General features: G+C 35.6%; 3 protein-coding genes across 23 annotated transcripts; 1 reads left to right on the forward strand and 2 right to left on the reverse strand.

Moving 5' to 3' along the window:
- Nucleotides 1-4071: 4071 nt before the first annotated feature.
- On the reverse strand, nucleotides 4072-9253 carry LOC125659423 (uncharacterized). Its single transcript, XM_048891098.2, has 4 exons — nucleotides 9119-9253; nucleotides 8891-8966; nucleotides 8653-8717; nucleotides 4072-8556 (listed from the first exon to the last, which is right to left on the reverse strand). The coding sequence occupies exons 1-4, from the start codon at nucleotides 9242-9244 to the stop codon at nucleotides 8194-8196; spliced, it is 630 nt and encodes a 209-aa protein (XP_048747055.1). The 5' UTR covers nucleotides 9245-9253; the 3' UTR covers nucleotides 4072-8193.
- Nucleotides 9254-10544: 1291 nt separating this feature from the next.
- On the reverse strand, nucleotides 10545-60720 carry LOC125674859 (tumor necrosis factor alpha-induced protein 3-like). Of its 18 annotated transcripts, none has more exons than XM_048912185.2 (8): nucleotides 53627-53775; nucleotides 35349-35414; nucleotides 19097-19118; nucleotides 16888-17191; nucleotides 16115-16311; nucleotides 13929-15822; nucleotides 13334-13441; nucleotides 10545-12452 (listed from the first exon to the last, which is right to left on the reverse strand). In XM_048912185.2, exons 1-8 carry the CDS (start codon nucleotides 53629-53631, stop codon nucleotides 11926-11928), a joined length of 3123 nt encoding a protein of 1040 aa, XP_048768142.1. In that variant the 5' UTR covers nucleotides 53632-53775; the 3' UTR covers nucleotides 10545-11925. The 18 variants fall into 18 exon arrangements, with proteins under 18 accessions (XP_048768142.1, XP_056014395.1, XP_048768136.1 ...); XM_056158420.1 differs by lacking the exon at nucleotides 53627-53775 and adding an exon at nucleotides 39787-39829; XM_048912179.2 differs by lacking the exon at nucleotides 53627-53775 and adding an exon at nucleotides 35545-36402.
- On the forward strand, nucleotides 18294-41424 carry LOC125674861 (fatty-acid amide hydrolase 2-A-like). 4 transcript variants are annotated; one of them, XM_048912217.2, is made up of 9 exons: nucleotides 19499-20403; nucleotides 23013-23247; nucleotides 23507-23698; nucleotides 24596-24815; nucleotides 25934-26143; nucleotides 28567-28686; nucleotides 29039-29193; nucleotides 29317-29415; nucleotides 40113-41424. In XM_048912217.2, the coding sequence occupies exons 3-9, from the start codon at nucleotides 23507-23509 to the stop codon at nucleotides 40707-40709; spliced, it is 1593 nt and encodes a 530-aa protein (XP_048768174.2). In that variant the 5' UTR covers nucleotides 19499-20403; nucleotides 23013-23247; the 3' UTR covers nucleotides 40710-41424. The 4 variants fall into 4 exon arrangements, with proteins under 4 accessions (XP_048768175.2, XP_048768178.2, XP_048768174.2 ...); XM_048912218.2 differs by lacking the exons at nucleotides 19499-20403; nucleotides 23013-23247 and adding an exon at nucleotides 18294-18356; XM_048912221.2 differs by lacking the exons at nucleotides 19499-20403; nucleotides 23013-23247 and adding an exon at nucleotides 18347-19480.
- Nucleotides 60721-61104: the final 384 nt, after the last annotated feature.

Consider the following 61104-nt stretch of genomic DNA (forward strand, 5'->3'; position numbering starts at 1 on the left):
AATCTTTCTGGAAAGGGCCGGGGGAGGGGTTGTTGACTAGAGTGCACATTGATTTTGTTTCGCTATCAACAACAATTATTCATCATGTTTCAATAATCATAATAAAATTTAAGGACAATATTTGTTGGGGTTTTTTTTCCATTTCACTAATGAACATAATTTTTTAAAGTACTTCATACATCGTACATTCTGGACTCATATCTTGCACGTATTATTCTAATATTTACATAGAGGCTTTTCTTCCCTGATTAAAACAACTAATATAACATCATAATTTAACAAATTAATGCGATTCTCACGATACACTCGTAAATGAGAGAGAGAGAGAGAGAGAGAGAGAGAGAGAGAGAGAGAGAGAGAGAGAGAGAGAGAGAGAACAGTAACCCGCGTATACATGTACATATACAGAGACCCGGTTCGGAATACACCAACATTGAATTTGAAAATTTTATCAATCGTGTGGTCAGGTGTTTGACCTAAATGAAATATAAAAAAAACTTTGTAAATACTACATCCAACAGTAAATTACAAACAAATACACCAGGATAAGTACATATATATCATTTCTCTTCTACATCCTTATCTTTTTATGAAAATGTATTGTAACGCGTTCATTTGGGAGAGAAAAAATCACGTAGTTGAGTTCGATTTTGACATTAAAAAGGAAAATTGGAATAAAACACAAACATACAATAAATCAGAAACATACATGTGCATACAAAGGAATGTCATTGAATATAACACTCTTATCTTTTTCTCATAAAAAAGTGGATTAAAGCGGCTATTTAGAAAAATAAAAAAACATCGAGACCGGGACCGGCTTTTAGCACTGTTTTTACTTCTCGGTCCCACCGGTCCCGGAGTTTTCACATATTATTTTACAAAAGAAGAAAATAATATGATCAATTTACTATCAGAATGCAGGCATGAGATGTCATACCTAAGTTATTGAGAAATGGGGCTCAAATATCCTGATATATTCTATTTTTATTGAATAAAAGTATATGGGACCGGGACCGAAGACCGGGTTTTAGTCACGGGACCGAGACCGAAGACCGGGACCGAGACCGGGTTTTAGTCAGTACCCATGTCCACTTTGATACATCAGTGTCTGTCAGCTAACATCCCAGACTGTACTCGTCAATGCTGGTACCGGACATCCATGACTGTACCTGCACACTAATGTCAAAGTCGGAATGTCAGAGCAAGACCTCACTCCTTTGATATTCAAAGTTCCGATAAAAGCACCTCCTACATAGAAGAGCTCTTATCTCGAAATTGGTGTGTTGGTGCATGTTTATATAAATTTTCTATATCTGCCTTTGCTAAGAGGGGTCCCTTTCCTATTTTTTGTTGTTGTTTTTTTTTTTTTTTTTTTTTTTTTTTTGTATTCTGATCACATTTTGTATTATTAAAGTAAGAACAGTGCGGAGGTATTTGGAGATGCTAGAATTTATAGAATTTCCGTCGGGGAAGGAGAGATGGTGATGATTAAAAGAAATCCTCTGTGCTTTTTTTTTTTTTTTTTTTTTTTTAGAAACTAACCATAAAGGGGAGATATGGATGTTCAAGAAGGGGATTGTTGAAAAGGGATCATCTATGCGAGAACTTATAAATATTAGTGAATTATTTGATACAGTATTTGTGTTCCTTGCCCCTCGTAGATGATTTTAAACAATAGGAAGGCATGTTGTCCAGTGAATGATACATTTAAATCAAACATAAAACTATTCATCACAAAAATTTATAAGTTGGGTTTGTAGCCCTGTGCATAATTGGATTTACCGAAATACCCGTGATTTTCCAAAATGCATGTACTATCAGAAAACACCGAAATACCCCCATTACCTACCGAAATACTCATTTTTTTTTCTTCATTTTATAGAATTGTAATTCAAATACTTGTATAAGAAGTTATTTTTTATAAAACCAAGTATTTAAAAATTTATGAAATTTTTCTTGTATATTTCACACCGGAAACGGCTTGAGACAAGAATCGTAACTCTCGTTAACTATCATAAAGGTCGATAAAATATCGCCACATACCAAAAAAAAATTTGTACAAATATTTATTTCTTTATCTTATTTTAGGTGAACAATTAATGATTGTTTTATCATCGTAATTATTTGCAAGCTTATTTTGGCGTTTGGTATTTCGGAATGGCACACTAATTAAATCATTGTGCTCTTCTTCCCGCAAGAAAAATTTCACTGGATTTGAAACATACTAGAAAAATTCTATAAATTATTAAATACTTGGTTTTATATAAAAACTTCTTCTACATATACTTATTACAATAATATAAAATGAAAAAAATCGGGTATTTCGGTAGGTTAGGGGGTATATCGGTAGGTCAGGAGGGGGGGGGGGGATATTTCGATGTTTTCTGGGGATATTTCGGTATATTACTGGTACAGCCTGTATTTCGGTAATTCTAGTTACCCATAATTTATGACACATGTTTAAAAACCCTTCGAACTAGGAAGCCACTCAGATTTTGACCCTATTGGACGTAAGCTATTTAATACAGCGAAACACTCGCGAATGGTTTCTATATTTAAGTATTTCCTTTCTCGGAAAGATGTGTTGCTATTTTGATTATACATTATTCAAACTTGTTAGATGTACATAGTACAAGTGCACCTATCTATAAGTGTAAATGCTTTCCTGAAAATTTTAGATATATCAATAAGTTTTTTTTAAGACCATATATCATTTACATGTGCACCACACATTGATGAATCTATCTCTGCTCACATTTATTCACTCAAAACTAGTCTAAGATCAATGTTACATGTACATGAGGTACAAACAATACCGGTATATATATATATATATATATATATATATATATATATATTATATATATATATATATATATATATATATATATATATATATATTGTACGTCAACATGTTCCACAGTCGGGCGTATTGCTTTTCCGCAAACTTTGAAAAATGTTATTTTTACTTTTCCGCAAAAAGCGTTGAACATTACGTTTCCGCAAATAAATATGCAGCTTTCAATGTATCCAAGCATTACGTTTCCGCATTTTACCCGTGGCGACAAATTCAATAATTCAATCGATGTGGTTGTAAGATTTTATGTGTCCGCAGAATCTAAAACCAGGTTTCCATGCACCACAAATTTGGTCAGCAACTCCAGATATTGGAAAAAAGCGCACTACAAATGGTCCAGGGTTTTCTCATGCCCATTTCAATTCTCAATTCTTTTCCCACACCAAAATATATTTGTATTCACAGACGTGTTGCAAAAATTCCGGACAACAACTTACAACAAAATCATGTTTCTGATAGCAACAGTACGCAAAAGGAATAAAGAAAAACTTGACATTTTGTTTACCGAATATGCGAAATATGTGAAACATGGCTGTCGGGTACAAATTTGGTGCCCGAACAGACCTGTAAGATGTTCTGGCACCAAATTTATATATTTACAGTTTGCAACATTTTATGTAGTGCTGCTGCTTAGAATTAAGAAATGAACTTTACACTAGCCTAGTATTTTGTGTAGTACTTGTTGTATCATCATAATTCTGAAATGAATATGCAATAGAAATGCTATGATTTCACATGTAATACAGAAAAGAATGTGTTGTATCTACCTGTAATCCAGGTAAGATGTTTGCGGAACCGTAATGCCATATTTTTGGCGGAATAGTAAAAAAAATAATCGTGGAATCGTATTTTTTTTTTTTTTAACGGAAACATAGTCCGCCGTAGCGTCAGTGTGATTTCGTTTCACGATTGGTTACTTGGTTACGGAATGCTCAGACACCGCTTGGCATACGTGTCACGCCCAAAGTTTCTTTATATGTCAATCATGGTTGTCTCCCGTCTTGACTGTATCGTTACAGTATAGTCTGCCCCTATAGCTGAATACATGGATTTGAATATAGTATCTCATGGATATTTGTCAAAGTTTTGCCCATTCCAAGGACGTGCATGTGTGATAACTCATCGGTTTATAAACCGCGGGGGGGGGGGGGGGGGGGGGGGATTTGAAAAGTAATTGGCTAAAAAAAGTTCTGACAAGCAAAACTAGATGCTATCATAAGACAGTAATACCCGCACACAAGTGTTTGCCTTTAAATATACTCTTCGTCATATTGGTATTACTGGCAAAGAAGCCACAATCGTTATTTTAAAATTAAGATTATTAGGATATTGCTTAAAACGTCAAAAGTCAAAAAAGTTATGGGGACCTGAGTGTTCTTTTGTGCAAAAATGTCATTTTCAACCCTCATTTGACCCCAGGAGTGAAAATAAAAATTCCAAAACCTTATTGCACATCTACAGGACACCAGCAATCATCATCCAAAAGATTATTAGGATACTGCTTAAAATGTAAGAGGAGTTCTGGGAACCAGAGTTCTTTTGTGCAAAAAAACCCATCATTTTTCGACCCTCATCTGACTCCAAGGGTGAAAATGAAGATTCCAAAACCTTTATTGCACATCTACAGGACACCAGCAATCATCTTCCAAAAGATTATTAGGCTACTGTGTAAAATGTAAGAGGAGTTCTGGGAACCAGGGTTTCTTTGTACAAAATCGTCTTTTTTCGACCCCTAGGGTGAAAATGAAAATTCCAAAACCTCATTGCACATCTACAGGACACCAACAATCATTTTCCAAAAAATTATGAGGCTACTGTGTAAATTGTAAGAGGAGTTCTGGGAACCAAGGTTGTGTTAAAAAGCATTATTTTCGACCCCCAGGGTGAAAATGAAAATCCCGAAACCTTATTGCACATCTACAGGACCCAACCAATCATCTTCCAAAAGATGATTGGGTTACTGCATGAAATGTAGGAGAAGTTCTGGGAACCAGATTTTTGTTGAAAAAACGTCATTTTTTTTACCCCCGTTTTGCCCCCAGGGTAAAATTGAATATTCTAAAATCTTATCATATATCTACAGTACACCACCTATCATATTCCAAAAGATCAATTGGTTACCACTTGAAATAAAAGAGCAGCTTGAGGAAGAAGAAAGTGTGACAGACGGACGGACGGACCAGGGTAACAATAATATACCCGAACTTTCTTTAGAAAGTGCGGGTATAATCAAACTACATGTTCATATAAAAGAAAGGAAAAACACAAACAAACCAAGATGTCTCTCCCAATTATCTTCAAAATTCTACTTCGTAGGGAAAAGCGGGGAAAGAGAGGGGTTGGGGTTCTACTTTGACTGCCTCTAAAAATAATTTTTTCCCAGAACTTCATTTTCTTAAATCATGGGGAGTGGGAGGGGGGCTTTTCTTACTTTTAATGGTCACACTTCGTTAAATAGTTTTTATTCGTAACTTTCACTACATTCTCATTCACTGCAAGTCTACTGATAACATAAGTATGTGTGTGGTGGTGGTGGGGTCCCAGTATATATCTTTTATTTGCATAAATATTAATATAAAATACATATATTGTTCATTATTAAAAAAGTGGGAAAATTCCCTCCATAAGTGTATTCTTTTGGAGGTGGAAATTGTACAATCCCGGGTCGCACCCCCCCCCCCTTTCCTCTCAATTTGCTGGAAGTCACGTTCTCTATATTCAGTCTTGTATCCATCAATCTTTACGTCTATGGTGAAGGCTAGCGGGTAACAGCACTGAGTAGGTAATGAATGAAGATTTGGTTGAGAACTTGTAGATGAAAAAATAATTGCTTACAAATTAGCATTATAATGCTAAAATAAAAAATACATAGATGTCCCAGAGGAAAAAAAAGGTGGGGGGGGGGGGGTCCAACCCCCGGAAACCTCCTCCGAATCTGCCAATGGACTGTGTTGCGACGGCTGCAGATTCAATATCGCGTTACGCACCCATACTATCTAACTCATGTACATGTAGATAATCTGGTCCAACGTGTCAAGGCGTGTCTTTTTATCTGATAAAGATCGTATCTCATGATGTTAATTAATTAATAAGGAGAAATTCAGAGTCTTGACCATGTGGTTTTGGATTTTGAAAGTATCCAGAAAAAAGTCCATCACCGGCTATAAATTGGATCAGTAACATAAGCTTGATAATAGAGGAAATCCTATAGCCAACAGGGACTTGCTTCCATTTAGAAAAATGTAAACTCTACTATGTCTATATTTCAAAATAGAGCATTATTTACATTTGCTAATGGGAGCAAGCCCTTGCGCCCTTTTTACACCATGGGGAAAATCTGAAACACCAGGGAACGTTCTCTCCCCATATATGGCATAAAATCTTGCCAGGGTAACTTTTTCGGGGGTTGCGCTATACAGCGTTAGTATAACCGTAATCTAATTTAGCACACTTAACTGTAGTACACCTCTAGTGAATTTGTGACATAAAAGGTACCTTAAAAGCAGTCCTATATACACGTGTACAGTCTGTTTATATACATGTACTATAGCCGAACGCACGCGACATTTGGAACCCCCTTTACCCTCACCATTTTCAATGTGCAAAACAAAAGTAATTTCAAGTAAATTCTATGCGCAATTTATTTACCTATTTATCACGGCTATAGATTTTACGAAATGTTCACTTTAAACAAGATTGTTGAAACTCCGGTACATCAACTTGGTTGTCAGTTGTCTGCGGCGATTTAAAAATGATCATACGCAGAACAAGCTCTTGTGCATGTATCGCATCAATTGAAATACACAAACAACGCATGCAACTGATACATATAAATATAAGAAGTTGACGATGGAGATACTTAAGTCATCCCGTTTGTAATAAAGTTAAGTTGTTAGTTTGCATTTAATATATATTTTCAATAACATTGCCAAGTACGAAGCAGGTGTGGAGAACACGGTGGTGTCGTTATTTCGAGTTCGCTTAGATATATTGAATAGACATATTAATTAAAATTATTGTTAATAGATAATACATTGTCAATATAGCTAAATGTCGAGCTGAAGGCCAAAGCGAGATATTTTGTCTTCTCATGTAGAAGCTTGTGAATAAATTTTGCCTTGTAAGAGTAAAGAAAAACAACAGGTCGGCTAATAAAGGGGCACAACTCATGCCCATGGGAAACTAATAACTAAAGACTACGATATTTTCAATGAGGAACCTCAGCATCTTTTTATTATCAACTACAGAGTACTTGTGCCTAGTTTAATGAAAGTTTTTGAATGACGGATCATTAGATATGAATATTTCTTTTCTTACCATTTTTGTTGACGAAGCAACTGTCTGTGATGTTGTCAAAAAAAAAGTATAGTGTTTGATTTATCGCGAGGAATGACTGTGTAAAATGTTGAAAAGTCATACGTTCTGATGTATTTCATTTAAGAAAAAAATTGTGATTTCATATTTACTGTACGAATTTTTTTTAGAATGCACATTTGATTTACACCACTTCTGATATATGCTTTGGCACAATACGTTTGAAGTTTCTCCTTCACCGCTATCAATATGTTGTGAGGAACAAAGATAAAAGCTTGGTAGAACATACACTGGATCCAGCAATGATCTATGTAAGAGTTTTGTGAGGTTTAGGAATCCAGTATGACAACTCATATTCATTCGTCCCATTGACTAGCCATGGGATATTAAATGTGTTTAAAACTTAAGCACGCTTTAGAAGAATCTCATGTTTTGAAAGGGCGGTTGGAGTATAAGCAGGATTACTAAATACCGCTAAGTTCCTTTAAAATGAGCCTTACAAACACTGTTGCTTCGAGGTTTGTCAGCTGGAACCAAAACATTTCCTAACGTAACCTATCTAATTCTTTTATCACTGCTGGTTTACTAAACAGAGAAGGATAGATGATACGCACTCATAATGTATGTACTATATCTAATAAGTGTCAATAACACAAGGAATTAGCTGAAATTGATAAAATACGACACACCGCCAGGTCAATCGCATGCTTTGTGTCGAGTACCATCATCCTCTTAAACGAAGGTTAATTAAAGGGAACGTATGGTATAAAAAAAAAATTTCACATCTTAAATACTTTATAGTTGGTAATTAATCCCACTGGTTATTTTTATCTGATTGTAATCAGTTGTGTAGAAATCAGCTCATAAATAGAGCTAAACATCAGCTGCTGGAGGCTGCCATTTTGCAAGATAAAGTTATCGCTCTTTAAGATATTTCCCACAATCCCATCTGCTTATGACGTATACCGGGCAGTTGCCTCCGAGTGAAAGCAGCTGGTCATGTCTGACTGCAAAGGATATCAATATGAGCCCGAGTTTAATGAAGAGGAATTATTGGCAGCTTCAAATGAAAACACTAGTGATTTGGAATGGATTGATGAAAATGACAGAAGAAATGATAAAAATTGGTGCTCTTGTGGACATTGTGACATTCTTTCAAGTCGCAGAGAATGTACATGTTGTAAGGAATCTGTGACAGGCTTTTTCATAGGTGTAGATGTGAGAGTTGGAGTTTTGAAATAAGCATGATCTGATATTGAGATCGTTGGATCATTCCTTAGCACACATGCTGAACAATGATTGGGCAATTCGATCTCTATGTTGCAGGAAGTTGATTTATCTTCAGTATGGATAAAAACTGGGATATCCATGTCTTCATTGAGCTGAAAATATATATGATAACATCAAAATTACTTCATAAATTAAAGAAATGAATTTTCATTATTAAAGGTACATGTATTTCACACAACAATTTTTACCTTTATTTTTTTGGAGGATTTTATTTTTCCTGGTAGTTTTCTCTTTCTTTGATTTATTGGTACATCTGTTTACAAAAGAAGGATTGTATACAGAACAAATCAGTTGATTATCACTACCCCTCTGCATTAATTGCCGCGTAAATGTCAAGACTTGAAAGATTAACGGCACAAGGGAAATTGAAATGACCCTGGTTGTAAAACTCTGTTAATCAGTTAATAGAGCAATGCATCAAATTACCCGTTTCCTTAGATGTTGATGGTCCAGGTTGGTCACAAGGTTCTGTACATGTGTTTTCCAGAAGACGATTGATTAGCTTAAAAAAATGAAAAATACTTTTAATGACCTTTAATTATATATACATGTATGTATTGTACTTCATATCTTTACTTGTACATTGCCATTAAAGAAATGGTTTAATACAAATTGTGAAAGTGAAGTGCTGTAAATGATTTATGAAAGTATTACCTCCTGCTTTTCCTTTTTCTCATATCTTTTTGAACTACTTTCCCTTATTTTCTTGGGCTTGCTGTCATCAAATATTGTAGGCAGTGCATCTTCTTTTAATAGTTTTCTCTTTGGTGTGTATCCCATTATTTTAGCCTAAATAAAAATTAATTTATCTTAAAGAATAAGTAGAATACAGTGTTTATCCTTCTTCTCTAGCCAGTACAAAAATGTTCACTGGATAAGGATATCAAAATAAATTGAATTAAATCAAATTAGAAAATGATCATAAGTTAAAGTTTTTAAGGTTGTAAATAAACACTGATTATATATACATTTAGAATCATTAATATTTACTGAGAAAAAAAGCAAAATATATTTGGTACTTACCTTTATATCCTCTTTAAAACAATCTTTCTCAAAATGCCGTTCACATACAATTTTATCTCTTGAAAAAACAAATGTTTTTGGATTTAATTTTGCATTTCCTAGGTTATGGATCCATCTTGCACAAAGTTCATAATTGTTTTGGGGATTGGGGATGCTAAAGGTAGATATTCCTTTTCCTCTAACCACAGTGCAAAATTTCGCTTGACACTCAGGCATTATTATAGATATTGGAAAGTGTGTTACTCTGCAACCATTAATGCTATCCCTATAGGCACAGCAGCGGTAATGAATTGCCGCATGTACGTCATCAGCCGCCATGATAAGAGATTCTCCCATACAGCTGAATTTTCAGTGTAAATGACAGATTATATCTTGTTATCAGCAGCAATTATTTTTTCTATGCTAGGTTTTGTTGTCTAGAAGGTACCAGTTTTCACATATCAAAATTAAATTTTTGACCATACGTTCCCTTTAAGTTTAACTGACGGTTAACTTGCCATTAACTTGAATTATATTTATAGTGTTAACTTGAATTTAACTGTCAGTTAAACTTAGTTAACTTTTGTGCAACTGCACCCAATACGGTATAGGCCTTGTTGGAATATCTCTTAATTGTTTTCGGCAAACGTTTCTAAGCAACTTTGCGCAAGGTCATCACATCCCTTTGGGTCATATGCAATATCTATGCAAGTATGAGAAGCCCCCCCCCCCCCCCCCCCCCCATTCTTTACCAAAGTTACGACCCACACACCATTGCATTAGACGAACAACGACCCACCTCAATGCCCTTCAGATTTTGTAGGGCCATGAATGTACGCATCTGATTTTAAGAAAATTTAACTTTTATTTTAACATTCCCTGACTAGTGACTATTTTATCAAAATGTTATTTACGGCTAAACAATCTGGATCGCTGAGAGGGACTTTAACTTCCTGGTGGGGAACAAGTATTTTATTGGTTCCCTGTCCACCATTAATAAGGTACGATATTATCTAGGAAGTTTTTTTTTTATCCATACTAGTGCTGGCATGTGACAAGTTCTGGACTGAAACAAAACTTTAAAATTTTTCAATTCTGTTTTTATCCATTTAGACATTACAATACAAATACTTTTAAAATTATCACAGATATAATAATTCCAAAGTGTAAATCAAAAGCAGTGTAAGAAATAGTACCGAAATGACCCCCTCCCCCCAAATTTGCCGCTATTTCAGAAAAAAGATTTAAATAAACGAACGAAACCAGCATTTTACCCACTCACTCTGATAAAAAGTGAAAAAAAATAATCAACAATCCAAGATTTAAAGGGGCATTAGCTCTCATTTTGTCACCAAAAATTGAATTTAATGGAAGTTGCTCTATATTATATAATAACACCAGTATTCAATTATTTCAAACACTCAGGCACATGAATATGTAATTTTGGTGCTTAAATAATTATTGTCTTGCAAGCTAATAATTCTTCCTTATACATTTCTTTACACTAACACGACTAAAAGCAATTACTTAAAGTAGTTTTATTAGGTTTCTCTCATTTTTGTACGAAATAAATATTTTTATTAGTCATTAATATACATATTCCTATGCCATTGAGAGATTTTGAGAAAAAATAAAATAGTTGTCATCACTTTCACTGCTAATGCCCCTTTAAATATTGTCAAATGGAGGATACATTTAAAGATAGCATGCCAAAGACATTGTATTAAGTCATTAAATAGGTTTAATGAAAAAAAAATGAGAAAAGTACACACTCCTTTAAAGTCACAAGTTCAATATGAAAACTCAATGTTATCTTATGATTGTCTGATCAATTTCATATTCAACACATGAATATACAAACGCACCTCACTATAATATTCATCACCTACACAATTCTACACACTTATAAATGGACATATAAATATACAATAATTCCATTGGAATCCAGGAATAACTTCATGCAATATTCGTAATCATGACTTGCAATTTTGAAACCGTCATAAAAATTCAGCTTCCTTTTAGTAGATTCCAGAAAATTGGATACACAACATTTACCAGAAATGTTCTTTACAATGTGTCACACATCACATGATAATATTCTTAGTGTTCAAAGCTCAGTTCACACGTGTGTCCTGTACATTTCTCACACATTCAGTAGGCACGTGATGTACATGTACAATAGCTCTGCCCAGATCATAGATTCTATATTCTTCCATCATTGGTATTCTGACTACAAAACTCACATTACAAATTCTATCACTTTTGGAATACATGCAATCTCCCCTGAAACTTTGGAGAATATATGAAATGAGAAAGAAAATACATCAGCTATAGAAATTAAATAATCAATATTTAAGAATGACATTCTAGTTGGATGGGGGGGGGGGGGGGGGGGGGGGTCTTTAAAAACTTGATATGATTGATAAATGAGATTTATTTCTGACTATTTGACAGTTTCATTAACAACAAGAATACTCCCCGTGTTCATTGTGTCTGGGTTCCCTCCTTACAGTCCTGTCGATAAAACATGCATTACAATAACCCCGTTTACTAGAGTTGCCATAATTGTTACATGACGGAGTTTTACATTTCTTCCCCTTTCTGGACCCCTCTACTTTCTGCATGGCTTGAATATATTGAGACCTGCCCGTTCCTGAAGCCCCGGTGGATGTGACGGGTATATTATACTGCTGGGGTGTTAGGGACGTGGGCATTTGAGTGTGTACTGTTGCAATGCGGTCTTTTTCTGCTACATTGTATTGTTCGACCTCTGAAGGCAGACGGTAAGGGGAGGAGCGTGGGGGAGGGGCTGTCTGGATGGCCTGTCTGTAGTGTTCAGTGCAGCGGTAGCTCATGGAAGGGTCTCCAAATTTATCGCAACCTGGCTCCAAACAGTTCAACCCCGGGCGTAGATGTGGGGCTGTGTTGTTCTGTCGTGTCACTACCACTGGCTGTATGTTCCGCATTGGAGCTGTCGACATTGCGACTACAAATAGAAAACAAAAGAATTTATGGGTTGTCAAATTCTTCCTCCTTAAAACGGAACAAGTACTAACTTCCTAGTACAAGAACAAAAATAAAACAAATGTTTGTTGATCTTCTTTAAAGTCCTGAAGATATTTATAAATATATACTTTCAAAATACCACAATGCATGCTGATGTAAAATTCTAAATTAACACATTTCGATGATGCATTACATAAGGCTCAAAATATTACATCATGATTGCATGAGGACCCGCCTGCACATGCATTGAATATCCCAGCCCACCACTAATCAATACAGGGTGATACATGCAGCTATGTTAGTATTAGTAGTGTCTGAACAGAACAAGAGACCAATTGTTCCACAGCTCCCATACTCGGCATTCTTAAGATGTCACGAGCAGAGCGAGTAATCAGGAAGTACGATAGTGACAGGTGAAACCTAACAATGACAGATCCATCACACGCTGACACATTTAACCACACTCCAACACATCTGTTTGTCAAGATACCATGTGGATCAAATAGTAACACTTAATGACTTCATGGTCTCATCTACATCAATTTTCTTTCAGATTTTCTTTAACAATGCACCGTATGAATTCTATGCCACTTCTGCAATTATTGTTAAGAATAATTTTATGTGATATGTGTACAGTTATATATCTAGACATCATTTCTCTGTCAGACACCTAATGTGCAATGCTTTTGGTGTCCTTTGTTATCAGTAGAATCTACATTAGGCATGGAAGCATGAACACAGTATTTCTGTTGAATATGATCTTTGTTGATTTAATGCAAGTGTTGTATGTTGCGATGGAACAGAAAAATCTATGAACATGATATGATGATAGCATACTCTCTTTCCCTACTGGTGAGTTACCTTGGTAACAGTTAGAGCAGTAACCGTGGAATTTTTTGTCTCCATAGTAATCACATTTTTCAGTCAGACATTTGTGGCGTGAGGGGGAGTATGCATTCCCTTGCCTTGCTACAATCAGACCAGAGAGACAATATCAGTAACCATGGTAGCCAAGGTTTATGGAATTTTTTTTAAAATAAACTTTCGCCTTGATCACTTAAACCTATAATTTCAAGGAAGGATCATCACCTTTCAGGTTTCATTTTTACTTTGACTTGTGATCAACATGTTAAAATCTTATCATGAAAGAAAGTGCTAATTGTCAGCCAGTAGGAAACAGCCAATGTTGAAGGCAGTGATTTGTCATGCAATTGATTTCTTAAAATTCATTACAAGGAAGTTAAAAAATTTAGCACTATAGGGATCCAAATGAACAAAGGTGTACAGTAATGGTAGAGTGTAAATAAGATTATCAATACAAAAGAAAAACAGATTGTTCTCAAATATTTTTTGTTAGCCAAAGCCAATCCTATCTCAAAAGACTTCGAAACTAAATTTAAGGACACTATGAATTAGATAGTTTCTGCAATGTGTGCAAGGAGAAAGGTCATCATACCTGGCCTGTGTCGGTTGACCTCCAATGACCTTGACCTGTTGTTCTCTGCATGCTCTCTCTGAAGAATGCCCATACAGCGGTCACACAGCTGTTTGGGAGGGTAGATGAGTGCACCACACATAGGAGATACACACTGCACTTTGTCTTTGGAGCTGGTGACAATGCATGGCTGAGGAATTTCACTGGTATCTAAAGGCGTTTTGGATTCTAAGGTGCTGTTGTCTGGTGGAGGTATGGGTTCTTTGCTAACCTCAGCGCAGGAAGGTTTATTCTTAAGGAAACACTGCAAACATAGTCCAAAGTCATTTTTAATCCTCTCTTCTCTGCATCCTGGTATAGAACACAGAATTTTGGAAATATTTGTTGATGCTGGGGTGGAGTGAGTGGCCTTTGTCTTATGGAAGCAATTTTCACAATATCCATTGAAATGAACATGTCCAAATTCTTGGCATGATTCAAATTTGCATGTTCCTGCATGCTGTAGTTGCTGAATTTGCTCATAACTAAGTCTATTCCCTACCATTTCAAAGTCATGAATATCTGAGTCCCCAGGAGAGGGGGTTCCTCCACTGGGATCTCCACTGGAGAAGTTCAATAGGTATGTCTGGGAAGAAGGACCTTCCTGACCGATAGTGGACAGACCAGTTCTTTGACGTTGGTGTTTAGAAAAACACTCTTTGCAAAAGTTATTGTAGTTGGTATGTCCAGGGTTCTCGCAGCTTGGTGACAGGCACTGTTCTGTGCGTGCAGAACTTGGACCAGGTCTACTTGTTTCTATCACATTAAAATTCAGAGGTCTCGGCAAATCTCCCTCTCCAAATAGCTTACTTTCATCCACAGGTTCGTTTCCCACAGCCCTGGGTGGAGAAGAACTTATTTCCTGACTGACTGAATGAGTTAACGGCGTATCATTCGACCGACACTCATAGCAGACTGGGTACGTATTCACCGAGGTCTTGTTTCCACACTTGGCAAAGTTCTGGCAATTTTCATCCATTATGGACAGTTGACAGTAATTTCCACTGGGAAGATAGGGCATTGATGCCAGTGGTGCCGATGGTTCCAGCACCTGATTGCGATTTTCTCTTTCTTGTTTATTATATTCTACAGTGTATTTCTTGAAGCACTCCGAGCACTTCCCACCATAAGCTGGGGAGCCATAAAGATCGCATCCTGGAGTCTGACATTTGGCCGACTGGTAACGAGGGCTGCTATATGGCTGAGGTGAGGAGTTTTGACTAGTTACTCTCAGTGCCTCATTGTTCATATACAGGTTATCTTGAGGTTGACCAGCATGAGCCTGTTTTTCTAAAATCCACATTTGATATATTTGCTGACACTCTTCAAAATGACTCTGCACAATATCAAAAGCTGGCTTGTTAATATGATAATTAGCTTTTGCCACAGGAATTTGAAGAATGGAGTCTGCAGTAGTCATTGGAATGTTCTTGGTATCTAAATATCCATTGATCATTTCGTGACCCACGCTTTCCTCAGAATAGAGCAAAAATTTAAGCACAACAGGTTCAAAGTCGTGATATACTAATGGAATGACATACTCTGAATCTGTCGCTCTTCCATCGTGCACCATCTTCTGAGGAAGAAGAGGAGCAAAGTGGTTCATGCTGTATGCGATTGTTATTGGGGACTTGCAGGTGTCTGACGGTTTCCATTCCAAAGGAAGATAGATTCCACCTATGCTGTCCTTCTGCATGCTCTGTCCATAAACAGTGCGAGCACTCCTTTCAGATAAAACTATCAATGGTCTCTTTAAGATGTTAGCTAGAACATATAAGTGAATTCCTTCCAATGGATAGAAGCTCATTGCCCCATTCGAGTCCAATGGGCGGTCTTCTGCAGCTTTTAGGACATTTTCCCATTCAGCATCCATATCCTGTAATAATGAAAATGTAATGAAAAACAGAACCACACCTTCGTTAATGTCAAAATTAAATTGATTAAATAGTGATTCCCATGTTACACCCTGGGGGCATTATCAAAGAAAATACATACAATGTACGAAGTGAACATATCCAATGTAAATTTTTTTTTACCCTCTAGGATTATATTTTACTATTTTATCTCTGCAATCATAAAGTTCTACAGACCTTAAATTCTAATGATTCACATAATTATTTCGTATAGATTAGATCAGTTATCATAGTCATGAAAGAAAAACGATTTACTTTTGAATTCATGTCTGGGTTGAAGTCGCTTGGTCTTTCCAAGGCCATATTTCTCTGCTGCAGGACCCATCTCTTGTGGAACTTCCTGTTTGTATCATTCACCAGGCTAAGGTACAGAAGCCGGCGCAGCAATAAATCATTGTCCTCTATCCCCCATAGAAACAGGGACACTGCGTGTAGAAGGCAGTTCCCGTCCCCTGCAAAAATACACAGTACAGTACATGTAATAGTATGTTAAAAAATGAGCGGTGAAACAGTAGATTAAACATTAGGTTGTCCCAGCTCGACATTACCTACACAATGATAAATCAACTATGATTGATTGATTGTCTCTTGTTTAACGTCCCTGTCAAAATTTTTTTTCACTCATATGCAGATGTCACCAATATCGGTGAAGGGCTTGAAATTTAGGCCTACGCTGGGCGCTTATGGCCATTGAGCAGGGAGGGTTCTTCAGCATGCCACACCTACTGTGATACAGGACATCCGTTTCTAAAGTCATCTCTGAAGACCCGTGACATTCACACCCGATGTCGAGCATTTGACGATGGAACTGTCACTACCTGTTTTAACAACTTAGGTCTGTTGCGGCCGGAATTCAAACCCCAACCTTCCGCATGCGGGGTGAACACGCCACCTCTAGATCACCGCGGCGATGATCAACTATGAATATTCTATACCACAGTAAACTGACTGTTCATACTAAGCGAGATTAAATGTACAGGTACATCTAACAAGAAATGTGCTCCTTGAAACAGATAAATTTTCTTTACCTCTGGTTCTCAATGGATATAAGGTCTTGGCTGTTCTACACCAATTGATGACTTTGGCTTTCTGTAGGTCATCCTTTACATCCAGGTCAAGGATATTCAAGTTGTAGAAGTGCTTGAACTCTTCGCTGACCTGTGTGAGGCATGGCAACAAGGCCGAGAAAAAATGAAATGTCTTGAAACAGAATGGCTTCCCTTGCTCTTGGTTTGTCCCATTTACATCCTTCTGCACCTGTTCAAGAAGTTGTCTCACCTTCGTAGGTGAACTGTCCGCAAACTTGCGTTTAAATGGTGGAGTATTCATGATCTGAAACCAAAAAATTTTTTTTTCTTTAATTCTATTTAATTACAGATAACACACCCTTGTATACCCAACCTCACTACAACACAACACCCCCCCCCCCCCAAAAAAAATCAAAAATAGAGACCAAATTCTGAGAAATCCCCAGTTAGGCAAGTTACCGTGATACCTGCTTAGAATTGTGTCAACACAGCTTATGGACATTCAAGATTTTGTCTCTAGGTACAAAAAAAAAAACCCAACAAAAACTAAGAGATCTTATGAATTCACAGGCTTGACAATCGACTTGAATTCTAACAGCTACCCAATCACACCACTTACCCACGCGTACATCTAAATTATTGTCATTCAACGACATTTTAATATGGTTCTTATGAAAAAGAGGCACTTCTACCCATATATAACAAGGAAGAAATCAAAATGTGTATGCGACAGGCAGCAAAGACTGCTGACGTAAAAGGTAACTATGTACACGTACTAGCGTTATATAATGCATCGATTCATAAATCAATATTCAGTCCACAGAACTTTCAGAGTCTACATCGCATTCAAGAAACAAAATCTCACACACATCAACAATGCACGTGTTACAGAAGACTTATATTTATAGTTGTGTACATGATCACATATGATAAGGAAGAAAGCTAGGGATTGTTTGTTTTATGTATTTTCGTATCAATGATGTATTGATGATTCATTCCATTTAAACATAAACTATCTTTACAAGATTGCTCTACAACAATGAAAAACAGTCTTACTGGTATTTCGGCGGCGTTATACACAAGTTGTAATGGGTTTTTTTCTCATACGAATACGATATTTGTAGAATCTATCCTACATGGCAAACACAGAACAGATTTTTCAGAATATTGAAGATATCCACGTTAACATTTTCCTGGATAAGTTTAACCCGGACAAATATCTTTCGACAAAAGTATTAATTACAATTTTGGGTTTAAAACTTTTCTAAAATAGAAATAAAGCTTTAAAATTTACCTTATAGTTAAACGTGACAAGCGGAAATTACGCCTGCTTCCATTATTGTTTTGTAAATTTGAGGGAATTTCCAAAGGGGAATCCCTGGATTTAGATATGCTTTGCCCTTGATTGGCTATCTTTATCACGTGGGTACTTTTACTTTCGTTTCTTGAACATAGTCTACTTGGCTAAGGTGAGAAAAACTGGCGTTCGCGTTCAGTAACTTTATATTTTTTACAATACAGTATACCTATATATACACCATTGTTTTATGATAGTCTCTTTTTCTTCTTTAAACAAGATGTTATCAGAACATACACCTTGCGATTTAAGACATATCAATCTAAATTGTTGTCATGAAACCGGGTCACGGGATCACGACGGGTGTGCTTCATCAGGTCATGCGTTCGTGTAGGCCTGCAACACGCTGCACGTCACAGTCGTTGTCAACACAGTAAATCAACGATCAATATGTCAGTCGAATTTTTATGTACAACAAATTTTACATCCCCTATTCATCATTTTTCAAATACTCCTAGATATTAATTGTGAGGCCTAATATATTGATGTTAATTATGAAATTTTGCAATGCTGGCATTCCATATTTCATATTAATTAAACTTTGATAATTTGATAAACATTTTGAGAAATCTTTCTTTTTTCTCTTCTTTTCATCATACATATATCAATTATATATTTGATATTACACAAAATTAAATTATATAAATACACGTGTATATATATACATGTCTCATAATTTCATAATATGCTGTTAAAACTTTTGGTTATTATGTTATATGTTAATGAAAATAATTTGGTCTTAATTTGTATACAGTCACTGTGGTAGGCTTACTATATATGGTAATATTTGAAGTATTCTATATATCTTATTGGTACAGTAAGCTCATTATGAATACATTGAAAATTCCATACCTTGTGCATACAATTATAGGCCCTGAAAGAAGACACAATGTACTTTGTACAACTTTAATAGACCTCGATATGAATTTGGATTTTCATTCACAATATTAATTCACACATAATTATATTTAGAGCATAGTGGGTTTTTTTGTAAAATGTGTGTAATACTTCAATTCATAAATTAATGTTCTATTTTTCTATTTATATACAACTTCAAGATTCCTTGATTGTAGGGCATTTTGAATGAAATGATTAATTTGACAAATAAGAAACAATTGAGTTTCTGTTTGACATGGCCATATTTCCTTCCTTCTGTCAAAGTCATTTCCTATATTATCTGTTGGGTTTCTCCTTCCATCAGAATTTTTCAGCATACATGTATTTGGAAAAATTAACGTAAGTGATATGTTTGGTACACACATATAAGCAACTTAAAAGACTGGTGTGTGACTACATTCATATCGAATGAGGAAGGAATCTTCATGCACATCTCTCAAATAATTTGCTTGAGGGAATCGTGGATTTTACAATATTCCAATCATAGATCAGAAAGGCATTAGGATTCACAGCAGAGGAATACACTAATTAAATGAAAAATTAATTATGTTCAGTAATTTACTTTTTGAATTAATTTACTGTACTAAGTTACTAAATGATATTCAAATGAATTATGACTTGATTACAAGACCTATTCATCCAATGGGCTGATCCACAAGCGTGAAGATATAATGAGTGATATGATTATTCTGAAACGAGGACGGGGTGATTCCTGTTGTAGATCTGTATCTCGCTGAGAAAATATCTGTCGCAATATTTTTCAAGAGAGCTACAGATCTGCAACTATTAAATTAATTAATAATATTAGTGATCAGTGCAAAAATCAACTTGTACTCAGTAAGATTTTTTAAAGATACAACAGGAGGTTGTTTTGATCCTTTGATAAATAGATTTATAGACTATAATTATATGAAGCTGTGGGATTAAAGGGAGACTACCCTGTTTTTCTAGAGAGTATACTTATTGATTATGGTGTACAGGAAAATGTGCTCCATGTTTCACCACTGTGGTCAGTATTTATAGATAGTTTAGCACAGTGAAAAAAAAAGCATGGAGTCAAAACTTGTGGGACAGGATTAGCAGTCGTAAGAATGATGAAAGTCAGATAATCATCAGGCATTACCCGCACTGTTAGAGATCATCCCTTGTCTTGTGCAGGAGGATACAGAAACTTAACCAATCAAAGAGTTCAAATTGTCTGAGTGAAATGATGGATTATTCTACCATGAAGGGTGCATATAGAGCATAGGAAAATAGGATTGGTATGCTGTACTGTAAATTGAAAAGTAATCTAGTAAATTAGCATGTATAACTAATGTACAGGTATTAAAGCAATACTAGCTGTCATTAGCATGTATAACTAATGTACGGGTGTTAAAGCAATACTAGCTGTCATTAGCATGTATAACTAATGTACGGGTGTTAAAGCAATACTAGCTGTCATTAGCATGTATAACTAATGTACAGGTGTTAAAGCAATACTAGATCTGTCATTAGCATGTATAACTAATGTACAGGTGTTAAAGCAATACTAGCTGTCATTAGCATGTATAACTAGTGTACAGGTGTTAAAGCAATACTAGCTGTCATTAGCATGTATAACTAGTGTACAGGTGTTAAAGCAATACTAGCTGTCATTAGCATGTATAACTAGTGTACGGGTGTTAAAGCAATACTAGCTGTCATTAGCATGTATAACTAATGTACGGGTGTTAAAGCAATACTAGCTGTCATTAGCATGTATAACTAGTGTACAGGTGTTAAAGCAATACTAGCTGTCATTAGCATGTATAACTAATGTACGGGTGTTAAAGCAATACTAGCTGTCATTAGCATGTATAACTAATGTACGGGTGTTAAAGCAATACTAGCTGTCATTAGCATGTATAACTAATGTACGGGTGTTAAAGCAATACTAGCTGTCATTAGCATGTATAACTAATGTACAGGTGTTAAAGCAATACTAGATCTGTCATTAGCATGTATAACTAATGTACAGGTGTTAAAGCAATACTAGCTGTCATTAGCATGTATAACTAATGTACGGGTGTTAAAGCAATACTAGCTGACATTAGCATGTATAACTAATGTACGGGTGTTAAAGCAATACTAGCTGTCATTAGCATGTATAACTAATGTACGGGTGTTAAAGCAATACTAGCTGTCATTAGCATGTATAACTAATGTACAGGTGTTAAAGCAATACTAGCTGTCATTAGCATGTATAACTAATGTACAGGTGTTAAAGCAATACTAGATCTGTCATTAGCATGTATAACTAGTGTACAGGTGTTAAAGCAATACTAGCTGTCATTAGCATGTATAACTAATGTACAGGTGTTAAAGCAATACTAGCTGTCATTAGCATGTATAACTAATGTACAGGTGTTAAATCAATACTAGCTGTCATTAGCATGTATAACTAATGTACAGGTGTTAAAGCAATACTAGCTGTCATTAACATGTATAACTAATGTACGGGTGTTAAAGCAATACTAGATGTCATTAGCATGTATAACTAATGTACAGGTGTTAAAGCAATACTAGCTGTCATTAGCATGTATAACTAATGTACGGGTGTTAAAGCAATACTAGCTGTCATTAGCATGTATAACTAGTGTACAGGTGTTAAAGCAATACTAGCTGTCATTAGCATGTATAACTAGTGTACAGGTGTTAAAGCAATACTAGCTGTCATTAGCATGTATAACTAGTGTACAGGTGTTAAAGCAATACTAGATCTGTCATTAGCATGTATAACTAGTGTACAGGTGTTAAAGCAATACTAGCTGTCATTAGCATGTATAACTAGTGTACAGGTGTTAAAGCAATACTAGCTGTCATTAGCATGTATAACTAATGTACGGGTGTTAAAGCAATACTAGCTGTCATTAGCATGTATAACTAATGTACAGGTGTTAAAGCAATACTAGATCTGTCATTAGCATGTATAACTAGTGTACAGGTGTTAAAGCAATACTAGCTGTCATTAGCATGTATAACTAATGTACAGGTGTTAAAGCAATACTAGCTGTCATTAGCATGTATAACTAATGTACAGGTGTTAAAGCAATACTAGCTGTCATTAGCATGTATAACTAATGTACGGGTGTTAAAGCAATACTAGCTGTCATTAGCATGTATAACTAATGTACGGGTGTTAAAGCAATACTAGCTGTCATTAGCATGTATAACTAATGTACAGGTGTTAAAGCAATACTAGCTGTCATTAGCATGTATAACTAATGTACGGGTGTTAAAGCAATACTAGCTGTCATTAGCATGTATAACTAGTGTACGGGTGTTAAAGCAATACTAGCTGTCATTAGCATGTATAACTAGTGTACGGGTGTTAAAGCAATACTAGCTGTCATTAGCATGTATAACTAATGTACAGGTGTTAAAGCAATATTAGCTGTCATTAGCATGTATAACTAATGTACGGGTGTTAAAGCAATACTAGATCTGTCATTTTGGTGTTGAAATTTTTTGTTGCAAATTTGAGATTTACTATTTTAATGACAGAAAAATAAGGTTTTTTAGTTAATGATATTTGTGTTAGAAAACCTATCCAGAGGCTCTGAATGAAGTAAAATTACATTATTGTCTTCCCGTACAAAACTTGATTTCTATATGTGATGCTATATATTCAATAGAACTGAAATCTTTATTGTGATAAAATCTTCAATTTTAATAGTTTTAATTTTATCAATCATGACTGGTTAGTTACATACAAAACTATCATAATAGCACAATTTTACCACAATTTCAAATAAAATTTTCAGATTTATAGAGCTAATATTACTTAAATTAGTTAGAAATAGATTAATTGATTGACTGATGTTTTCCGCCACACTCAACAATTTTTCAGTTATTTGGTGGCGCCCAGTGTTTATTGGTGGAATAGAGACCCAGATATGAGTTTAGGAGGAGACCACCGACCTTCCGAAAGTAAACTGGGAAACTTTCTCACTTACCGGGGCGAGCGGAATTCGAACCCGCGCCGACCAGATGTGAGAGGCCATGTGATTTAGAGCACGATGCTCTAACCACTCGGCCACAAAGGCCTATAATATGGCTCTAGTGTTGTGGACTTGAACCAAGAGGTACAAATGTAGATAGAGCTTAGAATCTGGTAAAGGTTCAGCGCATATATAATTTTTATATCGGACCTTGCATCCTCTTATTGGACCAATGCTTTTAGGTATCTAGTGTTGTTGGAACCCAGTGCTCTTTGCACATGTGTGTGCGTGCATGCATGCATGCATGTGTGTATTGATAAATAATACCAATTGCTTCAAATACTTGTGGTATTGCTTGTAATATATTTCATGTGAATTACAGTATATGATTGTCCGTTTGCAGATGAAGGTGACCCATCTGATGTGGTTGGTGCAGTATGCCCTACTGACAGTAGTGGGGCGAATCTTGTGCCCCGTCATTAGGCTGATATTCAGCCTGATTTACAGGACCTCCTCCAAAGTCGTGGACCCCATTGACAGCCCATTATGTCTCATGTCAGCTGTTGAATTGGCAAAGAAAATTCGATCACGCGAGGTACTAATAGCTTAAGACATGTTTGTCAAATAATAGCGTAACATAGTACATGACTGTATGCACTTCAGGGAGTACTGTATTCCGAAGAGTTGTATAACTCGAGGACAATAAAGGAATGAAAAAATCGAAATTGTTGCTTACTAAAGGACTGGTTTGATATAAGTGGTTTATGAAAGGTGACAATAATGAACAGTGATCAATCTCATAACTCCTATAAACAATACAAAATAGATAGTTGGGCAAACACAAACTCCTGGACACACCAGAGATGAGAACAGGTGCCTAGGAGGAGTAAGCATCCCCTGTCGACCGGTCACACCCACCATGAGCCCCATATCCCGATCAGGTAAACAGAGTTATCTGTAGTCAAAATCAATGTGCCAAGAACGGCCTAACAACCAGTATGAAACAAGTTAGACAGCATTTGACCCAATGATAGATTGTATTAGCAAACCAGATCAATATAACGAACAGAGAATTTGCGAAATACTGACTTTAAACAAGGCTGTTGAAACCCCTGCACCATCAACTTGTTTGTCAGTAATCTGCCTTGATTTAAAAACTGATCATGCGCAGAACAAGCTCTTGCGGTATCGAATCAGTTGAGAGCTATAAACACCATATGCAGGTGATAATGGACTATTGCTATATATTATATAATCATGCAAAATGTTCATGTGAATTTCACAATAACAGCAATTCATATGAAATTCACCTGTGAGGGTATCTCAAAACATTGAAAAAGAGGAAATTTACAGTTTAACTGAAGTTTATGGATTTCCATGCAAAAAGTCACAAGTTTGTGATAGGCTTAGTGTTTTATGCATTTTTTTGTACGTCACTGTGGAGAAATTAATGCAGGCTTATATATAGAGAGGACAAAACTTTTCTTTCTAGATCACTGCAGAGAAAGTAATGCAGACTTATATAGAGAGAGCAAAACTTGTGAATAGGGACTGTAACTTCATTGTTGCAGAAAGGTTCGATGAAGCTTTGCAAGAAGCCCAAAATGTGGACAGAATTCTTGACAGCAGAACGAAAGTACAGAAATACTCCCCAGAAAATGCCCCATTCCTAGGTGTACCAACTTCCATTAAAGAGGCCTTTGCACTGAAAGGTAAACACTGCTCTATTCATATGTTTATTGATACAAGATCAGAGACACCACCTAAAGCGAAATCTCCTGTCACAAATACACTAGTAACTGACCTTCACCTATGACCTTTAGACCATTAAGAATTAATCTTGAGAATCACTTCCCCACTTGCTGAAATTGAACCCGCAATGTTGAAAAGAATTCATTAAAGATGTCCATTGCAGTATTCTATTCATTTTTTTTTTAACTCTTTGAGAGGTTCTAGAATGTGTGAAATGTATAATTCTCAGAGAAAGTGTAGCTTACTATTATATTGAGGATTAAAGCAGGAGACATTACCAGACTTGAGAGTGATATAGGGAATAATGGTCAGGGGCGGATCCAGGAATTGTGGTTACGGGGGACACCACTTTATGAGGCAGTGGGTCCTGGATTTTACAGATTTTATGGGGCTTGAAACATTTCTCCTATTAAGTCATTTGTACTATTTTCTATCATTTTAATAAGGTGAAATTAATAAAATGACCCAAATTTTAAGGGGTTTTTCAAAAAAAATTAAGTTCTCCCAATAAAGTAATTCAAGAAATCAAAGGATTGTGTCATTTATTTCTCTGGGAGTGGAAAAAATTATTGCTTCTTTTATTGTTTATTACATTTTCCAAAACAAGATACCGTTATTTACCTTAAATTTGAAAATTTTAGGGGGGGGGGGGGCACACTTCGGCTGCGCCCCCCCTCTAAATCCGCCACTGATGGTGAACTGTGACAAAATGTTTAATTTAAAACTATATATTCACCATTATAAATGTAAACCACCTCCTGCATAATTTTAAATTGTGTAAGCTGTGACTTGTAAGAATAAAACCAGAAACATATGGAAGTTGAAATACAGTTAAACTTCGTTATCTCAAACACTGATATCTCGAATACCATGGATATATCGAAGTGATTCGGAAGTCCCAACCACTTATGCTTTATTAATATTAAGTATTTTATCCTCGGATATCTCAAAGTTTTTTGTTGGTCCCATCGAGTTCGAGATAATGAGGTTTGACTGTAAATGAAATTCCCTGAAGTCTTCTAAAATGAGAATAATTTGATGTACTACTGTTTCTCTCCTGATGGATTGTATATTACAGGGATGCCCCAGACGTCGGGATTAGTGATAGTGAAGGATTACAAGGCTACGGAGGATGCTCCTGTTGTCAGACGATTACGACAGGCGGGAATGATCCCATACATGGTGACAAATGTTAGTGAACTGTGCATGTGGTATGAATCAGCTAACAGACTAAATGGGCGAACTTGTAATCCATACGATACTGCTCGCATCGTAGGTGGGAGCTCAGGTAATTATTTACGTATGGCTGTCTAATTTACATATGGTGACTGGGTCTTGAGTGGTCTGCTGGGTTAGGCTCGCAATGCAAAGGTCACCATTTTGACTCCCAGTGTGGTCATTTCCATTATTTATTCTTCGACGAGTCCGTCCACCCAGCTGTACAGTAAAACGCGCTTACTGCCAAGTTCTAGGGACGAACAATTTTGAGTCGTTATAAATGTGAATTCATTTTATCCAATAAATTAATGATATGTTTCAAAACTACCGAGAATGAAAATCACTTCGTTGTAAGAGTGAATTCATCATAATATTAAGTGTGTTCGCTGTAAGTGTTTGTGGTACTCTTGTGGAATTCAAGTAATCGTGTCAAATCAGTTTGTCAGAGTGATGTGAAATCTTTATCATTTAAATCACAGAGATAATCAAACAAGGAAGGATGGATAGGAGTTGAAATTTCTACTTTAAACTTTAAAAGGGTTTGCAAAGGATTAAATTTGTGGCAGAAGGATTGTTTGATTGAAATGCTCTATATCTGCACGATTTTATCAGTCCTGTTTCATCTAAAATATAGTCAATGTTTATACTCCCACACTTGTTTCAGTTTTGTAATTTCTGACATAAATACAGTGTAATAGAAACTTAGACCTGTGTCCAATTCAAGTGTAAATTCATTGAGATTTTGTTTATGTTTTTCCACACAGAGCACCCATTTTCAAAGAAGTTTATATTCATGTACCTGAGATTTATATAACAATTTAGTCTCTAATTGGACAATGATTCACAATTATGCTCTTTCATCTCTCAATGTCTGTGTGATGAGTATTTGCGTATTTCAAGTGCAAAAAAGTCATATACATGTATTTCCAATCTAATTAGCATTACACTTTTTTCATGTTTTTATCACTAGAAGACATAAATATTTACTGATTTGACGTAATGTTCAATTAGTGTCACTGATCTTGTGTAGACACCAATAATAAACACAAGTAGTTCATGCAAATAAATCAAAAATAGATCTTTAAGTGCAAAAAAGGTTAGAATTCAGGAGTACTGATTGGTACGACCGTTTTTCTTTTCATAAATTTCCTTCAAAGTAGAAATCATCGTTGCATACCACAGGTTATTGCTTCATTCTGTTTCACACGTGGTTTGCGTCGATGAGTATAAATTAGATAATGATAATATATTTCTAAAAGAATTGACAATACTCTAAAACTTTTTGATGAACCACTTGAGAGGAACGCTAAATTTAGGTGCCGGAATCATCACCAGTTTTCGAATCTCTTCATTATGAATTTAGTACAACTTCTCTCTGAATCATTTTTTTATTTTTGGATGAAATTGCTGTGAAAACGTGAATGCATGTAATTCCAGCTGACAATGAATAATAATGGTTCAAAACGGGAATTTTTTCATCAGTTTTGTCTGTTAAGGGTTAATCATCTACATGATGTGTTCGTGTATTACAAATCTGACATGCAATTGTACTAAGGGGCTGAAGCTCGTTAATTAGTCATGATTTCCCTTTAAAAGTTAGAATATAACACTGGGGTAAACAGAATTGTGGGTGGACGGTGATTTTGTGAATTAGGTTATGATTCACAGGAGGTTAATATACCCAAGGTTTAATTATAGTGTCGTTCTACATGTCAATGATCCATGTTTCGAAATATACATTAAAGATATCACGTTGCCAGGTAGCTGTCAGTTATTTAATCAACTCGTCGTTTTTAAATATAGAGTTTTTGTGTGGGTTGCTTCCATAGTGTAATCCATTACCTATTTTTTAAAACCTGAAAGTGAAGTTATTGATCAGACATTTTTACACAGTGTCAGATGTTTAGTAGTTTGTTTGAAAGAAGAAAAGTTGTACTCTGGATGACAGTGAATTTATAACTGCATGATTAGATTGATACAAACTCCAGAAGTTTTAATACCCTAGGTGTAATTCCTAGATATATTTACAGTGTATTTAACAGGGAGGGTGGGGGTGGGGGGCATATGTTTCATTTTTATTATGCTGAGAATCATCCTGGACAGACATACCTGTATCTGATTCAGACAGGTGAAATAGTTTTTAAAGTCAGATTTTATTTTGTAATTGTTCCCACACTTTACATATATTAGATTCACATAATGATCAAGACCAGGTGGATTTTATCAGAAGGACTGGTATATCCAGTGGTCCGTGACGAGGAGGATTTTATCAGAAGGACTGGTATATCCAGGGGTCCGTGATGAGGAGGATTTTATCAGAAGGACTGGTAATATCCAGTGGTCCGTGTTTGCCCAACTCTCTATTTTGTATTGCTTAGAGGAGTTATGAGATTGATCACTGTTTGTTATCTTCACCTTTCATTTGTCATGTTTGGTATTTATTTCAATCAAACTTCAAACAGATTTGTTTGTGAACTGTATAACTTTTTTTAGGTGGGGAGGGGTGTGCCATTGCCTCAGGGGCCGCTGTGATTGGTCTGGGGTCAGATATCGGAGGAAGTATCAGGATGCCCAGCTTTTTCAATGGAATATTCGGCCACAAACCATCAGTTGGTAAAGTTTAATACAGTTTAATACAGTATCAATTTGATGAAGTATATATAGTTTTGAATTTAAAAATGCAATAATTGCACAGGAAAAAAAAATATATACTCCAGCATTTTGATATCAAATTGTTGGCTTTGAATGAATCTCTTTCTCTCTCTCTCTCTCTCTCTCTCTCTCTCTCTCTCTCTCTCTCAGTTGTAAGAAACATGTGAGTAATATTTTTATATAAGCATATTTTTGGATATTTATTCAGAAAGATTATTTTCTGTTAGGATTAGTACATTTTAGATATTTTAGTGTACTTACATGCAGTAAATATTAGCCATTATGTATGAGAGGTTTTTTTTTGTGTTGGTAGGATTGGTTCCAAACGAAGACCAGTTTCCCTTGCCAACTGGCAAAGATATGGAGCTACTGACCACTGGACCCATGTGCAGATATTCTACTGACCTTTTACCGCTTCTCAAGGTCATGTCAGGACCAGAGGCTCAGCTAGCCAGATTGGATGAAAAGGCAATTTCAGTATACATATGTACAGAATTGCTTCCTTAGTCATTAGCAGATTTGTAATAGATTTAGTTATATAGCTGTAGAAAACAATGTCTCCTGAATCTGACTGAAATTTGTTAATTGTAGGTGGATATTATGAAACTGAAATTTTTTACAATGTTTGACGACGGCGGCAGTGTTCTAGTCAGTCATGTGGAACCAGAAATCAAACAAGCACAGCTCAGGGTGAGTTTATTTCTGTAAATGAGTGCGATCAAATGTAGCACATTTCTCAACACTGAAATCAAATAGACTATTAGTGCATTTCTTAAATTAGTGCAGTTTGAAATTAGATGTGTATAGCTTTTGTTTTTGTATAGCTTTTGTTTTTGTATATCAATTGTTTCCCCCCACTGTGAACTGCACATGTAACAGGAGTGTCTATGAGACTATATAGACACCATTGCTTTGTCTGTGAATTCTGGTTTTGGAAATTTAGAACTCCAATTGAAGAGACTTTGAGTATGTTCTCTGTGATATATTTTTGTTATACTTCTACTTGTGTAGACTTTTCTATACCTATTCCTGGAATATATAATACATTATATATACATATATATATATATATAGAGAGAGAGAGAGAGAGGCACTGATCTTTTTAGATCCGACACTTTAAGAAAGTATGGTGTTGTTGGGTTTGTGCTTTTATAATTCCAATGTTATTTATCACAATTGTTTTGAATGGGCAAAAATAAAGCGAAACGAGAATTTACACATCAATAAATCCAAAAACTTATGTATACATACAGCCTGAAAACAAATAACTAGTAAAGGGAAACAATTCAAATTCCCCTGGTCACAGGTCAGTTATAACCGGGTGTAATTAATATAGTACATGAAAATATCAACAAAGGGATTGGAATGATTTTTTATCATTTAAAACAAACTGGGTCAGTTCTTTTTTTTTTAATGTTTTGCTCTTAAGAAATTACATGAGGAATGGCTTGGTTTCTTTCATAGATAAAAATTATAAAACACGTGCTATTGTTGTGTATACTGGTGTGCATATATTAATTGTAGTTTCACTAACATTGATTTGCAAGCACTTCAAATTGAAACACTTCAACTATGATAATAATGAGTATAAAAGCAGGAAATATTTTTCTTCAGCATTTGAAAGGAGCTTTAAAAGGGTGTGTGAAGCTCTTTTAATGATACTTGAAATGATGCCATTGCCAGAACAAATTTGATGAAGGCAGGAAAGACACATGGTTTTTACATTAGTGTGTCATACACTGCACCATGATCACTCCTAAACAAGGCAGCATAAGGGGCGTGATGAACCAGCATTTTGAAATTTGACCACCTGGCATGCATCTTATAGAACAGCAGCAGTTTAAAAATATTTATTCCTCAAATAATGAAAAAAACTTTTTAAAGGAAAAAAACACAAAAAAATTCATTTAAAATAATTGAGAGCTTGTATCACATTTTCGATGGCATGCTGTATGCTTTATACATGTACTTCATATGAGGAATGAACCACCTTAATTGGGTTTCTGGTCTCACCTGACATATAACAGGGTTTCTGGTCTCACCTCGTATACTCGCATGTGCATGTCGTTTGGACCCACACTGCTTTGTTCACCCCCCCCCCCCCTCACTTTTTTTAAAGTGCAAAGCAAAACTGATATGATACATTTTGTGAAAATTCGTGGATTTTTTTATCTATTGTATCTTATTCTATTTCTCTATTATACTTAGCAGTTTTACTGTCATTTATAGAATTGTTCAAGTCTTATTCAAATACCTTTTTATAATGTCAGAACAAGGGCAGATCCAGAAGGAAGGAGGGGGGGGGGATTCAGGGGTCTGGACCCCCTCCCCCCTTTGCGGACCAAAACGTTTAAGAGCTATTCAATTTTAATGAGTTTTGAGTCAAAATGATATGATAGGTGGATACTTACATGTACCTGTTATTGCATCATTTAAATTTATCAACACTAGTATATCATTTAATTCTAGGATAAATATACACGTATATATTTACGATATTTTCGTCAGATACAAGTATCACTTAAGAATTCTTAGAAAGTATATGTAACATAAAAGATTTGTTTAAGAAGTAGACAGTTTGAAAATGAAAAAGAAATGCCAGGAAATGCTCAGATAGCAGGATTTTGCACCGTTTACCCCAGAGCTTCTGTGGGTCTAGGTGGCACCCAGACCCCGAGGCTTACTGGGAGTAACCTTTAAACAGCTCTTATTTTATTCCATCGCGAAATAAGGTCTGAGTATGGCAATTGAAATGACTAGAACTTTGGAAACAAGTAGTAAATAAACTAAACTTTATCTTGTATAGAAAACTGTCCCAAAATCCCCCTAAAGATGTTATGTACACCAGCAAAAGGGTGTACATAGAATAGGGTGGAGGTTGTGAAAAGTACGTGAAAGATCAAGTGCTAGACCACCCCCCCCCCCTTTCACAAATCCCTGGATCCCCCTCTGCAGAACATCCCAGACTTGTACAGTAAAACAGTGTATGGTCAGTAAAAAGACCACATTCCTCCCTTGCACTACAGTGTCAGGAGTTTACTGATAAGTTATCAAGTGGTGTATGGGTTATAGGGATTCTAAATATTTCTTTAGCAATAGAGGGGGGGGGGTGTCAAAAGACAAGTGAAAGGCAATCAGAAAAAAAGTTTAAAAAGTATACTACTGAGGGTTGTCCAAAAGCTTCAAGGAAAGTGGGGTTTTGCCAATTTAAATGGTTGTGAGATTTACACACTCACTAGAATATTTGTTATGAAATTGCTAGTCTGAATAAGTTGGTTTTGAATGTTGCAAACTTTGTAATTTAGTTTTTGAATTCAAACAGGTGAAAATTAGATGAAATTCGTGTTCTAGAACAGTTATACAGCATGAAAGCCGGATATGCTCATATTTGAACAAGTAAAAAAAAAAAACCAAACTCGTTATAACGAGTTACATATCTCGTTATATTGACTTAGTATCTCATTATAATGAGTTAGTATCTCGTTATAACGAGTTATTTATCTCGTTATAATGAGTTAGTATCTCGTTATAGCGAGTTATTTATCGCGTTATAATGAGTTAGTATCTCATTATAATGAGTGAGTATTTCGTTATAACGAGTTAGTATATCATTATAACGAATTAGTATCTTCTTATAACAAGTAAATCATTTCGTTATAACGAGTTAATTATCTCGTTATAATGAATTAATATCTCGTTATAACAAGTTAGTTATCTTCTTATAACGAATTAGTATTCGTTATAACAAGATACAAACTCGTTATAACGAGATATTAAATCGTTATACCGAGATAACTAACTCGTTATAACGAGTTAGATTTTTGGTCAGCAAACATTTGAAATAATTAAATTCAGACTTCAGCAGGGCTGTATCATATTGTAAAACTGTTTAATAAAAGCACAAAATGACATTGACACCCCCCCCCCCCCCGAAAACCCCCAGATACAATAGAATCCATGATTGTATAGTGAACATTAAAAACAAAATGAAGATGTGGATCAGAGGGGTTGAGTTCAAACCGTCTGGTGGGTAGAAGTATACTAGGGCGCGCCTGATCGTCATAACCAAACGTCTGGCGGGTAGAAGTATACTAGGGCGCGCCTGATCGTCACAATCAAAATGTGTTCAGCAGTTGACCTAGTTCTCGTGTTTCAATAAGGATCTGAGTAATAATTACATTCTCAATTGAGAGGGCGTGGTATGTGTCACGCGGATACATTCATTGTCAACAACAGGGCACTGATCGCTCTCATGTGTTCATAACATAAGTTTCAACTGAGAATATTTCTGATTTGTTGTTGTTGTTTTTTTGTTTACTAATTTTCGCACACATGTTTTATCACGATCACGTATATTTGAATTAATAAATAACAAACTTCCGGGTAACAGAGAGTTAGGTAACTCGCATTACTTTGTGCGACGTATGAGGTCCACTGTCCTTTTACAATGTATCTTGTTTACAACAAGCGCAATGTTTAAATAGGAAATAAGACTTTTTTAAATGAATAAATAAATTATTTAATTTTTTTTTTCTTTTTGTATTTTTGCAATTCCCTGTGGTGTATAAAAGACACATGTTTTTATAGCAAAATGTAAATGAAAAGTCATCCGTAGACTACAACGAAAATAAATTTTTCCTTAATTGAAATATTAGATATGAACATTCATTAAAATTCAAAATATCTGCACTTTTCCCCATTTTTTTTTTTTTTTTTCTTGTCCGTTACTAGGAAAATCATGTGAAATACACCATGAAGCTGCTCAGCATAATTAAATTAGACGGCTTCAAAATTAGTTTGATTCTAAAATTTATATGAAAAATGCATTGCATTTAAATTCTATGTAAGTCCTGTATGAAAGACAGACATGTACTAATTAAGAGTAGATAAAGAACTACTCTAATAAAGTGTTTTATATATTGCATATTTCAATAACTGTAGAACTGTAGCTCTCTGTGGGAATTTTGATGGGGGGGGGGGGGGGGGGGGGGGGCACAGAGCTATAGATCCACCCCTTATAGAAACCTTCGATTTACAGAGCGAGTTTTTCTGCACATGATTCTAGTCTTGTACATTTATCACAGTATTTTTAATTCGCTGTCTCAAAATATTAACATTTAAGAATTCCTAACATATTTTCCCACTAGATTTGTGTCAAGGCATACTTTAAACCTGAATTTTCTATCAAAGACTTCTTCAAACGGATCATTCACGCCAGCATGAAAAGTCGCCTCATTACGTAGCTATGTTACTGTGCAGGTAGATGTACATGTGAGTTACCGGTCGATTCCAACACCCGTGATTTTTCAATACTTGCGCTCTGTGGTTACAAATAACCCTGCCTGTGATAACCGTTTTAACATATCAGATATTTCGGATGAAAGCATTTAGGTTCATTCAAAAATATGGCTCATATAGAATTGAATATTATATAAAAGTTACGGTTACTCCATACAATACACTGTAGTTGAATTGCTTTTCAACACTCAAGAAATTTTATTTTATGTGTAGAGTAGTTACTTTCATGTATGTTTTAAAAGACATCATAGAGGCAGGAGAGTCGCATTGGAAAGGACAATTCATTGGATAATCGTCACGGGGTTCGAATTGACGGGCAACCTGCGTATAGTATACGTATACAGATGTATCATGACTACGTCACACGGGAGAACTGTTTTGAAGCTATCTATAAGAGTTTTCAATTCGAGTAGGGTTTTGATGAAGTTTTAGTATGTCTTGACGCAAGTGTAAGCGAGAAAATGTGTTAGTAGTTGGGTTTTTTTTTTACTAAGTGTTTGAAGCGACAATTTCTATATATGCTGATGTACTCGACATGAATGTGTGCAGAAAATCAAACGTTTTTCATAGGGGATTAATGTGTAGATCTCAGGTCTATAGGAAGTAAATAGATAGATTATAATGAATACAATGACCCCCCCCCCTCCCCCTGAGATCTACAATTCTGTATTTATTAGACTGCATGAAAAACCCATAATAATGAGATATACCTCCAATGTATACGATCTTTTCATTTTGGAATGCCAGTAATACATTTATGAATAACTTAATTGAATCTTTAATTTTGTTGCCAAAAATTGAATTCAGTGAAAATTGCTCTATATTATATATTTCAGTAATAACACCATTATTTAATTATTTCAAGCACTTTTTAACCTCAAAACAGGTACATGAATATGTGATTTTGATGATTAAATAATTATTGTCTTGCAAGACAATGATTCTTCCTTATATATTTCTTTACACTAAAAGCTGTTATCTAATGTAGTTTTATTTCTAGGTTTCTCTTGTTTTTGTACAAAATAAATGTTTTTATTAGTTATTGATATGTATTCCTATGCCATTGAGAGATTTTGAGAAAAAATGGTTGCCATCACTTTCACAGCTAACGCCCCTTTAAGTTTTAAGTTCCGGAGTGCTGCACAGAAATACATTGTTAAGTTATGTGGTATGTTTTCAATAAGTTACCTAATCATGTCTAAGTACTATTTACTATGCTATGTCAGAGTGTCAAGACAAACTGTTTAAAATTTATTAAAATGAAATTAAATAATAATAATAATTAAAAAAACCCCACAGAATAGATAAATGAATTAAAGACTCACCTCTTCGTATGCCCATTTGTATAAATCAGGTTCTTCACAGTAAAATTTTGCTGATTCCAATGTTTTCTAAATTGAATAAGAAAGAGAAAGTACAAAATATAATACATTTGTAACATGTGTATGTGAAGACACCTACTTGAAATGAACCTATATAAATGAGTTAAGAGATCAGACAAAGATTTGGTCAAATGCTTACAAAAGCAGTTTTAGAATATGAAAGGCAATATTTTTCCGTTGTATGTATAGGGATAAGTGTCGTAGATATGGAATAAACTGGGGGGATCCCGCAGATAGTATAATACTTAGCGAGTGTGAGTGTCCCAAAATAAGGTTGGGCCATTTGATAACGTATTTCATGAACCCTTTGTTTTCAACTGACACAATGCTTTTCAAATTGTTTACGTTTAGGAAATATGTCGATTTAATGCACCACGTGATCTCGTATGATTAATCTCGTGTCTTTTCATGTAGTCTGTTTAATGATATTTAGTCTTAGTGGGTTTAAATTGTTTACACACTTCTTACAGAGAAATAATTCGTCATGCCTATTCACAACTTACCTACATGTATATATATAAGTAAATATCCACTCACATAATCGTGTAAGAAAATTCAGAACGCCGAAGCTGAAGATAACTCAACTGGTTTCATTGATTCATGTTTAGGTACACATGTATGTTGTTGTTTTTTAAACAAAAGCGCCAAATCATATAAATTTACGCTAAAAGATGATTGTGACGTCATAATATAATGTATTATGTATATAAGTATTACGGGAAATACAGAAAAAACACAGCCGACTTTCAGTCTGTGCAAAATGTAAAATATACAATATTTACAATAGTAATGATAACTTATATTAGACAGACATGTTTGTTTACATAGCAGTTGACTTCTGACCTCTGTGTTAACAAGCAAATAAAACAGTTTTATAATGTGGGGAAATGTTTCAGAATTATATAAAGTTCTACTTTTTTATGTAGCGTTTAATGCAGGTTTGTATCCTCGAATAAACAGCTTTTTCAGTTACATGTATAGGGATAAATGTCGTATGTAATTGGTCTTCTTTTCTCGTTAGAGTCATATACCGATCCCATTGCCCTATTTTTGGTAGCGCTTTCATCAAAGAGGCTCGGTTTACAAAGGATGTTGTATTTCGAAATTTGTTCCACGGAGTTTCTATGCCTCATCATTTCTTCGATGCAAAAATTATCCATTGATCAAAGTATGATTATAGTATAATCCAATGAAACAACACACATATACATGTACTGACAAACCTCTCTTTAAAAACTACCAAGACATTTATATAATGATTTATATTATAATTTATACAGGTATCACATAATTGTCCAATCAAAATGAACTTAGTCAATTGTAGTTCCATATATTTAAAGAAATATTTTTTTTCCTTGCGCGATTTTTCTCATTTCCTCTTCTTCTTTTCTCTTAATTTTAGTACCCCTGATGAGGAAACTTTGTGTAATTTGTAGAAATAATCAAGTGTATACAAAGGAACTACTTGCTGTTGGTAGCTGAGGCTACTTCCTGAGGTGCACTCCGGTTGTTTACACACATGTGAAAAACACGTGGATTTGAGGGTAGTCTTGTTTGTGGGTAATTTTTTTTCGAAAATGCCGCGTAGGGTGTTGTTTTTCTGGTGTCGGCAGACGAGATAGGTAACATAGAACGTGTCTGACTGCGTTATTCGGCATCAATTTTGTAAACTGATTTTTAATGATTTTTTCCCCTCTATAGTAATATATAGTGAAAATAATTACCGGTGTGATACCTTTACAAGAAACACGCGACTGACATTTTTTTTTTTTTCAATCATTTTTCACCTCCTTGGTATGAAGAGTTCTTGAATGATTTCTAATAGAGTTTTAATTTTACTCCGTAGTGATATTACTAAACTTTGTATCCGGGTTATTCAGTGGTTAAATCATCTTACTATACTGTCCATCAAATAATGCAAGGGTCCAGGGTTCGATCTGCGATTGATCCAAATTTTTTTCTTTCCTTCTTTACTAAGATATATCAGTAAATGTTTATATATACAACCTTAATCTTCTATAATACCCAAGAGCTTACTTTACATTATTACTTGCCACAACCAGGAACTGTGAAAATATGCTAACTCTAAAACAAACCTAGTAATAAACCCACAAGTTTTTTTTTCTTTATATGAACATGATACGACGATGCCCAAAAATGGCAAAATGTCACGGAAAATTATATATCATTGAGTAACATCGTGTGTGACCTTAAACGTCATCGATCAAGTGCACAAAAGATATGAAAAATAAACAGATAAAATTACCAAGTCCGCACTGAAGAAGTTCATAACCAGGAAAGATAAATTGTCATTAGCCATATGGGGGTGGGGGGGGATAAATTCCATGATTGGAGGAGTGAATCGAACAACTGAAAAATCCATAATCCACACGTCCCGGAGCAACCTGGACTTGAACAAACCTTTGAGATACATTTGTCCCACAGACACTTATCATATATATATATATATATATATATATATATATATATATATATATATACTTATCATATATATATATATATATATATATATATACATGTGTATATATATATATATATAGAGAGAGAGAGAGGGGGGGGGATAAATCTCCAATATAATCTTCTAGAGTGTTCTACGTGACATGACGGATATTATGTGATTGAAATCCAACTGATCATCAATTTATATATGGTAAAAAAAAAAATGTCTTCCCTGTAAATAAACTATTCACAGGAAGAAGATTTTTTTTTTATCATGTATATTTTTTAAAAATGTCTTGAGAAGCTTCTGTTTAATGTTGATCATTTCACAGGTCTGATTTTTGTTCCTTCGTGGGCCTGCTCCTTTAGGGTGGCCTTTGACCTCTTACCCTCTCTTCCTGAACCCATGCATCAGAGCAAAACGTAATTGTTATGAAACCATGAATAGTTATGAAAAATCATGGGGAAATGTTTCAATGCATGGCAGTTCCCTGACCGATGAACATTTCTACGCACAGCAAACGTGACGTGATGTAATAAAGTAAGTTATAAATCAAAATAGGACATATCGGAGAAATTAAGAACACTAAATTAGTTACTCACTCTTCCCCCGCGAAAAGCGATAGTGATGTGTACATGTATCACCTAAAATGGTCTCCAAAAGACCAACTAATTGAAAAAAATAATAATAACTGTTATGCATTCTATTATGATTGAACAAACTTCATTATCGTATCCCATTTACGGCTTTTCGAGCCCAATTATTCTGGGGAGATTTGTTTGAACATCCCACTCTATATACATGTACATGTATTTCCTAATTTTCTCCCCTTCCCCGTTCCTTCATTATACCCCCCCCCCCCCCCGAACGAAGTTCTGGGGGTATATAGGAATAACTCTGACCTTGACCCTTGACCTTAAGGTCAAAATTAAAGGTTTTTTTTTTTTTTTTTTACAATGGATTCGTGTCCGGGCCATAACTTCTTTGTTCTTTGACATAGGCATACCATATTTGACACATACGTGTATCACCGTGAGAGGATGTGTCAGGTACCTTCATGACCTATATGACCTTGAACTTTGACCTCAAGGTCAAAATTGATTATAGGGTTTTGACATAGTCATACCATAATACATGGGTGTACCACCATGAGACTATGTGTCATGTACATTCATGACTTCTTTATGACCTTGACCTTTGATCTCAAGGTCAAAAGTATAGGTTTATACCATGGATATGTGTTCGGACTATATCTTCCATCTTCTTCTACAAAGGCATATCATATTTTTACACTCAGGAAAGAGGTAATTTATACCTATTAACAACACCCTTTGTGAGATTGGGGTAAGCGGGGGGTATTCTTAGTGAACATTGCTCACAGTACCTCTTGTTTGAACAACTTTGAACCCCCCCCCCCCCCCCTAAAAATGCAGGTACACGTACTTAGTGTCAAATGTTGGTTGATATTGGTTAAATGGTTTCAGACAAGAAGTCAAAAACAACGACAACATAGGAAGGGCAATGTTCGATCAAAAAAAAAAAAAAAAAAAAAGACACCCCCCCCCCCCAAACAACCCCACCGTGATACTCGTTTGTTCATATCGTGACCGGCTCGGGTAGGATCTCGATAGGGGTTTTAAATTTTTATGTTAGAGAGATTCAAAATCTTCTCAAAAGCTGGACAATGCTACAGGATGCTAGTGTAATACTATTCTCTTTAGAGAAGTCGAGAGGCATAGCTTGTCGATGAAGGCTATGCCTCTCGACTTCTCTAAAGAGAATAGTGTAATACTAGAACATGCTGATGTACTGCATGCAGATGTAGGTTCGTGTTAACCATGAAGTTGAAAACAGAGAAGGGACATAATTCCGAAAAGAAATTTCGCTATAGGAAAAAAATTGTTTCTTGAGAATACGTACAGTATATATCAGTTTGATATGCCAGGATCTTCATGTCCAATCACAGCTAAAGACTTGTGTGCAAACGATATTGATTTTTATATATGTATTTATTTTCACTTTGTGTAAATGGAATAGACATGTTCTTCTCTATAGGCGGAAGGATGTTTGTCGTCATCAAGCTTCCGTTTTTTGTCACTGTCCTTTGTACATATTTTATATTACAATGCCTTTGTTAAAATATACCACACAGCATATTTTTTTCTGAAACTTTTGTGTGAATGTGTCCAAGGTTTATTTGTTGAGTTTAAGGAAAATTTACAGCTGTTGTTCTGTGTTTATTATAGGTCGTTCGTTATCTCCGGGATACACTAGGGGTGCAAGTGGAGGAACTGAAATTAAGTAAAGTGAAGTATTCTTTTGAAATGTGGGCTGCAAAAATGGCGCTGTCAGGAGGAACGGACTTCGCGACCTATATGGCGAATTTTGACGGTCGCGTTAATTGTCTTGTGGAGCTGCTGAAATGGTTACTGGGACGTTCACATCATACACTGCCAGCCATCGGACTAGGGCTGACCCAAGGCCTCACGGCTTTAACACCACATACCAATAGGAAAAATGTACAAATTCTTAGCAAATTAGACGAGGAACTTAAACACGTTTTAGGAAGTAATGGGGTCTTGCTATACCCTACCCATCCTAAGGTGGCCCCTTATCATAACGAGCCTATATTTTATCCTTTTAATTTTGCCTATACCGGACTATTTAATGCTTTGGCTTACCCCGTTACCCAATGTCCGCTAGGGTTAAACTCGGAGGGTTTGCCACTGGGCATACAGATTGCATCCACCCCCATGAACGACCGGTGCTCTATCGCGGTCGCAGTGTTTCTGGAAAGAGTTTTTGGCGGTTGGATTCCGCCGGGATGTGATGGGAAAAGATAAAGATAGAAATGTTAAATTGAACAGTACGTAGTTTATTTATGATTGATTGTCAAATTGCATTTAGGTTTATTTCAAAAAGCGAGTTTTGTTCCGGATTTACATTTTTTTAATCTGATGTGAGACAAGATTTTCACAAAGACTTGCTTTGATCAGTCTAAGACAAGACTTGGAGAACAGAGCATACTGCAGCATTAAGTGGTGAATGAAATACTCTATAATTATCAATGGCATACTCGTGGAATTTTGATTTAGTGTTTGGAAGGTAGACTTTGTTAGATATATTCGAATTTAATGGTACGTCCATAAATTAAAAATTAGACCCCCTCCTTTCTTCCCCTCGAATGTTACGGATTAAACGAAAGAATGACGGGAAACAAAAAGGGTGTCGAAATTTAAAATGTGTTCTGTGTTTATTTTTAGATTAGATTGTAGTTCTGTAAAATTCTGTTTTTGTCCCCTTTGTTAATGAACTAATTTTAAAACAGGGCTACTTGTTATATTTAGCATGGCTATGTATGTAACTCTTTAAGTGGTAGTTAATGTCATGGGCTGATTCGATAACGGGGAAATAATGGGGGTTATTTTTTTTTTAGTTTTTAGCAGTCTCGCGTTTGATTGATTTCTTGAGATGATAGCATTAGTCCCGTATATGTATTAATTAATTTATTGATCAGAATTATTTGTGTGTTTGAAATGAATTAAACTGAAATAATGACTTTTCGTTTGTGTCTATATTATCGAGCACGAATCATTTACAGAGATAAAGAGATCGTTTTATGTAAGAATGTAAACCGCACACCTTGACTACCGAGGTAAACAGAAAATTTAAAATGAAACACACTAACGACGAGGATGAATAATGAGCCAAACTAATTCACATGCTTACCGTATACCATACAATTGAATAATTCACTTTAAAACCAATTGACATTCACGTCAGTTTATGTTTTTATGAATTATACATGTACATGTAACTTCCTGTTTTAAAACTGACTTTGATATCGTTTAATATGGACCTACTTAGGATTATCCAATTGTCATGCATCACTAACTAATTATATGTGCTAGTATTAAAATGAACATGATGAAATGGAAAATCTACAGTGTATGTTTTATAACAAGTCATTTGTTTTTATATATGCCTAAAATAGTTTGAAGAAAAAACCGATTTAAGCCAAATACATGTAATGGCAACTGCTAGTTTATTTTTCAAGGAACCGTGTGTTCAATGAGATTTATGTATGTGGGTGGTATATTATTTAACGTCCCACTTGAGAATTTTATTTTACTCCTATGGAGAAGTCATTATTGCCGGAGATGGGCTGCAAAATTTAGGCCTATGCTCGGCGCTTATAGCATTTGAGCAGGGGGGATCTTTATCGTGACACGGGGCCTCGATTTTTGCTGTCTCCTTCGAAGGACCATACACCCCATTTAGTCACCTCTTACGACAAGCAAGGGGTGTTGAGGACCTATTCTAACCCGAGGATATATATATATATATATAGAGAGAGAGAGAGATGCACACTGTGCCTAGTATCACGTGTAGTTTTGAGAGAATGAATTTGATCAAAGAGTGTAAAGGAAATAGAATATTTTTTTAAGTGAGAGATATACTGTAGTAACTGGTATGGAAAAGTCTGTCAGTGCTCTGTTGTTTGAATAACTTATTACACAGTTAATAACACAATTAAGAACAGTTTACAGCGCAGCTGTTTATAATCACATGGTTGTGGACACGTTTTATGGACTTCATTTATAGACTTATAATGGTGCAGCCGTGAGTTGTTGTCATCAAATAAACATAAAACACTATATTGATAAAATTGACTTACATTTATCATCATTTTCTTCACACAGTATGTGTCTCCTAAATGTCACGAACCATTTCCAGCATCATGCACACTTTTTTAAAGGGGGATATTGCACATCATTTGCGGAGCTCACTGAAACGAGGTCTTTCGGCCAAGGGCCGCAACTCTAGCTTATTCAGCGGCTCATTACACCTTGAATTGAGTTGAATTATCAAATCAGCACGAAATGATTTAATCATGAGAGATATGATGATATACAAGTGTATATTGAGTACAAATGTCAAAAACATAAAAAAAAAATATGCAATTTTGGAGAGAGAAAAAACCATGATTTAAAAAAAAGAAGTTAAATTCAATAAATAACGCAAAATATGCACTAGCGGATTTGAACTCGAGATCTGGGGTCCAGTGATACGATACCTTATCCACTGGGCTACGTAGATATACAACAAATAGATCGATACAAGTAATTTCACAAAACATTTGAATCGCTGTCTTGCGACATGGTGTCATAAAGTGTATAAGTCTTGATGTTCGCTTCTAATTCTGTTTTTCTTCAGCTGTTCACTTTGTAAATGACACTAAAAGATTCACTTAATTATTGTACATTTTACCTGTTAATTAATATCTCACATGACATATTGTAATACCTGTAGGAGAGGAACTAGTAAGTTGTCGGAACTTGTTCCCCTAAAGTTTACATAACTATTTTCCTCTGGTACTGGGCAGGTCTACAATAATCCAGTGTGTGACACTGAACATTGCATTCCTGGAAACATGTTAACATTATTGTATATATCTTCAACATTTACTAGAATTAAGTTCTGATTGATGAAAGGTGAAGATAACTAACAGTGATCAATCTCATAACTCCTATAAGCAATACAAATTAGAGAGGTGGGCAAACACGGACCCCTGGATATACCTGAGGTGGGATCATGTGCCTAGGAGGAGTAAGTATCCCCTGTCGACCGGTCACACCCGCTGTGAGACATATCTTGATCAGGTAAACGGAGTTATATGTAGTCAAAATCAGTGTGCCAAGAACGGCCTATGAAACACGTCAGACAGCATTTGACCCAATGATAGGTTGTACTGGCAAAATAGAGCGTTATAAAGACCACAGAATTTGAATTAGATTGATCAGAATAAGGGAATATGAATTGACTCTGCATCGTAGATATTGACCTTGAACAAAAAATCATTTTGTCAATATCTTTAGATATTCTTATCTGATTCACTTCACGTGACCTACATGTATTGGAATTTGTCCACATCTACAGGTAGTTGCACATTTTTAATTTCTTCTTGGTAACTACTTAACTAATTTTTTCCGGATTTGGTGTATAAATCGTTTTTAAGATTAGGAATCTGTGCACTTTATGTGCCACACGGGCAAGACAAAAGACTAATTTTCGAAATATATTCTCTAGTTCCTCACATGTGAGAGAGATAAATGAAAGCATGCAATGTAGTTATGCAGAACAGGACGTCGGGCAACGTCTCTGTGTGAAAAATTATCGACGCAATTGGTTTGCGCTTGATGGGAAGAAAACAAATACATTGCTAATTAAACAGTAAGCTTTTGAATTAGAAACCTTTTAAAATATTCCTCCTAAACATACAGGCCGTGGTTATTACTAACATTGTTCTCTGTAGAATGTAAGTTTTCAGTCAGAAGCGTATACTGAAAGGAAATAGTTATCAAGTTTTCAGCAACATGATTGATATGCATGTAAATTTGAAAATAAAAGAGGCCCAAACAGAGGTCCTTGAGGTACACCTCCATCCCTGTTAATGCATTTACTAGCTGTTGATATATTTTCGTACATTGCTTTTTGTGACCGAATGTTAAAGAAATCCTACGTATATGCTTTTAAACGTTTCATATTGCAACCTTTGCGTTCAACGTGGTTAAATGCCATGGTCACCAGACAATGGTTAATCATGCTTTACCTTCACCTGCATATATGCTGGACAATGTCGTGATGCGCTTCTAATATCATTACTGTAAACTATGGGATGACCGGATAAATAAAACTGGCATTGTGGAAATCATTCTGAAAATATTTATATTTCATGCTTGAAATTGATGCTTTCCATTTTGCCAACACAGCTCAAGTGTGAAACAGGCTTATGTGTGACTGTTTAGATAGAGACCAGCACAATTTTGTTAAAGAGCTGGAACATATTTATTTTCCCTTAGTCGGGAACATTATTTTTCACGAAATGGTTTATGAAATAGCAAGTATAAAGCTGTTGACATGGTATTTATGGATGATTTTAAAATAGTGTGGTCTGGTGTCTTTGTTTACAGAAGGAGTATAGATAAGATATCAGTAAGTAAACTTTCTCTAAGTAATGGACTGTTTTCGTTTGCCCTCTATGACAGAGTTGTGTCTGTTATTGAAAGACAAAACGTTCATAATGCAAAGAATTGTGCAGGTGGGTTGTTAAATGGAAGAGAAAGAGCGAGAGGGTTATCATTGCAATAAAACGTTAATTTCTTACATCTAAACCAGACAGATTGTATTATTATTACATGTATATTTATCATATGGTTTAGCTGATAATTTGTAAGTAATAAATTGTTTAATTCAATCCTGGTAGAAATTTGAATTTAAGTCGAACATTCTTGTTCTGATTGTAACTGTAAGGGAGTACCATTGCAGGTTCGTACGTAGCAAAACATTGTTTATGGCAAGTACGTATGTAATGATTGTAAACAAAAGGTCATTTGGTCAAGGTAAACTAAGGCCACCATTTAAAGGGATTGATTTCCCCCGAAACGCATTTCACATTTAACGATCAAAATATCATTAGTCAGCCCGCGTGTCTAATGTGTTGAGAAGGTTTCACAAAAAATAAGGTTATACTTTAATGACAGAAGCCCAATATAGTGAGTTTATTACATGCATTTGTTGTGTAAACCAAAATTGAAGTGTGTTATTGTTTGCGGAGTTTTTAAAAGATATGGTTACTGATCTAAGTTTATGATATGTATCGCATTTCAAGGATTCTTTAAAGTACAATGTGCCATTTAGAAGATTAGTGTCTGCTAAATCACGATGCTTTAAATTACAAAATTAATATTTCACTAGTTTATTTGTAAACAGAAACAAGCTCTAGGCTTCTTTACATAACACAGAGTTAAAGCTAAAGTATAGCTCTTATCCTTGTATTAGGAAGGTCCAAATTTTAATTGTCAGCTTTAAATCAATTATATATGTGTTTAATGTTCAACATCAAAACGAAAAATATTTATTTTTAAAAACGTGAACCAGTCCTTTAAAACATTAATTGTCTCTTCTTAGCCGCCCATATATGTAGCTCTGCTAAAGAAAAATCATTCAGAAGTTCGTATTTCACACACAGAATGCTTATGACCACTTGAGTATCACAACCTTGAAATTAGGGCACATGATTAAGGTCTAATTAAAGTATATATAATTTTTATCCACAATCTAGAATTTGAATAATATACATGTACAATCAATTAATCAATCCTAAAATTTGCAATGAAGAAGCATCAAAGGTTCTTACTTTTTAATCATGTTTAAGCTAAGTTTAGGTAAGGCTCAAGAGTAAACGAAGTTAAAAATGTTTTTCAAACCATATTCAAGTAGTTGGAGAGTCATAGCAGGTTCATATTTAGCGCAAAGATAACTATACCAAGGCATTTTTAGGAAGTGTTCACCAGTAAAATATTCAAAATCATTTTCTTACACATAACTAACTATGCAGGCTTATAGTTGGTGGTCTCATGGTCATGTGATATGTAGTAACTTAATCAAAGGTCATTTGACTTAAGGTCAAGCTCACTATTTTTTTAAGAAGAAGTTCTTGTTCAAGCCATAGCTCCCCAAATGCCCATTGTCGGTAATACATGTATTACGCGTCCTGTCCATAAAGTTTTATGACATGCAGTCCATTTGCTAGATGTAGTGTTTTGGGGATTTTATACTGACCTTTTCAAAATCAAGTTCATTTGGCAAAAGTCAACGGCGTTGCCACAAAGTATTTTTTTTAATTTCTTGTCCGGACCGTTACTTTATAGCGGATAGCAGTACGTTGTAGTTTGAATGTTTTGTTTTGTGGGGTTTTGTTTTTATTATTTTGTTTTGTTCTTTCCCCCTCATTTTCAAAAAGATTTTATCACAGGCACTTGTTTCTGTAAAACACTTACGACTTCTTTATACTAATAACGTGATATTATTAGTATACAGGGGTCGTAAGTGTTTTATAGAAACAAGTGCCTTTGGATTTTATTCATTATCACTTGGATATGACCAGACAGCGAGCACAATATCAACATGTATTTCAAGAACTTGCACTCCATTGTGGCCCATACTCTGGTATGAACAGCCTAGCTGAAATAATGTAGCCCTCTCCGATGGTTTTTATTCTGACGTTTTTGGGGGAGGTCTACTATTCTATAAGGATCTTCGTAATGGTGCTAGATATTTTTATGAATAACACTGCTGTTCTTCTTTTTTTTAACTTGATATCAAAATTAAACCTTTTCAATACCGAAGAAATCGCTTTCTCCTCCGTACTCGTCCATAGATATAAACACTACCTTATATGGGCATATGCAAACAACTTGGACAACCGGAAGTTAAAACTTCAGTATATCGAGAAATTGGAATATATCTAAATTGTTAAAAACGGTAGAATAGAGCCTCACAAATCGTTAGTTGCAGGTTATAACTTTATATATTGACTAAGAAACATAGAATTCAATATCGTTTTATTTACGTAAAGAGAGCCAGCAAATGTTTAGAATCATGATAGAAAATGTTGTGGGAGTTAATCACTTCAGCATCTGCACCATTACGGAGATCCTAAGGAGTTGTAGCCCCCCCCCCCCCCCCCCCCCCCCAATAAAATCGGAGAGGGCTAGCTACAGCCCAACTCACGTATATTTCTTAAATTGCCGAATGTGAAGTCTTTCTCCTTTGGTTCAACAGTTATAGGGAAGTTTTACAGGTTCAGACAGAATGACAGGACAAAAACTCTTGGATTTCAGGAGCACATCAATCACAGAAAAGGTTGGCTTGTTTGGTTTTTTTATGTGTGTGTTTTTTTTTATTTATTTATCATTTGGCGGGTGGGGTTGGGTCAGTTTTCTGTGGGGTTGTTCTTTGGGTTTTCTTTTTTTTTTTGTTCAGGCGGGGTTTTTTTTCTTAAGTTTAAACACAGATTTTAGAACTTTTAATTTTCCTATTTATCCCGTATAGGTTATTTGAGATTGTAAAAATATTATTATAGTTCAATATATAAGAGTGATATATTTTAAAAACAATTCATAGGTCACTGACCCAAAGTACAATCATTAATACATGCTAACAAAACTGAGTACAAACCTACTTAATAAAGTATAGTATGCATGGGATCTGCTTTAAATATAATATTAATAGAATAGAGAATGACAATTCGAACCAACTACTAATTAATGTCTACAACCACTGCATGGATTCCACAAGACAAAATTTGCTAAGTACTACGGTTTTCTGTCAATCTTCAGGTGAACGACTCTAGACCCTTGAGCTTTTTGTTCTATTATAGAAAGCAAATCGAAACGGGTAACAACGAAATCATGTTATTGCCCGTCAGCCGCTAAATGTTACGAGAGTTTTGTGACCCCCCGATGGGATGTATTGAATTTCGCGTGTAAACATCCACATCAAATCATAACCCTGAAACTTGTTTTTAGTGTCAGCGAGACGATCGTTTTGTGAAATTCTATTTAAAGGTTTTGAAAAGGCCGAAGACTATCAATATATTCAGGGGAAACCACCCTGGGTCCCCGAGAGAGAGAGAGAGAGAGAGAGAGAGAGAGAGAGAGAGAGGGAGGGTCGTAGTAGCTCAATTGTTAGAGCATTCGATTCGTTACCGGGAGGTCATGAGTTCGAGCCCTCTTGTACAATAGCCACGTCACACCTGAGAGTGACTTGCGGTTATGAATTTTACAACGGAGGTCCTGGTAGGACTTGGCAATGCTTCTATCTTCAATAAACTACATAATTGTTTGAATTACATAACGAACTTCATATTTTAAAAACACATTCTCGTAATGATCCGGGTTAGAATAGGTCATCAGTACCTCTTGCTTGTCATACGAGGCAACAAAATGGGGACAGTCCTTCGGATGAGACTGCAAAAACTGATACCTCGTGTCATTGCAGGTGTGGCAAGATAAAGACCCCTCCCTGCTCAATGCACCGAATATAGGCCTAAATTTTTCAGCCCTTCACCGGCAATGGTGACGTCTCAATATGAGTGAAAAGTTCTCGAGAGGGACGTTAAACAATATACAACCAATCAATCAATCAATCAATCGTAAAACACGTCAGCTCAGTCGAACTCACTACTTGCAGTGCCATTTTACATATACATGTATCAGTCGTTTGTTATAAAATTTCCACGAAATATGCATACATGTGTAGTTCTATAGACAAGATGCAATATACTTATGACACGACAGTAGAGTGATATTACGATAGCATATGTCCCGTGTGTGTGCATTCACCTTTAAGATTCCCATTGTGGCCTAAAATAATCATTGAAAGTAGAGACATGACAAGTTATAATTTGAATTCAAAGACAAACAATGCATGCAAGATACCGCGCCTCGGCCCCTACAGATGCTCACACCAGTGATATTCTTTTATTTATGAAGAGGGTCAGCTTCTACTGAATGTGTGTACAGCATCCTATCTTTTGCTTACCTGTTTGGGTTATGTTGTGTTCATAGATTTTTCTTCTTCTTCTCCTCATTTTTACATCAGTAATGGACATTTACGTTTTTATATATAGAATTCAAGGACATGTATATTTAATGCATAACTATGACGCATAGGTTCTTGTCATTTTTAAATATTCAATAAAAATAATGTCTTTCTGTAAACAAACTAGTCACCAATAGTTTGTTTACAGACATATTTTTTTAAAGCTATAAGATTGGCATTTATCCAGGGACACGTGCGATAACTCGCCTAAACAGCTCTGGGGACTACGACCAAATACGAGGTTTGTCGATGATGTAATATGCGTAAATGTGAGGTGATTAAACATGATAATTTGCATATTATTAATAGATTATCACGTTTTCCAATACTGTTAATCACCTCACAGATATACCCAACAAATTAGACAGTGATTTCTTTACATTTGAAATAAAAATGAAAATATAAAATCAGCATTCAAAATGTTGCCTAATTATATAGAATTGAATTACACATTCCATGTTAATTTCCATAGTCCCTGTCCACTGTCATTTTCATGAACTGAGAAATTTACATCCAGTTGTATTACATACTATGAAACTAAAATTCGTGACCGGCACGATATATACTAATTCGGCTTATTTATTCGTGGCCACAATATACAGATTCGACTTATTACCGGTAATTCGTGACCACTATAAACTAATTCGACTTATTAATTCGTGGCCACGGACTACTAGTACATTGGTTGTTTTTTGTTGTTGTTTTTTTTATCTCGCGTTATTTGACCCAAATAGTGAGCTTTCATGTAACACAATGGAGCTTCGAAAACAGTGATCTGCACAGAAACTGAATTCTACAGCCACATTATCAAGCAGTGTTATAGGGGAAAGTTTCAATGCGCATCATGGTCGCTAAAAAATTAACATGGTCTAACAATTCGGTGAAATCCGGGTCCCATTCCTTTATAATAGAGACAGCGTTAAGGATCAGATCAAACAGAGAAACAGATAGAAGTTAAATATTTATTTAAGATATACTTTACATATATCTGGTTCTCTTAGCCTCCACCATTTGTTATCTCTCATTGTGTTCTTAATAAATGTACACTGTATAAGTATTAACAACATTCCAGTATTCCAGTGGCGTAGCTTCCATTGAGGCAACCGAGGCAGCTGCCTCGGTAAAAAAAAAAAAAACCTTTTACGTTGTTAAAATGTCGATAGCTTCTGGGGGGCGCAGCCCCCCAGACCCCCTGCCTCGGTAATATTCGAACCCAAGCTACGCCTATACGCTGTGGCAGGTGCTGAGATAGTGCTACTCGATACTGGTTCATCAGTAGTGTAACGGGCCGCGTAAAGTGCTAGCAAACGACCCTGAACTCAGAAGGAGAGAAATCAACATATAATGGTATGGTTCGGCGAAAGGGACATCAATGAATTAAAACCTCAATTCCTTGCCAAGGGCATAGCCAGGCGTACGTTTGTACGCACAAACGTCCACATCAATTTTGCAACAAGAGAGAGAGAGAGAGAGAGAGAGAGAGAGAGAGAGAGAGAGAGAGAGAGAGAGAGAAAGAAAGAGTGGAGGATTAGAAATATCAAAAGGTAGTGAAGGGCAATATTTATGACAATTATATTTGTCCTCTCTTGAATTGTTATTAACGGATTCAGTTTATATCCACTCCTACAGTTTTATAAAGTGTACGAAAAATGCGTTCAGGAGGGTCGAATATTCACATTAAAATCGTCTGAAATTTACCAGCTTTCGGGGGCTTTGCCCTGGACCCATTGGGGGCCTTAAGGTGGCCCCCTAACCCCTGCCTACTCGGGCGTCCACATCAAAAGTACCCTGGCTATGCCCCTGCTTGCCGACTGCCTGGAGACCTTGACCTTGGCTCTAATGACCTTGCAATCCTGCTTGGACTGGTGCATTTTAACATTACATGTAAGGGTTTCTTTATCTCATTCACATGGAAAGACATAGCAACATTTTTGTATTAGCATTATGCTAAAGAATGTTACTAATTTAAGGTTAAACAATATATACAAATGATAAGGAATCCTATAGTTGCGCTTACTCTCGAACAGCTGTCCAGGTGTAATGTCAATTTCATGTGTTTTAAACATAGAGACAACTCGGTATTACTGAAGGGTTCGCGAGAGGATGTGTAAACCATCAAGTCTCGTTTGCAAGTGTCGGATAGATTTCCGACAGAGTACTCCCGTGGGGATCCGGATTAGAATATGTCCTCGGTACCCCTTACTTGTTATAAGAGGCGACTAAATGGACGGTCATTTGGATGAGACCGTAAAAACTGAGACCCTATATCATAGCAGGTGTGGCAAGATAAAGACCCCTTTCTGCTCAAAAGACCGTAAGCGCCGAGCATGCGCCTAAATTTTGTAACCTTTCACCGGCAATGGTGACGTCTCAATACGAGTGAAAAATTCTCGAGCGGGATGTTAAACAATATACAACCGACCGACAGAGAAGATGTGGAAATAATCAAAGGCGAATAAGTGTAAAAAAAAAACAAAAAAAAAAAAAAAAAAAAAAAAAAAAAACTTGTGACAGATGCATGCATGAATGTTAAAATTCTGGAAATAACTAGTCTTTTACTCAAATCCAGACATGTCGGTCGAAGCGTAAACGGTCACAGGTTCCAGTATTTACACATTTTCCAGACTACATCATGAAGGTTTGTGAAGAGAAGTGAGTGTTGGCTATGCATGTCCACTTTTCTAAAGAGAATTGATGAGGTATCTTACAAAGTGAAAGATTTGTGATCCACCACATGTTTGTGACAAATGTGATGGATCACAAAGCCTCGACTTGAGAAGATTATGAAACTGTTGTTAGTTGTTGTTACGTGTACTTTGATTTATAAATACATTTACCTGGGATTAATAAGATCCGTATAAAAATAGGGAAAGAACAAAGTATTTCCCTGCTAATTACACACAACATAAACATTCAATTTACAAAAGAGAGCGAAAGGGGCGGTACAAAGCGCTGCTTGAGAGCACGTGTTCTCTGATTGGCTGAAAACTGACGCTTCTCGGGTACATGCATTTTGTGATTGGCTGAAAATTGAGGTTCTTTGATTTGGATCTACGTAACAAGAATACATAACAAACTTCAAGTGTATTAGACGACGTTACCTTAATTACGTATTCTACCAAAAATATTCAGAAAATGCTATATATATTGCCTCTGCTTTTCGGTCAAGCCAAAACTTTGAAACTAAGCAATTTCTATTTTTCACATAATCCACATCAATCATCAAAGTATTTATGATTATCTACACGCTGAGTACAAGCATATTCACTGTGATACATAAGGCACATGTACTTAAGAATCATTTAATACAAATATTTCGCTAGATTTTGAAAATGCGTCTAAAAATCTAAATTAAAATCTAAAATAAAAAACAAAACAAAAGCAAAACTTGAGGGGGAAAAACAAGGGAGAAAAAACACCCACGAATGCCATGCAGTTTGAAGTCACACAAAGACGTATTTCTAAATGTTGAGGGAAAATATACACAAATATTGATTAATGAATATTGTGCATATTCTGGAAACCTTGCACTGTACAAATGATTTGATTGATTGTATGTATGTTGCTCGAGAATTGTTCACTTCATTTTTCACTTCATGGTGACCATTACCGGTGAAAGGCTGTAAAATTTAAGCCTATGCTCGGCGCTTACGGCCTTTGAGCAGGGAGGGATCTTTATCGTGCCACACCTGCTGTGACACGGGACCTCGGTTTTTGCGGTCTCATCCGAAGGACCGTCCCATTTAGTCGCCTTTTACGACAAGCAAGGGGTACTGAGGACCTATTCTAACCCGGATCCCCACGGGATACAAATGATTTAAATACTGACAAACACGCAGTACAATTTATTACTATCGTAACGGTTATTTAAAAAAAAAAAAAAAAAAAAAAAAAGAAGAAAAAGTGGTAGCATCTGTCAAATCAATAATTTTAAATTAAGTGTGGAAATAATCATTACCCATGTACAAATGACTGATGTTATATAAATGTTGTGAAAAGGAAATCGCTCAGCCATGGATCTAGAATTATGCGTGCGGTGCATGTTCTGTTGTTTAGGATGCAGACATTATATAGTCATTAATCATCTCTCCTTTGAAAAGAAATGCCCAAGTTTCTTTCTTTTTTTTTAATTTTAAATACGTTTAGAAATAATATTCTTATTCATCTACATTTCGGAATAACTGGTGCAGTTTAGAAAGAAAAAGATTCCTTTTTTTTATTTTGTGTAATTGCAATTGATCACTACTAAATATCCCATTAATAATTTGCCAAGCTAAATTACAGAACTTTGAATATGAAGCAAATATCATACCTCATGATTTGGATCTTCCTTCAGTCCAGAATGCACATATTCCCAATGGCTGACCTTCGTAAATTTGAGGGGATTTCCCGATTTAAACTGTATTATATACTATCTAATTCACGTCTCTCTCATACTCGCGGAAGAAATATTAGGAAGTTTATGTAACGATTGCTTTAGAGGCTGTCAATATAAATAGCAGAACTTGTGAACTTTCTTTGATGTTGTGGTTTATTGTGTAACGTTTGGCTTTATCTAACCTTTCTTTATTTTTTACGTATCAATTTTGTCCGAAAAACACTTTAAACGCTCAACTCTGACCTTTGAAATCTTGTGTTCTCACTTTTACTCCCTCCATTCAATTCTTAAAATAATTATGCTATCCAGGTTTTATTAATTATCCACTTAGGGAGAGGGGGGGGGGGGGTCAATTGCACTAGACAAGTGTAATTTTCTATGTTAAAAACTGGAGATGTAAATGAAAATAAATTTCAAAAACATGTAATCGTACTTTGATTAATTAAAATTCGAATTGTATTTCAAGTACATTGACATTGGTACATCATTTATGTACTTGTACCCATGTACCTCTGTCATTCATATTGCGTCGTGCATCCTTTTCAAAATTTAAATGAGTACTCGAGATATATACATGTATATAAGAGCAGGAAAATATTCAATTCCAAAATATATTTAAATCACTATTCAAAATATTTGTATTCATCTAAGGATGGATGTTAAAATCCAAAAAGTGCTAGTGATGTGAATATATTTTGGAATACCAACTCTCTCTCTCTCTCTCTCTCTCTCTCTCTCTCTCTCTCTCTCAATTCAAAGTCTTGATGTTTTAAAACAATAATTGACATCTTCGTAATCAATATGATGCTTAAGTTGCACTTCTCTTGTACATACATGCATATAGTTAAATAACCGTATAGACCTCAAGAAATATCAATAACTGCATATCATTAAGGTAATTTATATTGAAACTAGCGATAAAGTTAAATAGTTCTCTAGAACTAGACTTGATATACATGTACTATCATTCCACCGTCACAAGTTAGACATAGTCATTTCGATCTTTAAGTAACACTGGGACATTTAATTAGTGTATCAATCAAAGACGATAGCAAGATGACATTGATCAATAGAGGCAGAATGGAGTGGAAATCTGGTGTTAAGTCAACAAAAATGGGAAACGAAAGCTTAAAACATGCGATAAAACCACGCAATTTTCGTCTAACATGCCTACAAAACTATCAGCGGATTTATTTATATCACAAAAGAATTTACTTCAATTTCAAACTGGTAGCATCTGCAATGGCTGTAAACTTTTTTATTAGCTTACCTGAGCTTTTCTGAATATATTTTGTCCAACATCCGTCTGTCCGTAAAGTCTTAATAGCATTTTAGACTTCATTTCTAGAACCACAGATCCAATTTTAACCAAACTTGTCAAATAGCATTTTTGGGTAATAATTGATGTACAATTATTAAAATAAAGGGTCATATCCTTTGAAATTTATGTTAAATGGAGATTCAAAATTGTTCAAATCATGGTCCCCGGGGGTAGGAAGGGAACACAATGAAAGGCGAAGACAACGAACAGTGATCAATCTCATAATTCAAACAGTCTAACAATCGGTATGAAACACATCAGACAGCATCCGACCCAATGATACGTTGTATTGACGAACTAGATTGTTACAACAACCATAGAATTTGCGAATGTGGTCAAAGTATCCCATGGGGATGTATAGGAAATATCTAATAATTTTTCAAGAACAGCAAGCTATAATTTGTAATATCAATATACAAGCATCCTCAGGTAGTGTAGATTCAAGTTTGTTCAAATCATGACCCCGGGGTAGGGTGGGGCCACAAGACGAGAACAAAATTGTATCTGGGAATATATTGAGGGAATCTTTTTCATGATTATTTATATTAATATGCAAGTGTCATCAGATAGTGCAGATGCCATTTTATTCAAAGCATGACACCCCCACCCACCTCGTGGGTGATAGGATGGGGCCTCAATAGGGGAGCAAAATTTGACATTGGGACATATATACATAATCTCTGGAACTTTTCTTATCTAAATCCTCTGACAATGTTTAGTCGATATAGTTTTAATGATGTGGAAGCATTCTAATTAATGCATATTTATATTTGACTAGGGTTAGGTTTCAATAGGGATTTAGACTTTTACATGAGGATATGAAGGAAATTTGAGAGAAAATTCTTTTCAAAAGCAGCAGGGCCACACTAAACGGTACCATGTCAATATGCAAACGTTCCAAAGTTGTGTGAATAAATCTTATTCCATGGACACGTGGGTAAATTGTAGCTAAAATTAGGTGTCAAATTTTACATAATACATGCATATATAGAGGGGATCTTCACAATTTCTATTCAAAAGTCATCTTTTGATTGATTGGCTGTATCTTGTTTAACGCTTCTCTCGAGAATTTTTCACTTTTCACTTATATGGAGATATCACCAAGACCGGTGAAGGGCCTACTATGCTCGGCACTTACGGCCATTGAGCAGTGATGGTTCTTTAGCGTGCCACACCTACAGTGACACGGTACATCCGTTTTTAAGGTCATCTCCGAGGACCCGTGACATTCACGCCTGATAACGAAGGTTTGGCGATGGAACGCCCCTAACTGATTTAACGAGTTAGGTCTGTCACGGCCGGGATTCGAACCCCGGCCTTAATTCCGCATGCGGGGCAAACGCTCTAACCTCTAGACCACCGCGGCGGTTTCATCTTTTGAACATTAGTCATATTTATATTGAAGTACGCCCATGTTGTGTGGATTTAAGTTTTGTAATCATCGTAACACCATGGGACTAGGTTGGGATCACAATATGGGGTCAAAATTTGTCATGGGATTAATAAAAATTTTCCGCGTTTCGAAGTATAGCGGAAAAATATTGTATAAACGGGTTTTTACAAGTTATGTGATGTACATTGTATCTTATTCGTGGGCTGATAATTTTCAGCCAATGAAAATGCTTGCGATGCATAGTGTTCGATTGTGTGTCTCAGGCGGTCATTCTCTAGCCGCCTTTCGAGCTGTGAACTCAAGTTTTTCTTATTTTCAATATAATGAAAATGTGCTGAAATAGGATTTTGCAGTAATAAAGGATGCCCAGTTTTCAGAATTTTTTGGTCCCAAAATTCAAGGGGTTTCATCTCTGTTTTTCCCCTGGGCTTCGTATAGTACATAATCTTTTTTTCCATAGAATATTGGAGAATAATTATGTGAAGATGAATCTTGCACAATGTATAGACACTGTTATGTTTGATGAATATGCATTATAAGTGGATGTCAAATATTAATAAATAGTCGGCGTCTTATAACTACGGCGGGCTGTCGGCAAAATATTTTAATTTTGTTTTTGTCATCAGATATGGAAATATAGTGGATACCGAAATTTTGGCAGTTTTCACCCGTCCCTAAGACCCCGATGATGCAGGAGCCCTGCAGTTTACAGTTTATGTTATCGTTGTCCCAAAATGCTTCATACCAATTTTTTTTTTAAATGCAGTGGAAGTTATCATGAAGATGTTAAAAATTTCCAATTGCTAACACATTTAATCACCGACCAATTTAACCACCTGATGCCAAATCCCCAATTCTTTGGATAATGCAATCTACAGTTATACGTTATTGTAGCCTAGTCATTCTAATTTGCCTAATCATTCTAAATATCCATTAATTTCAATAGCATCAAGGTGCTTTTTAAATGTTTTACACATAAACATAAACACTATATACCAAGTTTGACCCAGCCCTGGGGTCGGAACCTCTACCTCAGAGATCACAAAATTTACAAATTTGGTAGAGACTGTCCTGCTCTACTTCACTATGCATTTAATGTTTCTTAGAGATGTGCGGTTGTAGAGAGAGAGAGAGAGAAAATTGAAATTTTGACAGTTTTGCCCCGTCCCTAAGGCCCCGGAGATGCAGAAGCCATGTAATTTACAATTTATGTCCCCCTTGTCCAATAGGTACTCCATACCAAGTTTGAATGGAATTGGAATGATCTAGTTTGCCCATATAACTTATCATTGGGTCAAATGCTGTCTGACATGTTTCATATACCGATTGTTAGGCCGTTCTTTGCACACTGATTTTGACTGTGGATAACTCCGTTTACCTGATCAAGATAGAGGGCTCACGGCGGGTGTGACCAGTCGACAGGGGATGCTTACTACTCCTAGGCACCTGATCCCACTTCTGGTGTGTCCAGGGGTCCGTGTTTGACCAACTCTTTATTTTGCATTCATTGTGGGATTTATGAGATTGATCGTTGTTCGTTATCTTCGCCTTTCATTGTACAATGTAGTTATTAAGAAGTTAAAAATGTTCAATTGTTTAACGGATGACGACGGACGCTGACCATTTGCAATAGGTCACCTGAGTTTACTCAGTTGACCTAAAATTCGAAAGATTTAGATTTGCCTCCACACATTATTAGTTGAATAGTTGATAAGTACGATTTAGATTATGCTATACAAACATTCTCACATAAATTGGGAAGAGGTTCGACACGCAATTAAGTTTTCTTACTTTATTCTTTGTTTTCTAGTTATAAAATTAGAAGTGTATAGGAAAAAATATTTCAATATTTGAACAGGATTGTGGATCATAGAGATGGAAATATGACATTTGATATTGCTGTTCATCATTTCTTTTTTAACACACTTTGCTAGAATATCGTTAGATTGTTAGGCCGTTATTGGCTATTATCTTGATCTGGTAAACGGAGTTATTCATAGTCAAAATTAATGTGCCAAGAACGGCCTAACAATCGGTATGAAACAAGTCAGACAGCGTTTGACCCAATGATACATTGCATCTGCAAACGAGATTGTTATAACGACCATATAATTTGTGAAATGCTGACTTTAAACGAGATCCGAATGCGAACATTCCTAAATTGTGTAGATTCAACTTCTTAGCTCACTCTAAGCTGAGAGCTTCAGGGAGTTTTCTGATCATCTTTTGTCGGGCGTCTGTCAGTAAACATAACATTTTCTAATTCTTTTCCAGAACCACAGGGTCATTTACAACTTGACATAAAGTATCCTTGGGTAAAGAGGTAATCTATATAAATCGTTCAAATGAAGGGTCACACCTTTTTTTCAAAGGGAGATAATTCAAAAGTTTAAAAAATTACAACCACTGGGGCAGATAATTTGAAGAGGTCCTCGGTAGTAGATTGGGGCCACAATAGTGGATTAGATTTTTAGACAGGAATATGTAGGAAAAATCGTTAAAAATCTTCTCCAAAACCGCAAAGCCAGTTTTAAAATTCACACAAATTATTCAGGTGTGTTCAAATGAAGAGCCATGTCCCCTCTTTAACGGAGAGATTATCAATTAATGGCAATAAAACATTTTCGTCGCAACCACTGGGCCAAAAAAGTTGAAATCTTTTTGCAGTAGTGTAGATTAAAGTTTCTTGAAAGCATAGTCTCCGTAAGTAGGATGAGGCCAACAGAGAAAATCATAGTTTCACATGAGAATATGTAGGAGAGAATCTTCGGAACGGCATGTTCATGATTAGTTGTATTGATGTGCAAGCATCCCTAGGTTGTGCAAATTCAAGATTGTTCAAATTATGGCCCCCGGGAGTTGGATGGAGTTACAAAAGGGAATTAAAGTTTTGCATGGGAACAGCTTTAAAAATCTTCATCTCGATAACAAAAGTTCATGATTAGCCGTATTAATTAACACGGAAGTATCTTCCGGTCAATTCATGGGCCCTGAGAGTAGAGCGGGGCCACAATAGGAGACCAAAGTTTTATATTAGAATATATTGGAAATGAATTAAAAATAAATTCTTTTCAAGAGTAGAATGACCATTTAAATCAAATCATAGCATAATGCAAACGTTCTTAAGTTTTGTTGATTCAAATTTCTTTCATTCAAACCATTAACCATTTGGTTTTGTTTATTTTGTATATAATGTATGTCTACCGGAAAGAAATCCTTCAAATTAGACGTCTTCTGCAGAACAGCAGAAATGAGAAATCCCCATGTAGTGTGAATTCAAGTTTGGTTGTGTCTTGATTGAAAATAAAACCAAACTTTTCAAAATCAAAAACTGAAAACATCAACAGAGTCGATATGACTCAGGTGAGTGATGTGGCCCTTGGGCCTCTTGTTGTATGACGTCAAAATGGAAGTTTATTTTTCTTTGCATTTGTCTTTTTTATTTCATAAACATATAAAAAAAAAAAAACCCCAACATTTGCTTGAATAGTACATCTATGAAAGGTACCGGTATGTACGTGTAGTGAAAGGAATCCTATTTGCGGAAAGTAAAATTATTGGAAATTGTGCATTTTCATATTTTTTTCAAAAATCCATGATTTCAGGATTGCGAGCAATTTTCTAAAGGTACAACCGTTATCTAGAGCAAGTTCTCATTAAGAAACAATGCATCACCTGTTGTAAGCCCAAATCGTCACACGCTGTGTTTAGTCCTTTACGTAATCACGCCATTAAAAAAAAAAACCAGCACCGCAAAAAGGCTTATCAAAATTACACTTACATTACAACAACAAAACTCTACACTTGATACAGATGACTTTAATTCGACTTTGTGAACTCTGAGTTAATAGTCTGCTTGGTAATATTGTGGAAGCATGGTGCGCCATCTAGTGTCAAGTACGAAAATACGTGCATAGTCATTATATACGGACGTTTGAGAGCAGACATTCACTTGCACTACAAGGACACTGGAGTTCTTAATACACGGATTTAGAAATATGATATTGTTCATCCAGATGTATGCATGATTTTGAATGCATTCTTGTCATTTTGCAAGAACAATTTCTGTTCCTGGATTTAAAAAAGACAAGACATCCTACCCCAGTCGGCCGATTCTCATTTTATTTTGGGGATATATCGGTATCATACTCTAATGTCGTTTGCACTGTATGTACGTCTCGTTATAAAGATCCGTACTTTGTAAATGTTACAAGCATCGCCCGTAGAAACTCTAGTACTACTTACCTCGTTGTCGGAATTGTGATGTAGAATTAAAACCCGTGGTCCTTCTGTCATCTTTATTTTATTTTCCCACAAAATCTCGAGAGTTTGGGGGTTATTCCCCGACAAATTCTACTTACGTAGTCACGATGTCTCCACATGGTGTGCTGAACAGGCCTTTAAATAACATCTGTTTTATAAATAGCAGACTTCTTCAGAATGGTTCCAGGCCGCAGTCTGCATTTCTTATTTTCTCCTGGTACACTAGATTATAATTTCTGTTACTACACATCTCAGTTTTCATATAAATTGATAAGTGATAATGCAGGGTACACATGTATGCAAAGGGATATCTGTGTGAATTTCTTAATTCTTTTGAAAAGTAAAATAAAACTGAAGGAGACTTTTTCTTCACGGTATGTATGCTCCAAATTGTGTTAGGTTTTGATAACTTATCAATAACTATGGCATTCTAGG

Source organism: Ostrea edulis, chromosome 3 (assembly GCF_947568905.1).
Source record: "Ostrea edulis chromosome 3, xbOstEdul1.1, whole genome shotgun sequence".
NCBI lineage: Eukaryota > Metazoa > Mollusca > Bivalvia > Ostreida > Ostreidae > Ostrea > Ostrea edulis.

Bases quoted from the DNA above. Each gene is read 5' to 3' on its own strand.
- LOC125659423 (XM_048891098.2), bottom strand. From the start codon at position 9,244: ATGGGATACACACCAAAGAGAAAACTATTAAAAGAAGATGCACTGCCT. The intron at 8,967-9,118 runs GTAATACTTTCA...CATTTTTTTAAG, and splicing joins AGAAAAAGGAAAAGCAGGAG to CTAATCAATCGTCTTCTGGA. The intron at 8,557-8,652 runs GTAAAAATTGTT...ATATATTTTCAG, and splicing joins AATCCTCCAAAAAAATAAAG to CTCAATGAAGACATGGATAT.
- LOC125674861 (XM_048912218.2), top strand. From the start codon at position 23,507: ATGAAGGTGACCCATCTGATGTGGTTGGTGCAGTATGCCCTACTGACA. The intron at 24,816-25,933 runs GTAAACACTGCT...TGTATATTACAG, and splicing joins AGAGGCCTTTGCACTGAAAG to GGATGCCCCAGACGTCGGGA. The intron at 29,416-40,112 runs GTGAGTTTATTT...TGTTTATTATAG, and splicing joins TCAAACAAGCACAGCTCAGG to GTCGTTCGTTATCTCCGGGA.
- LOC125674859 (XM_048912179.2), bottom strand. From the start codon at position 35,705: ATGAAATACGTTATCAAATGGCCCAACCTTATTTTGGGACACTCACAC. The intron at 19,119-35,348 runs GTGAGTCTTTAA...GTCTTCTTTCAG, and splicing joins ACAAATGGGCATACGAAGAG to GGCCTATAATTGTATGCACA. The intron at 16,312-16,887 runs GTAAAGAAAATT...GTATTTTTGCAG, and splicing joins ATATCCATTGAGAACCAGAG to GGGACGGGAACTGCCTTCTA.